General features: G+C 58.1%; 1 protein-coding gene across 1 annotated transcript; it reads right to left on the bottom strand.

Annotated features, from left to right (window-relative positions):
- Nucleotides 1-26,532: 26,532 nt before the first annotated feature.
- On the bottom strand, nucleotides 26,533-58,633 carry CYTH4 (cytohesin 4). Its single transcript, XM_008144661.3, has 13 exons — nucleotides 58,549-58,633; nucleotides 48,939-49,021; nucleotides 47,138-47,202; nucleotides 45,863-45,929; nucleotides 43,235-43,353; nucleotides 41,901-41,981; nucleotides 40,168-40,280; nucleotides 39,036-39,184; nucleotides 33,163-33,274; nucleotides 30,502-30,578; nucleotides 30,076-30,147; nucleotides 29,566-29,720; nucleotides 26,533-28,345 (listed from the first exon to the last, which is right to left on the bottom strand). The coding sequence occupies exons 1-13, from the start codon at nucleotides 58,565-58,567 to the stop codon at nucleotides 28,273-28,275; spliced, it is 1,185 nt and encodes a 394-aa protein (XP_008142883.1). The 5' UTR covers nucleotides 58,568-58,633; the 3' UTR covers nucleotides 26,533-28,272.
- Between the last annotated feature and the right edge of the window lie 10,872 nt (nucleotides 58,634-69,505).

The following is a 69,505-nucleotide window of genomic DNA, read 5'->3' as shown; positions in this document are numbered from 1 at the left end:
ACCTGTGCCTTCCTGTGCACACCTGCTTTCTGCTGTCACAGACAGAGATGCACGCAGGCCCCACGGCCTCTGGCCAAGGGCAGAGGGATTCTTCATTTCCATGGCCTTCCACAGTGATTAAGTCTCAAAACTTTTCCTTAACCATCATTTCTTCAAAATGAAAAACTAAATTGCATCTCCAAGCAGCTCAAAAATCGATTTCTTTCTAAATGAACTTTTGGAGAAGCGATTCCAAAGAGAAATGAGAGGAGAAAGGTGGGAGGGCATGGGGTGGGGGCAGAGCGGCAGCCAGGCCTCCAGGGGTGGAGGGAGGTGAGGAGGGCGGAGCAGGGTGAGGAGTGGGCTGGAGGCGCAGGGCCAGAGGGCACCGGGGCCCTGGCTGGGCTGGTTGCTGCTCCCCAACCTCAGTCAGGTCAACCTCACCCCCACACGGGCTCTCAGGCCCCTCCCCCAGGTACTTGGTGTGGGAGACTCCGGAAGTGCCCACCTGACAGACAGGCCGATCTCTTTGGGGCCAGAGGGGTCTCCATAATAAGCCTGAGAGTAATGGTGACCTCCAAGTTTTCATTTAATTTTCCTGTCAGTTCTGGGTCAGCATTATCACCCCATTTTAACCACAAAGAAACCCTGGCCCAGAGCGGTTCGTGGGTTTTCCTGAGGAAGCCATGGAGAGGATTCGGGGAGGACAGACGGAAATGCTAGCAGGTGCACCTGGGGGCAAGGAGGGGCTGACAGACAAGGCGGTCCTCTGTGCCACCGGAGAGTCACAGCCACGTCCAGGGAAAAAGAGAGGATGGATGGCCCTTCGTGGGGGAAGAGGTGTGTGCTTCAGGGTTTGTTGAGCACCTACTGTGTGCCAGGGACGTTGACACTAATAATCCATTTTCACACAGAACTAACACACCAGGCTCGGAGAAGTGGTGCGACTTGCCTGAGGTCACAAACAGGGAGAGAACCCAGGTCATCCCGGGTCCAAAGCCATCCGGGGTGCCCTGCAGAACACGTGGGGCGGGCTTCCTGGAGGAGGTGGCTTCTGATGATGGGGAAGGAGCACTGGACAGGGTGTTTCTGGCGGAGGCAGGAGGATGAATGAGGACCGGGAGAGGAAGGCAGCCTGCTGGGGGCAGCAGAGGAGGACTCTGAGGCAGAGTTTCCTAGGGTGTGCCAAGGGGCGCCCCAGACCAGGCCCTGTCTGTCTGTCCCCAGCGCTCTGTCCACCTGGCCCCTGAGAGCCAGCTGTGGTGTGCTTAGAGCTCCTGGCTCAGCGGTGCACGTGTGCACAGATTTGTGTGTGAGAGTTGTCTGCTGGGTTTGTGTGCGTGTGTGATGTGTCCACGGGATTGTGTGTGTGTGTGTGTGTGTGTGTGTGTGTGTGTGTGTGTGGTAGTGGTGATGGGTCTCCACAGGGTGCAGCCAGCCCGGTGCAGGAGGGTGCCTGTCACTCAGGGTAGGGAGAGGGTGGTGGCCTTTTGACTGGACAGCGGGAGGGGTGGTGCCACGGCTGCCCACTGCAGTGTGGCTCAGAGCCCCTGCTCCTGTCGGGTGGCAGGTGGGCGAATAGTGCCCAGCCCTCCCCCTTCCCCCCCCCCCCCCGCTCTGCCCCACCCCCTATTGGACCAGCCTCAGGGACCCAGAGGCAGGAAAGGGCCAGAGGAGATCGGGGTGGTAGGGGAGGAGGTTGGGGAGATCTGGAGGGGGCGAGGGGCTGGAGGGCTCTGGGGATGGAGGACTGGACAGGGGGCTCGGGAACCAGCGGGCCTGAGGGTGTGAAAGGGGGTTCTGGCTGGAGACTGGGGGCAGGAAGGAGTTGAGGTCCTGGAGGAGGTGGGGGGTGGAGCGGGAGAGGGTGGGTGGCTGGAGGCCAGTGGGGGCGGCTGGAAGCCTGGGGCCATGAGCTATGCAGCCGAGATGAAAAGCGTGCCAGCGGAGGCTGCTCTCTGTCGCCGCTCCTCCCTCGATGGCTGGCTGCTGGGTTTTGATCATCTTCTTAGCACTGAGCCGCGGGAACCCTGGGGGGTGGGGGTGCGCGGCAGTGCGGGAAGCCGGCCAAGGTGGAGGTGGAGGAGGCAGCAAACGCAGACAGTGAGCCGAGGGGGCTGAGAGACAGAATCCCCTACGGAGGCAGCCTTGGGGGGGAGGCGGGGCGGCAGGCACCTCCTCTAGGCCGGTCCGCCAGTCCTCACAGCGGACCAAGAGATGGGGACCCTGAGGCTCAGGGAGGGCTGGTGTCAGAGCTGGGATTGCCGTGCCCATGGTTCTGAGGGAGGAGGGGGGAGGGGGAGGGTTGGAGGGAGGAGAGGGATGTCGTCCAGACCTGAGTCCGGAGACTCCCCCCGGCCACCCGGTCAGAGGAGGGCCCTCCACCCGCGAGGCTGCACTGCGTGTCCTTGGCGAGTCGCTGCCCCTCCGCGGGCCCCTGTCTCTGTCTGAGAGATGGGGGGCCGTCTGCTACGTTTATTCCAGCTTCTGTGACCTGAACCCATGAAACCCAGGTTGCCAGCAGTAACGGGGTGCTGAGTGGGCACAGCTGAGCTCCCTGCCCAGGACTGCCCCTTGGCTGCTGTGAGACCTGGGACCATTTTCTCCAGCGGTCTGTGCCCCAGTTTCTCTGCTCCAAAGGGGCTCGAAATGGACCTGTCTGCCCAGGCCTGGCATAGAGTGGCCACAGGAATGTGGCTCCCCTCCCCTCCCCTGCCCCCCTCTCCCTCCCCTGCCCTTCCCCTCCCTTCCCCTGCCCACACCCAGCTCCCCAGCTCTTGAAGCCCCTGCAGGCCGGCTCTGATGAAAGGTTCATTTTCCTTTCATTGTGCAGGTGACAAATTCTGCCACCAATAATCACTTGTGAGAAATCAACAGTGAAGCCCAGAGGCTCCCAGGCCCCTGGAGAAATTTGAGTGGATTTCCGGAGGAGCAGGTGAAAAGACTGGGGGGAGCTGTGGGATCTGGGGGGAGGGGGTTGGGGAGGGGCAGCCACGCGCAGCAGTCTTCTCCTCACCCAGGCAGCCCTCCCACAGCCGGACCCGTCCTCCCATAAGGAGACAGGAGGGACCCTCGAGGCAGGGGAACGGCCTGTGGATTGGCATGTCAGATTGGCAGGCTCCGGGGAGGTTGGGAGACAGGCCTGGGGAGGCAAGGGAAGGGGAGGGAGCGGGATGGGAGGGGACAAAGGAGGGAGGGGCATCCTGGTCGAAGGTTCTGGCAGCTGGGAGAAGTGGGGCTCATGTGGAGGACAATAAGGAGGTTTTGGAGCAGAAGATGGGGGCGAGGAAAGCTCTGTGTCACCTGTCTTCTCTTCCCCCCTTCAGGCTGGGGGCCTTGAAGAAAGGTTTAGTCTCCAAGGGCCCAAGCCTGCGTCCTCTCCTGGGCAGGGTTGGGGGTGGCACGAAGCAGTGGGGAAGCGGGGGGGAGGCTGGGGCTGGCCCCCACCTAACACAGATGGAGCGCCACCCTCGTGCCAGACGATCTCAGGGTTCCCACAGGGTGATGCGAGCGGTAAGTGGCTGAGCCTGGCTTTGAGCCCAGGTCTGTCCGGCTGCAGAGTCCTGGCAGGAAGACATCCCGGCTGTGATCTGTCTCAGGGAGGAATCCCCTTAACCGGCCCCATCTGTGCCTCGCCCGCCCTCACCGGCCCGCTTTACAGACGAGGAAACCAAGACTCAGAATTGTCGAGGGCTAGCATTTCTGGCTTCTGGACCAGTGCGTGGCACACAGTAGGTGCTTCATAAATGGATGGGAGTCAGGATGTGAACCCCTCTATGGACTCCAGAATCAGTGCTCTCCAGACGGTACCACAGAGCTCGGCTGGGGTCAGATACCGTGAAAGCCCCAGACACAGAACCACCTGGGAAATAGTCAACCATCTTGGAAACAGCCCAGAGAGGGACAGTGACTTGCCCGAGGCCACACAGTGGCAGGGCAGGGACCGAGACCCAGGTGTCCAGACTTCCCTCCCAAGTCTGGGCCCAGCTGGGTCCCTGGGGACGCAGCCCTGAGCTGGGCGGGAGGGCGGCACCGGCTCTGAAGCTTGATGGGGAGGCCCAGGATGGGAGGGAGGAGGGGGGAGAGCAAGTGCCATGCAACCAGCCACAGTGATGAGAAGTGGGCAGCAATGGAGTGGGTACTGAGCCCTCTTCAGCCTTGGGGACCCCCCAGCCACAGCTAGAGCCCTCAGAGGCAAGCCTGGCGCCCTCAAAGCCCCCACCTCCGGGCTCTCCTTGCAGCCACATGGATCGACTTCAGCACCTAATTTCCATTTCTGTCGCTGCCCCATGGCTGCTGGTGGCCGCAGTGGATTGCCGTCCTTCTAAGCCTTTTCCTTTGCTCTTTCCCTCTTTCTCTCCATCTCTCTGTCCTTCCCTCTCTCCTTTCCTCTCTCCATCTCTCTCCATCAGTTCTCTCTCTTGGCCCCCCCCCACCCCCTCAGATTTTATTAGCTTAGAAGACAGATGTGCTTTCAAAGGCCCACTCCAGGCATTGCTCAGCTGTCTGACCTTTGTGGAGCCACGTCCACGTGTCCGTTGCCTTGCCCGGGCCTCATTTTCTCCCCTGGACAATAGGGTCCGTGCCCACGGCGCCGGCCTCGCAAGCTCTACCACGGACACCCTGAACATTCCGCAGGTGCTTACTCAGTGGCAGCTGCCAGACGGGGATGGGAGTTTGTGATAGAAATCATCAGACTCCAAGCGCCTCCCGCCCACCCGCCACCGACGCCACCTCCTCCTGGCGCTCCATCCCAGCGAGGGTGGCCCGGGCTCCCCACTCCTGAGCTCCCCACGCCTGAGCTCCCCACTCCTGCTACCCCCCCCCCCCCCCCCCCAGAGGCTAGCAGCAGCTTCTCACGGGGATATCTGCCTTTTTTCTTTCTTTTCTTTTCTTTCTTTTTTTTTTAGAGAGAGTGGAAGAGAGAGGGAAAGACAGAGAGAAATATTGATGTGAGAGAAACATGTTGATTGGTTGCCTCCTGCACACGCCCCGACCAGAGCCTTGGAAGAAGCCTGCGACCAAGGTACGTGCCCTTGACCGGAATCGAACCCAGGACCCTCTGGTCCATGGGCCCATACTCTATCCTCTGAGCCAAACAGGTTGGGCCAGTGGTCGGCAAACTGCGGCTCATTGGCCCCTTGAGTGTGGCTCTTCCACAAAATACTACGGTCTGGGCGAGTCTATTTTGAAGAAGTGGCGTTAGAAGAAGTTTAAGTTTAAAAAATTGGCTCTCCAAAGAAATTTCAATCGTTGTGCTGTTGATATTTGGCTCTGTGGACTAATGAGTTTGCCGACCCCTGGATTGGGCTATTTGGCTTTTTTCGGAGTCTCCTCTCCCCCTTTCTGCTCTGTGAGGATTTTCTCAGATGGCCTCCACGGAGAAGGGAAGGAGGGACTTGTCCACTAAGCAGAGGGGGGGGGGGGGCGGGCGGGGTGCTTAGAGAGGGGCGGAGGGCCCGTCTGGGCAGGACTTGGACCAGGGGGTGCCTGTTCACATCAGCTCCCAGGTGCTGGGCTGGGTTTCAAGGTAGCGGAGGAGGCTCGGGAGTGGCCGCAGGTTCCACCTGCCCTGGCCCAGGGCAGTTGACTGTGGCGGTTCCCGAGCCGCGGGGGCCTCAGTCTCCCCTCCTGGAAAGTGGGCCTGATGGTCCAGGCCCCAGGCTGCGGATGGGGATGATCTAACACAACACTTACCATCTTAACCGTTTCCGGGTGCACAGCTCCGTGGCAGTGAGCGCGCTCACAGGTGCACACCATCACCGGCATCCATGCCAGAGCCTTTCATCTTCCGTTACACACGGACTCCCCCCCCCTCCTCCTCCCTTCAGCCCCTGGACACCAGGGTTCTTCTCGCTGTCTTGGGAACTCACCTACTCCAGGTCCCTCGTGTGAATGGAATTAGACAGTATTTGTTCCTTTGTGCCTGGCTGAACGGGCCCGGCTTAATCAGGTGACCTTTTCACAGATGAGTAAACTGAGGCACAGAGAGACCACGGGGCTTGCCCAAGCTCGCCCTACGCCGCATCCTTCCTTCCCGCCTCCCTCTCCTGCCCCTCACAGCCTGTGCGTGTCGCAGTTCGCCTGTCACGCCTCCATGTCGCCGAGGAAGAGAAAGCTGTGAGCTCCGAGGCCCCATGGGGGTCAGAGTGCCTGGACTGATGGATGCCAAGTGCAGTGCTCACGCTTGCGGGGGACCCACCTCTGCCGGGGAGGGGCTGGGGGCTGGGCCAGTCCCAGAATTTGATGGGGAGCCTGCAGGGACTGCCCTGCCCTTCGGCAGGCCCCAGTGTCTCTTTCTCTTTTCCACGGCTGACTCAGGTGACCAGGCTTGTGGGTGCCTCGGGCTGTGCTGACATCACCTCTCCCTGGGGCTCCCTGGGTGTGGAGGGGCCAGGCTAGCCTAGCAACAGGGCCCGAGGGCCGCCCTGGGCAAAGGCAGAGCCTGACGGGCTGTGGCCTCCAGGTGGCCCACATCGCCCACACACACAGCCTCCAGGTGGCCCACACTGCCCACACACACAGCCTCCAGGTGGCCCACACTGCCCACACACACAGCCTCCAGGTGGCCCACACTGCCCACACACACAGCCTCCAGGTGGCCCACACTGCCCACACACACAGCCTCCAGGTGGCTCACACTGCCCACACACACAGCCTCCAGGTGGCCCACACTGCCCACACACACAGCCTCCAGGTGGCCCACACTGCCCACACACACAGCCTCCAGGTGGCCCACACTGCCCACACACACAGCCTCCAGGTGGCCCACACACACAGCCTCCAGGTGGCCCACACTGCCCACACACACAGCCTCCAGGTGGCCCACACACACAGCCTCCAGGTGGCCCACACTGCCCACACACACAGCCTCCAGGTGGCCCACACTGCCCACACACACAGCCTCCAGGTGACCCACACTGCCCACACACACAGCCTCCAGGTGGCCCACACTGCCCACACACACAGCCTCCAGGTGGCCCACACACACAGCCTCCAGGTGACCCACACACACAGCCTCCAGGTGGCCCACACACACAGCCTCCAGGTGACCCTCACACACAGCCTCCAGGTGGCCCACACACACAGCCTCCAGGTGGCCCACACTGCCCACACACACAGCCTCCAGGTGGCCCACACTGCCCCCACACACAGCCTCCAGGTGGCCCACACTGCCCACACACACAGCCTCCAGGTGACCCACACTGCCCACACACACAGCCTCCAGGTGGCCCACACTGCCCACACACACAGCCTCCAGGTGGCCCACACTGCCCACACACACAGCCTCCAGGTGACCCTCACACACAGCCTCCAGGTGGCTCACACTGCCCACACACACAGCCTCCAGGTGGCCCACACACACAGCCTCCAGGTGGCCCACACTGCCCACACACACAGCCTCCAGGTGGCCCACACACACAGCCTCCAGGTGGCCCACACTGCCCACACACACAGCCTCCAGGTGGCCTGCCCACAGGGAGCCTGCCCACACAGTGCCGTCCCCTGCCCCTCAGGCTTCCCAGGCTCAGTGTGTGTGTGCTGGGAGAGGGCCAGGGGGCAGGGAGGCACGGAGGCACGTAGGAACTGGGGATGCCCTTTAGTGTGCTCAGTGTGAGCTTGGGGACACAAGTCAGGCATCTGGTGAGCTCCCACTCACCTTCTTCATCTAACACAGGCCTTTTGCGATCTGGCCCATTTGTGTCCATCTGTGCGTCCTGCTACCCACAAACCTTTCCACAGATTCATTCATTCATTCATCATCCATCCATCCATCCATCCATCCATCCATCCATCCATCCATCCATCCGCAAGTACTGACTGAGGATGGCTGTGCCAGGCTGTGCCAGACACCGAGGCGGCCACGGCTACAGCTGCAGAGAAGACAAGCAGCCCTGCTCGCCTGGAATGCCAGAGCTTGTGCTCCAGCGGCAAGACCCAACAACAAGCACGGCCTCAGGCGATGTGCCCCCTCAGGTAGGCCCTGGGCTTCGAGGGGGCGTCGGGGCCTGTGAGGGACTAGGAAGTGAGCTGGATTAAGACGGAAGAGGCCTTCCCTAAGGGGCTGCTGAGCCGAGGGACGGATGGACCAGCCAGCAAAGAGCTTCAGGAAGTGTCCCTGGCAGAGGGAACAGCATGTGCCGTGACCCCGAGGTGCAAAGGAGCTGGAGAGATTGGGGAACCTAGGGGAGGGGAAGGAGCAGCAGACAGACAGACAGAGAGAGAGAGAGAGAGAGAGAGAGAGGAGAGTGGGGGGCCATGGAGCTGGGGTCTGGACACAGGGCTCACGGGGTGGGGGTGGGGGGCTGCACCTTAGAAAGGCCTCCTGGGGTAGGAGGCTGAGCCTCGAGGCCAGGGAGGACACTGCGAGTAGAGGAAGCCTACGGCACGTTCCAGGAACCAGGAATAAGCTGGTCTGTGTGGGGAGAGGCCCCTGTGGGCAGGACTGCAGACCATGCGAGGGAGCCCGGGGGGCCGGGGCAGATGGGCCTTGAATGCCAAGGGAGGGGAGGGGAGAGGAGGAGGAGCGGGAATGGCTGGGGGCTCTGAGGTGAGCAGTGTGACGGGTCCTGGTGATGCTGTCAGGCTGTGTGTGTACCCTGGGGCATATGTCTTGGAAGGGGGTATACTATACTTGGGGTGTATCAGTGCCCCCCCTGGGGCTGCACTGGTGATTTTACTCTCCCCTCTCACCCTTTTGTCACCCATCAAGGGTTAAATTAGGACCCTGGGAGTCCCCTGCCAAGGGGGGTCCTGGGGGCTGGTGGGATGTGAAGCTGCCCCTATTCCTTCTGCTGGCTCCAGAGCAGCCCTGCTCCACCGTCCCACGTCCTGGACACCCTCCCCGGCGGGGGGGGGGGGGGGGGGAATAGGCTGGGGTGAGCGGCAAGGTGCTTTAACCCAGGGAGGGGCTGCAGGGAGGGGGAGAGAAGAGGGAGCAGAGGAGCAGGGGGAAGGTGGAGAAGAAAAGGGGGAGAGACATTGAGAGCTCTCGAGAGCCAGCAGTGACAACCGAAATAGGGTGGTTTCCTGAAACTTCTGCGTTCTGTCTGCTTTGCACCCATTATTTGGCTTAATCTTCACAACACCTCGAGGCACTAATATTATTCCTAAAGTTTAGTTTGGTAAGTGTTTGCATTTTATTTCATCTATTGTATGGGATTGCTAATGCATTTATGTATTTCCATTTTAAAAAGGTAAGTGTGTGCAATACCCATGCTCCTCTCCTCGTCCCGATCCCCCAGGATCAGGCTCCCCTCCCTGGAGGCAGCCGGCCTGGCTGTGCCCGTGACTTCGCTTCCCTTGCAGGGTGTCTGCGCAGAGACAAACATATGCACAGGAAGCAAATATACACACACAGGCTCCTCCTTTTTAAGCCATTAAAGGTGGCATTCCATCACCGGGGTCTTCTGTGTCCCCCCCCCACTTAAATCTATGTTATACTGGAGACCACTGCTAAGGCTCAGAGAGGTTAAGACATTCGTCTAGGGTGGTACAGCAGGAATGGAGACCTGGGCGGCGGTTAACGGTTAACCCGTGGGGTGGGATGGGGGTTGCTGGGAGAGGGTCTGTTTGGGGAAAGAGAGGAGCTTTCCTGAGGGGGGCAAGCAGAGGCATGAGGCAGGGAGGAAGGACAGGCAGGCGGACAGGCAGGCGAGAGGGAAGCCGCAGAGGCGCTGGGGCAGGGGAAGCTCAGTCTCCTGCCGCCTCAGCTCTGGCAGGTGCGGGTGGTGCCGCTGGGGGCGTCCTGGCAGTCCTCCCATGTCCCCTTCCAAATTCCTCTCCTGGGGCTTGTCAGGTCTCGCACCCTCCCTTGCCCCCCAGTTCCCAGCCTCTTAATCAAGTCTGGAAACCCTGCGGAGAGCAGCTGCTCCTGCCCTCAGATCTTGGTCAAGCCACCTGCAAAATGGGTGTGTGGTGAGGAAGGTCCAGGTGACCAAGGCCTCTCCCCCCTGTGAGGCCACACACACACACACACACACACACACACACACACACACACACACCACTCGCATTTCTCCCCCTGCGGCCCCTTTCCCCTGGCTGGGAGGAGGGGTGGTCCCCATTGTAGGAGGCCCTATCACCCCAACCCCATGTCTCATTCCCAGCTATTCTTCTGCTGATGCTGCAGGTTGCTGTGGGGTCCGTATTGCTGAGCTTTAATGAGGCTCCTCCCTGCCCCTTTCCTCTGGAGCCAGGTAATGAGCGCTGAGCAGGGCTGCCACCCCAGCTTGGTCCCTAGGCCCCGCCCAGCCCTAAAGCCCTGCGCCAGTGACCCAGCCTGGGTTCGAATCCCGACAGAGCCTCTCCTCCCTGTGAGAGAGACCTCTCTGAGCCTCACTTTGCTCCTCTGTAAGGGCTGAGGGCGGGGGACAGGACCCCTCTTAGGATGGTTGAGAGAACAGAAAAGAGTAATCCGTGCCGACTGCTCTCTCAGTCATTTGGAGAGCTCAGTGCCTGAAATGAGTAAATGCTCAGCAAATGTCTGTTCTGATGGTGATGGAGATGGAGATGGTGATGGTGATGGTGATGGTGGTGATGGTGATGGTGATGGTGATGGTGATGGTGATGGTGATGATGATGGTGATGATGATGGTGATGATGATGGTGATAATGGTGATGGTGATGGTGATGATGGTGATGGTGATGATGGTGATAGTGATGGTGATGGTGATGGTGATGATGGTGATGATGGTGATGGGGATGGTGGTGGTGGTGAAGGTGATGGTGATGGTGATGGAGATGGTGATGGTGATGGTGATGATGATGATGGTGATGGTGATGATGATGATGGTGATGATGGTGATGATGATGGTGATGGTGATGGTGGTGATGGTGATGATGGTGATGGTGAAGGTGATGTGATGGTGATGGTGGTGATGGTGATGGTGATGGTGATGATGATGGTGATGGTGATGATGCCCACACACACAGCCGCAGTGGATTGCTGTCCTTCTAGGTGATGGTGATGGTGATGGTGATGGTGATGATGGTGAAGGTGATGGTGATGGTGATGGTGATGATGGTGATGGTGATGGTGATGGTGATGATGATGATGGTGATGATGATGGTGATGGTGATGATGGTGATGATAACCACCATTCCAGCTGGCCTGGATGGAGGTTCGGGAATCAGATAGAAGCCTGGAGAGGTTGCAACCCCCCAGGCCTTCTACATTCAGAGACAGAGGAATAATTTGCTCAAGGTCTACCACCTTGCTGGGGAGGGAGTGTGGCTCCCAGGTGGGAATTTGAGGGTTCTTCTCTTTGGAACACTCAGCAACCAGTTAACTTAAAAATAAAAGGCCCAAGTGAGAGGCAACGAACATTTATTTGAGATTAAAAGTGAATAGCTATTCAGGATGCACTGATGCAGGCAGAAGTTCCAATAGTGTTCTGGTTAGGAGACCAAGGCAACAGGTATTGATGAGAAAGAGGAACAATTACATCAATAGAAGGAAGGTGTTTCTATTGGCGCAAATGACATAGCATAGTGAAGCTAATTCTAAATAATGTTCTTGATTTTCAGTCCGGTAGTCATAATATCTGCTTTCTTGTTACCCTTGCAAATAGTTCTTTGGGACATATTGTTGCTTAGGCCCAGGCCAAATATTATTTTGCCCTGTTTTAACCTTCCAAAGGTTTGCAGCATTATACAGACAAGGCGGTTCCCTGGGGTAGCAGCTCTAGCTCCATTTTAAACTAACTCCATTTATATTATTTTTACCAACCCTTCCATTCCCACCAGGGCATGCCATACCTAAGTCTCCCCGCCTCCCTTTCACTCATTGTCTTTACCCCCTTCTTTGAAGTGTCTGAACCAGAAGGGCTGTTAAGTCATTTGGCCTAATCCTCTGATTCGCTGTGTGACCTTGAGCTAGACACTCACCCTCTCTGGGTCCACATTCACAGCTGTCAACGGAAGGGGCTAGACTAGCCTGGCAGCTCCCAAACCCCGGGTGCACTTAGTCATTTGGAGAGCTTCTAGAACATGTTAGTTCCTGGACCCCTTTTCCGGTCTGGGGAGCCAGAACCTCCAGCATCTGAGTGGGCGAATCTTGACTCTGAACTCCTCCCCAAACCCTCTCCCGAGACCCAGAGAGGGGAGGTCAGCTGTCCTCTCCCATTCTCTCCCTCACTGGGCCCCTGCCCGGCCTTCTGCTCATTCTCTTGGGGTGACCTGGGGGTGTCGGGGGGAGCAGGCAGCTGTGACCCTGCCCGTGGCTGACTGTCTTTGCCCCCTTCTCATCTGGTTCTGAGTCCAGGGCTGGAGGCCTTGTCTCACTTTTCTGAGCCCATAGGAGTCTCTCGGGTGCTGCCCACAGGGTCCCCCCCCCCCTAGGGGCACGTACCTGGGAAGGACAGAAGGGCCTGGTGGGGAAGGGAAAAGTAGGCACACCTGCCCGTGGCCCTGAGGAGGTGGTGTGCCAGTCCTGGCTCCTCTTAGGAGGGATGGTTTGGGAGAGGGACTCATTGACATGTGCTTTTCGTTTCGGGAAATTACAGCCCTCAATTTGAGAGCACGGAGGCAATTAGTATTTAATCATGGCGGGCAGAGCATAGGGAAGCATTCCCAGCACATGGGAAGGTGGGCTGATTACCCCTGCCCTTCCCCGGCAAAGAGGAGAGGTGTAATTTGATGAATCAGTTTGTTTTCTAGAGGAGGGACGAGGGGAGCAGAAATCGGATAATAGCTGGACTCAAGTTGTGCCACCCTGTCCTACAGGGGCCACTAGGAGAGGGGCAGGGAGAAGAGGCAGAGCCCAGAGAGGAGGCCCCAGTGTCTCCCTTCAGGTATTGCACCCATGTTCTGGCCTTTGAAGTCTCGCAGACCTGAGTTCAAATCCTGGTTCTGGCATTTATCCGCCGTGACCTTGAGAAATGCACTCAACTTCTCTGTGCCTCCACTTCCTTCTCTCTGAGAAGGGGACAGCCCGGTAGAGCGGCCGGGCTAACATTTGTAAATGTGCTTCATGCAGTGCCTGGCACACAGTAGGTGCTCAGTAAAGAACACTGGGTTTGGAGTCTGGTGTGCGGGGAGGAGAAGGAAGCTGGAGGCAGGTCGGTGGAGCTGATACAGTTGACCCGGCTGAGCTGACTGGGGTGCTGGGCCAGGTGGTTCTCTGTGCAGCATCCTTCGGGTCCCAGCAGACAGGGCACCATAACAGGGACTTTTAGGCGGGGAGGCGGGGTGGGCAAAATCGCTAAACAGTGGCCAACAGGGGCAGCTGCGTGGGGCCACGACCTCAGCTGAAAAGTAAAAATCACCTCTTCCTTCCTCCCAGAGGTCGCCGCATCACCTTCCACCACCGCTTGGAGCACCTGCGAGCACCGACGGGGGTATGTGGTAGTGGGTGCCTTCCGTGCCAGCAGGTGCTCAGTCAGCGTAGGGCTCTGTGCAGAGTGGACAGCTGTGGCTCAGGGAGACCGAGCGGCTCTGGCTGCAGCAGGGAGGGCGCGGGCCTCAGTCAGACAGACGGGGGTTGGATTCTTCCTCACTGTGTCTGGGGGCAAGTTGCTGCCCTTCTCTAAGCCTCAGCTGTAATTTACGTTTTCCTGGGCTGGTTATTAATAACTAGAGGCCCGGTGCACGAAATTCGTGCAAGAGTAGGCCTTCCTTCCCCCGGCTGCCAGCACCGGCTTCCCTCTGGCACCCGGGACCCAGGCTTCCCTCGCAGCCCTGGCTTCGTCAGGAAGGTTGTCAGGAAGGACGTCCAGTCTAATTAGCATGTTATGCTTTTATTATTATAGATTATTATAGGTAGCAGCATTGGCCTCCTGCCTCCTCCTAGCCAGGGTGCCCTACAGGGGACCTTAGCGCAGTTCCGGGGGATGGTTTTGGAAACTGAGAGGGGACAACGGGATGGAGAGAGGGGCCTCTCCGTTTACTGACTGTGAGCCACGCCCCAGGCCCAGTGCTAAAGTCTCTACACCCTTTGGTTGACTCTGCACTCCCCTATAAGACAGAGATAATGATTCCCATTTTCCAAACAGAGAAACTGAGGCTCAGAGAGGTTACCTGGCCTGCTCAGGCTCATCAGCGAGGAGTTGTCAAACTTGGAGCTCTCTGACTCAGAGTCTGGGTCTATCCAGTGTGCCTGGCGCTGCGGGAAAATGGGGGACCAGGGCTGGAGGCTGAAGCTGGGCATGGTGGGTGGGCAGGTGGGTGGGATCTTGACTAATGGTCCCTGGTGGGCCTGGCACTAATGGGCACTGGAAGCATCAGGAGTGGATTTAGTGGGAAAGCTGGTGCTGGCTGTAGTGGGGACAAGGGCACCTCTCCCAATCCTCTGGCGAGGAGGAGGGGGTGGGAGGCGGGCCTCAGGGGGTGGGTATAAGCCCAGATTTCACTGGCTCCCAGCTGGGTCTCAGCGTTCTCTTTTGTCCAATGGGCTAAGCCCCACCTCTCAGGTCTGTTCTGAGCACCAACGGCAGTGATGTATAGGGATGCACCTTGTAAAACGCAGGAGGCGAGCTGGAGTGGGTTGCTATCCACCCCGGAAAATGCTCTCTCTCTCTCTCTCTCTCTCTGGGGGTCCCAGAATCTTGAGGATGCAGGCAGGTACCCCCAGGTTATGCTAGGGTGCCTCTTGTCTCTCCCAGAGGGTCCCACACAGCCTGGCCTGAGTGGGTGAGTGGGTGGGTGGTGCTGGCTCAGTCAAGAAGCGCCTGCCTCTGACTGGAGGTCTGGTTTCCATGGTGACCGATTGATTGCTGGAGCTGCAGAGACTCAAGGGGAATGAGCAATGGGCCTTTCTCCCAAGCTGGACAGCTTGGGCTTGGGCTGGGAGGCCAAGGCAGGGGAGACACCTACGACTCTCTCCCCGCGAACAGAAGGGCGGCTCAGGCCAGCCCCGGAGCCACTGCTGGGCACCTGCCCTGTGTGTGTTCTCAGCTACCGATCGGATGGGAAGAGGGGGCAGCCTAGAAGTTATGAGGCTCTTACTACACGAAAATGAAGCTACCGGGACTTGAACCTGGCCCAGCAGAGTCCCAAGATCACGGGCTTACCCATTAGGCTATGAAGCTTCCTTGTGACGTTTGTGAGGACTAAGCACCTTTATGGGGGCCCAGCACATACCCTGACCACAGGAATGTAGCTCTGGTAGCATGGAGCCCTGGGGGACAAGGAGAGACTGTCCTTGCTGAGGGAGGTCAGGGCTGGAGTGTCTGAGGGCCAGAAGGGTCAGGACACACAGACTGGGGGGAGGTGAGGTGGGGGGATATGTATTTGGAGTGAGTGGGGAAGTAAAGGCATTGCTGGCCGGGCACTGGCGTGGGCAGAGGCAGGAAGGTGGGGTGAGCAGGGCATGGTGAGGTCTGACCCTCCGTCTGTGATAGGGGCTTCAATAAGCTGGGAGGGAGGGCAGCGGTCTCTCTGGTGTGTTAGCCCCAGAATTCTGTGCTGGCCACACCCAGCCCCCACCTCACCCCTCCCTCCTGCCTCCTCTCTGGGTCTGGTTTTGAATGTGCCGCCCCTTTGCTGAGGCCTGGTGAGTCCTTGGCCCTGTCCGGCCACACACCAGCCCACCTGCCAAAGGAGGGGATTGGCACAGGTGCGCTGCCCCCAGGTCTCAAGCACCAATGACTCCCTGAGCCTCCCCCTGCTCACACACCCTCTTGAATTCCTCTCTCTATCCCCTGCTCTTCAAACTGTTTTCTCTGCTCCCCTGACCTGGGCTGACCCTGACTCTCTCACTTTCCTGCCCCCCTGATCACTGCCCCAGCCCCAGCCCCAACTCAATCCTAAACCCAACCCCTGCTCCAGCTGTTACATGTGGTTCCTGCCCCAGCCCTGTCCCTCCCCTATCCCCCTTTTAGCCCCCAGCCCTGCCCCATCCCAGCCCCCATCCTGTGCTTTTGCCACCCTGGCCCTGCCCTGCTTTGCCCCTCTCCTATCCAGCCCCCGCCCGATCTTCATCCAGAACTACCCCAGCCACTGGCCCTCTCCTACCCCTGCCCCAGTCCTTCCAGCCCCTGTCCTTGTCCGGCGCTGCCTTCAATCTGAGTCCCTGTCCCAGCCTCAGCTTCCCAGATGGGCTGGCGTAGGTCCTGGCCTCATTGTCATTCTGTCCACGGCAGCATCAGTCACTGGCTGCAGGCCCAGTCGGGGGCGAGGGAGCGAGCGAGGAGAGGGGTAGGGCTGCCGGCTGGGAGCTCCGGGTCTGCTCCCAGGGTTGGAAATAGTGGCTGTTTATGAACACCTACTGTGTGCCAGCCACTTTAGACAACAGCATCTCTGACCTCCCAACAGCCCTCCGTGGCAGGTGTCAGTCTCCATTTTACTCCAAGAGGTGCAGCGGTGCCCCCCTCGGCAGGCTTCTCCCTCGCCGCAGGGCGTCCTCCTCAGAGCCCCTGTTCACTGCCTTCTGCCATGGGATTTGGGGGATGGGAGGGGAGTTGGCCCCTGGATCCCTGCAGGCCTGTGGGTCTCCAAGGATGGTCAGGGCTCCCATAGGCACAGATGCAGGTGAGTGAGGGGGGTACCCTGGGCAGGGGGGCCTCTGGAGCAAAGGCGTGGAGGCTGGGCCTGTTTAGGGACGACGCTTGGGGGATGCAGTTGGAGACAAGACTGGGAGGTGAGCCCTAGCGGGTTTGGCTCAGTGGATAGAGCGTAGGCCTGCGAACTGAAAGGTCCCAGGTTCGATTCCGGTTAAGGGCACATGCCCGGGTTGTGGGCTCGATCCCTTGTGGGGGACTTGCAGGAGGCAGCCAATCCATGATTCTCTTTCATCATGGATGTTTCTGTCTCTCTCTCCCTCTTCCTTCCTCTCTGAAATCAGTAATAATAATAATAAAAAAGACTGGGAGGTGGGACAGAGCCCCTTCAGATGGGGCCTGCAGATGAGGCTGGGTGGCTGGGGAGCGGAGAACTGGGGAGCCCCTGCAAGTTATTGAGCAAGGGAGGGACGAGATCCCATCTTTATTAATTCCTTCCTTCCTTCATTGATCCGTTTATTAAAAATTTACTAAGCGCCTTCCCTGGGCCATGCTTTTGCCGGGCCTGGCGATACAGAAATACCAACACACTCTTGGTCCTCAAGGGACTTGTAGGCTCACCCGGATAATCCTGCATTTATGTTCATGAATATTCATCGTGGCATTGACATCGCACTGGTGCCAGGATAGCTTTGTAGACTGGGGCGGGGGAGGTGGGGGAGAGATCTGGAAAGGTTCCCCAGAGTCAGGGCAACAGCATGAGCAACCACCGGGAGGCCTGATCCTGTTTCTTGGGTTTGGGGAGGTGCTAGCAGCTTGGGTGTGTGGTAAGACTGAAGAAGGGTGCTGGCTCAGCTCCGTATGTCAGCCTGGCCGGAACAGAGAGGGCAGGAGGGGGGGGTGGCGCGGGGAGGGGTAACATAGGCAGGCCACCCTCTCTGTCAGGTGGGAAATGAAGTGGAGAGAAATTGAGGGGGACAGGGAGACCTGGCAGGAGATGATGAAGGTCTGAGCCGAGGGAATGGGGAAGAGGGAGCGATGGCCGAGTAGCCACCCATTCATCCATCTGGAAAATGTTTGCTGAGCACCTACTGTGTGCCAGGGACTGTGCTGGGCTGGAGGTGGAACCAGCCAGGCCTGGTCAGTGGGCTGGGGGATCACGTGGTGAGCATGGAATGAGGACCCACAGGATTAGGGTGGGTGATGGACACTCTGAGTTCAAGGTGCTTTCATCCAGGTGGCCGCGGTTCAGGACTGGGGAGGCGGCAAGGGGCGGGGGCTGGGAGAGGGGTGGGGAGGCCGGAGGGAGCTACTGCCGGGTGCTGTGCTGTGTTCTTATTCAGCCCTCAGCTATGCTTGTTCACGTTTGTCCAGATGAGGAAACCGAGGCTCAGAGATGCCTTCGGGCGGGGGTGGACGAGCTTCCTGGAAGGGGCTGGGGAGTGAATGAATGAGAAGTGCTCCACTCCGCCACTGTATTAGAAAGGCAGCCGTATTCAGGACCGGCCGTTAACGGGCATAGTCGCATCCTAATAAAACTAATGTATGTGTATGGACATTGAAATTTGAATTGCACATAATTTTCACATGTCAGGAAATATTCTTCTTTTGATTTTTTTAAATATTAAAAAATGTAAAAACCATGCTTAATTCTGGTTGTTCCGAAACAGTTGGTGGGCTGCCGTCTGGCCGAGGGCTGCCGCCGGCCCAGCCCTGGCTGGGAGGTGGGAGAGCTGGGTTTGAAGTCGCTATGCAAGCCCCTGGACTTCCAGCCCAGCCCGGCTCCAAGAGCACCAGCTCGGCCTCCGGCAGGCTTGTCCCTCATCTGTTCCCTGCTGTCCGGTCACCTCCAGACGGACACGCGCATCCGGCTCCGGGGCGGCCTGAGGTTGTGCAGGAGGCCTTAGGCTCTGGACCCCCCAACCTGGAAGGGGTGCTGCCCAGCCACTCACCATCTGGGAACACACGAAATGCCCCCAGGCCTCAGCCTCCCACCTGTAAAGTGAGGCTTAGCAGAGAGCCTGCCCCCAGGGTCGCTGTGGGGCCACCGTGAGAGAGAATGTGCCTGGGGACTGCATATTGGGAACGTCCCTCAGCTGCCTCCGTTTCCTTCCTCTGCTCCTCGCCTCTGAGCTTGTGAGGCTCGCAGGGGCCTCTCACCACCGGCTCCCCCATCCCCACCCCCCCAACTCCCCCGCCCTCCAAAGCCAAGAACGTCCTGGGCGTCTCCCAGCTGCCTCCTGCGAGGAACGGCTTCTAAAAAGCTTTTAAAAATGAGGCTCCCTCCGGGGTGGCGGGAGTGGTGGGGCTGGGCGGGTGCCTGCAGCCCCTGCGGGAGCCCTGGCTGACTCTGATGGAGATGAGGCCCAGCAGGCGCCTGGAGCGGGAGGTGGCGCGCCGCTCTCAGCGGGGGCCCTGGGACTGGGGGAGGCAGGGGTGGGTGTCGCAGCCCGCAGCCCCCTGCACGCTCCGGGCTCTAGCGTGGCCCATCGGAGCCGGTGTGTGTGTGTGTGTGTGTGTGTGTGTGTGTGTGTGTGTGTGTGTGTCTGTGTGTGTGTGACTGAGACGCTGTTCCTGCCCCGCCTAATGGGCTGAGCTGCTTGGGGAGGCTCTGGGTCGCTCTCCCAAGCCCGGGTCCGGGAGGGCTTTGAGGCGCTGAGGTTCACTTCCTGAAACTTAGGGACTGAGGGTCTTGCTGCATGTTCAGTCCAAACAGAGGAAAAGGCTGAGGGGCTCACGCTCCGCCCTGGGAATAGAATTGGGCATAAAGACAAGTCCCATGTATCGAGCGTGCACTTTGCTAAGCGCACGTGGCTGTGGATCTATTCCTAGTAAACCCTTCCGCTGATGTGGGCATTATCATTCCCATTCTAGAGATGGGAAAATAGAGGCCCAGTGAGGCAAAGCTCCAGGGGCAAAGCACCAGAGGAGAGATGCACCCCAGGCTGTCGGCCCCCTGCGGACAGTTCTCACACCCCGGGGCACCCTGTCTCCCACGGGAGGAGGGGCCCCTGGAACGTCCAATGACCCCATCCAACTCTGAACCGCCAGCGCTCTGCGGGGCCCCTGCGGCCGGGGAGACAGACCTCCGGCTGTGTCTGGGGCTCGGTGATGGTAGCGCTGGGAGTCCCACCGTTCTGACTGTGCCTTGTAAGGTGAACAGAGGGTTTGAGGTGAACCAGGGGGGCACTCCCCCCACACCAACTGTCAAGGTGCACGCAATCCCATCGTTCAAAAATCCACGTCCTTTATGTTTTCCACATTCTGGAGAAAGGAGACAATACGCTTAAAAGTGATAGCAGAAATAAAAGTGGGAAAGTCAGATGAAGCTGGCCATCCCGTAAGCCAGGAAAATGACCTCGGCAACCTTGGGAAATTTTGTAGCAAATGGGGTTTGTCATCTTTGCTCTATAATGAGCCAGACAGACCAGGAGGAAAGACAGAAACCCGCAGGTACCGGGCAAAGAGCAGGAGCAGACAATTCACACTAAAAAGGGAAATCAAATCTTCACCACCACCTGGAAAAAAAATTCATTCCCACTCAGGGACATAAAAGGCACGGAACTTGAATAAATGCAATTCCATTGAAATGAACAAATATTATAAAACGTGGAGTTATTTAATCCACTGCTGAATAACTAGAGCTTTCTTGAACTGAATTCTATGACACACCTTCAGAGCGGTGCCAACGTTCCTTTTGCTGATCCTCACAGTGGCTCCATTTCACAGATGAGGAAACTGAGGCTGAGAGATTATGGAATTTGCTCAAGGCCACACAGCTGAGCAGAATGACCCGTCGGATTACAAAGCAGGGGTGCTTCACCATCAGGCCAGTGCTGCTCACTGTGTGGCCCCAGACCAGGACCACTCACATTGCTGGGAACTTGTTAGAAATGCAAATATTAGGCCTCACCTCAGACCTACTGAGTCGGAAACTCTGGGGTGGGACCCACAGTCTGTGCTGCCCAAGCCATCCTGGTGATTCTTTTTTAAAATATATTTTATTGATTTTTTTTTACAGAGAGGAAGGGAGAGGGATAGAGAGAAACATCGATGAGAGAGAAACATTGATCAGCTGCCTCCTGCACACCGCCTACTGGGAATGTGCCTGCAACCAAGGTACATGCCCTTGACCGGAATTGAACCCGGGACCCTTCAGTCCACAGGCTGACGCTCTATCCACTGAGCCACACCGGTTAGGGCCCCTCCTGGTGGTTCTGATGCCACGGTCTGAGAAGGACTGCTCTGGGCTCCAGTGAGTGCTCAGAAGTGGGCACCTGCGTATGCTGTGGAAGGCCACGTGTGTTGGTCCAACCCTTTGGAATATGAATGGCAGCAGGTATTCTGAGCCTGAAGAGTGGCCAGTAATTGCACTTCTGAGAGGACAGGTGGACGAGGTTTTAGTCATGAAGCTATGTAAGACAAGGCATTTATAAACAGGTAAAACTGGAAGCAATCTAAGTGTCCAACAGTTGGGGATTTGGGAGAAAAAAACACAACTCATCTGCAGCTAGACAGACTGTTGTGCCGTCACCGGGAAGCGAGTTTGTGAAGAATGGATGGCCTGATACAGTGCAGGTCAGCGACGTGTCCCTGTTTGCCCAGACCGGCTCCGTTTCAGCGCTGACAGTCCTGCGTTCCAGGAAACCTCTCGGTCGTGACAAATGAGTCGCCCTACATATAATCGGCCTCAGAGCTGCTGACCACATATTTCTGTTCTCCCTTATCTGTGGGCAGGGGGTAGGAGGGTACTTCTCTGCCCCCTTGAAGTTAGGTGGCCATGTGACTTGCTTTAGCCAATGAAATGTGAGCGGAAGCAATCTGTCAAGTCGAGACAGTGCTGGTGGCCTGCCTCAGTCTGGTCCCTGACCTGAGTGACTGTGATAAGCAGAGACCCCTTCACAACCCCTCCCTGAGTAGACACTGTGAGCAAGACCTAAGTCTCGTGTGTGAAGCCACTGAGATTTGGGGCTTATTTGTTACCGCAGCATAACCTAGCCTGTCCTGACTGGTACGCAGGGGGAAATAGGAATTCCATGGTGTTCAGGGCACGTTACAAAATTGCCTGGGTGGTTGCAGGGCAATGTAACACAGAGAGCAGATAGATGTGCTGGAAATAACCTGGAATGTTTATAATAGCAGGCCGAAGAATTCTTGATCTAAGTTTTTTCTTCCTGATCATTGCATTTTCCAATTTCCTCCAAGGAGCATGTTCCATTATTTTTTTAAACAGGGGACATTTTCTTTTCTTTTTTTTTTTTTTTTCAGGGGACATTTTCTTAAAAAAAAAAAAAAAGTCTTTGCATCAAAGCTGGTTCCTCCCTGGGCGGCTCTTTATGAAGTGCAAATCCCCTGGAGGAGGGAGGAAGAGAAGAGAGTTAAGCTTTAGCTTCAAAGGATCACAGGGACTGCAAAGGTCAGGAGTTAATCCTCCCCCTCTGCTGAGAGCTGCCTGTGGTCCCCGGGTCCTCCTGGCCTCAACAGCTCAACGGAAACAAGTTGATTAGCTGCCACGTCCGGGCCCATGTGGCTCTGGGCCTCCACCTTCTCCTCTGTTAAATGGGAACAATCCTGTCTGCCTTGCGGGCTATGGGGAGGGTCAGAGAGGTGAAGTATGCTCGATACATGTCTTCTACTTCTGTCGTCCTCCACGTTGGGTGACCTAGAACGTGTCCCATCACCTTTGTGAGCCTCGGGTTCCTCACGAAGAAGGGGCAGGATGGTTTCACAGGTGGAGGCTTTCCTGGACAGGTGGTGAGGGAGGACTTCCTATAGGAGGAGGGCTTCGGCTGCTCCTGGGAGGCTGGGAGGGGCAGCCCCTGGTACCCATGGTGCTTCTGACTAGAGCCCTTGCTCTCAGCCCTGCAAGGGAGGCCCCATCAAATGTCTGCAGAGGGCGGTGGTGGGCCAGCTCCCTGCACTCAGGACCAGCTGTCCACCCCTTGGGGCAGGACTTGGGTAGACTAGGAAGGGGGAGTGCTCATTCGAATTGGATGGCGGGAGGGTCCGCTCTGGACGAAATAGCTGCCCTGTGCTTCCCCAGGATGGAACAGCCATGGGTCACATCCCTGCCAGCCCACAGGGCCCCCTAGGATGCCCCAACTGCCTTGCAGGCTCTGGTAGAAATGTCCATTCCCTAGAGTGGCCACACGTCTTGGGGTGCCCGTGGCTGTCCTGGTCACCCCTGTTGTCCCAGCATCCCCTCTAATCCAGCACTCTCAGAGGGGCCCCACTCTGGAAGATGATCGTGCGGCCACCCGAATCCATCCAGGTCTCAAGTCTGATGGCCGTGGTTCCCTGCTGGCTCAGGCCCTAGCCCAGCTGGGCCCGTGCCCCCGCGAGCTCAGGGCCTTATCTGAGCGGGGATAGCAGTGCCTCCTGCGGAGAGTGGTGGCAGGTCGGGAGGCAGCATGTTGGCAGAGGCCCTGGTCCTAGTTAGTGCCTCATGAATGATGGCCTTGGCCGTGACATATTGCTGCTGGGCATGCTGGGTAGTGGGGGGGCAGGGGTGTCCGGGTGAAATGTGGGGCACTGGGTCTTTGTGGGCTTGTTTTGAGGATCATTTGCCGCTAAGCACTCACAGGAGACTACAAGGGAAACCTCCATCAATACCGCCTGTGGGCAAAGGTGGCAGGGCCCTCAGCCCCCTGCACTGTGGGTCCAGGAGAGCCAAGTGGGTTTGGGAGGGGCAGGCACAGCTGTGACCCAGAGAAGTGGCCCCTTCTCCGGGTTAGGCCTGAGGTTTGAGTAGCTCCCTGGGCTTGGGGGTGGGGGGAGGGTGCACCTCCCAGCCTGTGCCATCAGAGGGGCCTGGGTCTCCGCAGGTCACCCTATGGACCCTCTCCTCTGCTCCTCCCAGCCCCCCTCCCTGCAGGTCCCTTCCCACACCCCCACAGCAGCCCCAGCTCCTTGCTCCCTCCTCTGTCTGCCCTGCCTCGGGCCTCAGACTCTGAGTCATCCCTGTTTCTCCCGCAGCCCAGCACCGCAGCCCAGCAGCGGCCTGGAACCCTGCACCGGAAGGCAGCGTCTCCCCCGCCAGGCCCCGAGGAGCTGGCTTTTCTCCTGGAGGGAGGCTGGCGCTTTTAGGCCTCGGAGGCCGTGCTGGGCTGTCTGGAAGAAGCGAACGGATGGGAATGACACTGCCAGGCAGGGAGGGGAGCAGAGCCCCGGCTCCGCGGGGATCCATCCTCTCTGGCGAATGTGGCTCCAAAGCGGGCCAGCCACTTGTCCAAGATCACACAGCAGCTGGGGCAGGGCCAGGACTTCAACCCAGATGTGTCTCCCCAGGAGACTTCGCTCCTCAGCCGTTCTGGGGAGGCCTGGGAGGGTGGGAGGGGGAGGGGCACCGGGCAGGGTGGGGCGGCCGATCTCTGCTGCCTCTCGGAGGCCAGGCCCTCCGGACACTCCACGGGAGGTCCTTCCGTCCCTGGTCCCTGGTCCCTGGGCAGGACGGGTTCCAGGCTGGCAGAACCTGGTGGGAGGAGGCCTCTTTGCTGCTTTGATGCTCACGCTTTGTGGACCCCTGGGGGAGCGTCTGAGTCATCACTGAGCCGGCAAACATATTTAGCTCCTTTCATTGTCCCTAATAAATCAATTTCTCCAGGTCTCTCACACCTGCCGCGTGGCTGCTGGCTGCCTGTCCCCCATCCCCGTCTCCTGCCAGCTCTGGGTTACCCAGGTGCTCCCCCTCCTCAGGCACTGGGCAGGGGTCCGCTTGCCTTCTCAGAGCCCCCTCGCCCTCTCCTCCATCCCAGGGCATCCTCTGCCAAGCTTGCCCTCCCCCGCCCCCCATTCTACGATGGCCTCTGTTCAGCAGCCCTGCCACTGGATCCCCGCCCCAGTCAGAGCTTCGTGACAAGGGACATGGTGGCCTTGGAGATGCAAGGGATTACAGCACCGTGCACACAGCCCAGCTCTTGCCAGGATCCAGCCCTCCTCAAACTTGTATCCTCTTGCCTGCCCCCCCCCCCCCCCGCCGATGCTTGTTTTGGGGTCCAAATGAATCCTGGTCTCGGTTCCTCCTGGTCCCACCGGCTGGAAGAGCTAGGCTTCCACTTTGCTTATCGTTAATGGGCATCTCTTCCAAGAAGCCTTCCCAGATCTTCACTCCCCCCATCCCCACGGATCTTTCCTCCCCCAATGGCCTCAGCCTGTTTTGTATCTCCAGGAAGGCATGTACACATTCTGCCTCGTAATAACAACAACAGTAATGAATAATGGCGTTTATCATAACCTTGAGTAGGCGCTCAACACTGTTCTAAGTACTTTATCATATATTTAATTGTTCCCATTTTATAGATGGGAAATCTGAGGCTCACAGAGCTTAGGAAGTTTGCTTCAGACACAGGGTAGAGTTGGGCCTTGAACCCAGGCCCTCTGGGTGGCTCTCAGGACTGCCCCTGTGGCCTTTCGCACTTCTGTGACACCCCCTCATCTACCACCCCCTCTCCCACACCTGCATCAGTCCATCAGGGCAGGGGCTGTGTTGCACCCATGGCGGAGACACCCTTGCACATGGAAGTCCCGTTAAAGGTTTGTATGATGGGGGTCAGCTGGCTCAACCCTCAGGGAGGAAGATGGCGCCTCAGGAGGGTGAGCCACACGCTCAGGGGCCACAGCCAGGAAGTGGGAGCTGGGCGCCCTGACTCCCAGGCTGAGTCCAGCTTGAAGGAGGGGGATGGGGCTGTGCCGTGACTGCCTGTTGGGCTGCTTGAGCCTGAGCCTGCTGGCTCAACTGGACAAGATCCCCCCTCCGCTACCCCCCCTCCTCCAAGGTCTGCCCAGGCCAAGGCTCTGTTCTGGCGAGGTTCATGCCTGCAGGGGAGGCGGTCTGGGCTTTGGGGCTGCGTCCTGGGAACCTCTCATCCATGTGTGGGGGGAGCCCCCTGCTGTCCGGAGCGAGGAGTGGCGGAATGGTGGGAAGGTGGGCAGAAGCTGCCCAGGGGAGGAGCGAGGGGGCTTGCGCCAGGGAGTCGAGCCCCCCTCCCGCTCCTGGATTGTGATGTGGCCCTGCCCCCTTTCCCGTCATCCCCCAATCCCTGGCAGCACAGCCCTTCCCCAGTTCCCTATGCTTCCAGACATTTGCACCTGCTGATGCTGACTTCTCAGTTGATTTCAGTCTAACCAACAATTATTTTGCACCTACTGTGTCCTAGGCACTGAGCAGGGACAGCCTGGCCTGTGAGGGATTCACAGTGTGTGTGTGTGTGTGTGTGTGTGGTTTGGGAAACAGGCATGAGGTGCGCTCACTGCATTCTCAGGTACGTGTCCTTTCCCCCACCTGGCTGCCAACACTCAAGCACAGCTCCTCGGAGGTGCCTCCCCCGATGGCCCCTCAGCCCAGCCCAGCCTCCCCTGGCCCCTGTGCTCCCCCATCACAGCACAGGCCGGCCTAGGCGGTCCCTGCTCCCTTGCACCTGTCTCCCCGACCTGAGCTGAGCTCCTTTGAGGACAGGGCTCTGTCTTGGTCATCTCTGCATCCCTGGCTCTGCGCGTGGGGCCTGGTACACAGCAGCTACTCGATAAGCAGGGGCCAAATGAATGAACATGTGGGTAAGTTGATCAGGGCAGAGACTCACTGGTGGCATTTCAGAGAGGGGGCTGGGTTAGGGTGTGGGAGCCACCTGGGTGCCCCACACATCTGGAGGGCGCTGCCTAGGGTGTTGGAATCCAGAACCACTAGAATGTAAGCCCCGGTGGGCAGGGGCTCACCAGCGCCTGGAACAGCGCCTGGGACCCTGGAGGAACTGAATCAATATTGTGAGAAGTACAAGCAGAGGAAGGTTACCACAGTCAAGCTCTTCTCTAACACCCCACAGGGTCATTAGAGCCAGCTGTGCTCGCATCCCTCCATAGACAGGGAGCTCACCACCTCTGCCCCAGGCAGCAGCTCTTTCTCTTTAGACAGCACTGCCTGCTGGGAAGTTCTTTGGCCTTTTCCCAGCCTTGGCAGAACCAGCTCGCCCCTCCCTGCTCTGAGAGAGCCCTGTGGCACACCCAACCCTCGGGGATGTCTGTCCAGTGTGGCAACCTCAAGTGTCCTGAGGCTGAGGGTCCAGGCGCCCCCCCCCCCCCGAGTGCCCACTGTTCCCTGTCTGGCCCTCCTGCCCTCAGCTGGGAAGGTGATGAAGGTGAAGGGCCAGGATTGGGTCAAAGATGGCAGAAGTGGTCACAGAGCGAGGACAGGGCCCCACCCATGAGGTGGATCACGACTTTTATTCTCTCATCGGCGTGATTCATGCTCCCGCGCCCCGACAACCACTGGCTCCCCTCAGTGAGGGAGGCGCCGAGGACAGAGAGGGCGGGAGTGGACTAAGGTCACACAGTCAGCGGTGGCAGTGGCAGGAGAGGACCTCAGGCCCCATGACCCCCAGACCAGTGCTCCTCCCATGACCCCTGGCTGCCCCTTCCTGGGCCCGTGAGGTGGCAGAGGTGGAGGTCAGCTCCCAGGCTGACCCGGGGCTGGGACGTCCTGACATTCCCGCAAGGCCGCCTCCACAGCTGCCCAGCCAGCGCCTCCTCTGTGCGGTCTCACACCGGGCCCTGGCGCACGCCCAGAGGCGGGCTCTCCCTTCCCCAGGCGGCCGCTCCGTCCTGACGCCAGGAAGGTGTGCACACTGCGGCGGTGGGGGGAGGAGAGGTTGCCTCCCCTCCCCTGGGGAACCCCGGGAGCTCCTGCTCGCCCACTCAGGCTGGCAGCGGGGCAGAAGCAACCCCATATGCTGCTTCCTTCAGGAACTTCCCTCCAGGGGCTCCCCCAGGACCCGATGAGGGGGTGAGAAGTGCCTCTGAGGAGAAGCCTGCTCGAGGGCGGAATCCTCCCCCAGGCGGGGGCCTCCCGGGAGACAGAGCCGCCTGTCAGTTGCTGGGAAGTCAGCTCAGCTCTCACGGTGCTGCTGTAGAGAGAGGGTCTCAGGGTGCGGGGCCCCGCTGGGCTGCCCCTCGGCCCCCTGGGAACCCCGCTCAGGGTCTTGCAGGGAAGCCTTGGCTGAGACTCTGCCATGAGCTTCTGTGTCACTCATCGCCGTGGCCGCTGCCTCCAGGCAGCCTTCCTGGTAACCACACCCACACGCTCTCCCTTCTGGGCCTCTTGGTTACACCACCGGTCCTGCCTGAGTGCGGCTGCCGGGGATGCTCTGCGCCATTTCCTTGAGGATTCCAGCCTGCGCCTCCCCTGAAGTGGACACCCCGAGGGTGGAGCCCACTCTGCTCTCGGCTCCCCCGCAGCCTTCAGTCCAGAGTCCCCTCCAGCTCAGTGAACACGTGCAGACATCTCCAGCTGGAAGCTCGGTAGGGAGACCTGGTGCAATCCCGTCCGCCTGCCTGGAGGAAGCAGTTCGAGAGGAGGGAGGCAGCCAGGGGCTGAGGCTCCCCTCACTGGCTGGAATGGTGGGGAGCACAGAGCCAGAGGGGCCAAGACATTCCTTAGTTTTCCCAGAACCAGAGGAGGAGTGAGGCCCGGGCAGAAGCCACCCAGTGCCTTGCAGATGGAGCTCAGGAACCCCACGGCCCTCCTGCCGTGAGGCCTGATGGCTTTTCAGAGTGCGAGGAGACATTCACAGGAGAGGAAACTGAGGCCCAGAGAGGACGGGGGGGCTGGTTTCTCTTCGCCCGCTTCCTCAGGCCTCTCCTGGCAGCAGCTGGGTGCCCGAGGGACTTCATTGCCATTCGGGGGCCCTCAGCTGTTCCCACCCACCTTCTTGAGCTCCGCCTCCCCATCCTGTCAGCTCCAAGTAATGGGGGAGGGGAGGATGTCTGCAGGCCAGGAAAGGGTGCCCTGGACTGGGAGGTGGGTCTCCAGGTTCCATAGTCATGGGGTTCCGGGGTGCCTGGCCCAGCACCCCCACCCAGGAGCTCAGTGCTTGCTGGCAATCTTCTTCTTCCGAGCAGAGACCAGGTCGTAGAAGGGGACACGGGTGATGCTGGCCCTGGAAGGGGAGCAGGGGAAAAAGTTGGGGGCTGAGCTAGCATCAAGGGGTCCTATCTCCCAGGGCTTGTTATAGGGGCATAGGTTTCGCAGGGAAAGGCCAGATGACCCCAACCAGGACCCAGGACCAGGCGGGTGTGTCTGGCCTCGCTGGCCTAACCCAGAGGCCCATGATCAGGGCTGGAAAGAGGAGACTGAGAACTGAAAGCCTGGGGAAATCTGCCCCCCAAATGTCCCTGCGCTCCTCTTCTGGCTCCATCCGACTCTCGGAAGGAGGTGGAGAGATCCTGGATGGAGTGAGACCTGCTTGCTGGCCTGGCTCTGTCCCTCACTGGCAGTGTGGCCCTGGGCAAGTCCCTCCCCTCTCTGGGCCTCAGTTTCCTCATCTGTAAAACGGAGGTGAGAATGGATTTGAACTGGCAGCCTAACAGAGCTGCTGCAACGCTTGAGGGAAAAGACGCTTCAAGCTCCTGGGACACGGCCCCGGTCCGGAGATGGCCCTATGTCTTCTTCCTCTGGCCCTTGCCCGCACCTCTCCATGGCTCAGAGTCAAGGTTGTTATCCTGCCCCTCACCTGCCCCTGCCTCTCCATGGCCTCCCTCCATTGCCCCTGCACTGTAGCCTTTCTCACCTGGCCGCACCCCTTCTCTATTTACCAGCCTGTGGCTCCCCAGGGCCCCCGAGAAATCCAAGCTCGTTGCCATGGCAGCCAAGGCCCTGCCATCCTCTGCAGCCTCATCTCTCACTGCTCAGCATCCACAGTGCCCTGTCCCCGCACAGTCAGGCCCCACGCTGCCCAGTACCAGCCACCAGGACTGTGCCACACACTGCCTGCTCTCTCATCTTTGCCCACACGGGTCCTCTCACCTGGAACACCTGTCCCTCCCTCTCTACCAGGTGGACCCTGACACTAACTACAGCGCCATCCCGAGCACTGACCCATGTCAGGTGCTGGGCAAAGAGCTTTACATGCGACCCCTCCTCGGCCCCTCCCACCAGCCCCAGGGAATTGGTGCCGCACTCCCCCTGTGTCCTGGCGCCTGGCACTGAGCTGGCACAGAGAGGTGATCACAGAATACGGGTGGGAGGGAGTTGCACGCCAGAAGCAGGAGGGAGATTCTGGAATTGCCCTCCTTTGCAGACAGGAAAGCAGGCCCGAAAGAAGCAGGGGCTTCTGGGAAGTGACAGGAAGCCCATCCCTAGCAGCTGGGCATCCCTTACCGTATGGCCTCGATCCATTGGTCCCGCTCCTCGGCACTGGAGGCCGAGATCCGGTAAGACTGATGCTTGCCCTCCACCACCTTGCCGTCACCATCTGTCTTGCAGGCTTTTATCTTCTGGCCCCGGCAACTGGGGTTGTAGAGCTCCAGGCAGAACTGTGGGGAGGTAGCCAGGTGAGGGCAGGGCAGGGCAGGGCTGGGAGGAGACGGGGGCTGGCTGGACTCTCCAGGAGGTCAGAGAGGACTAGACTCTTGGGTAGGACGCGCTTGGACAAGCAGCAGCACACACCCTGCCCCAGGCCTGCTTCCTGAGAGGCGGAGGGGCAGGCGGAAGGGTCCACGGCCTCAGGAGGGAGAAGCAGGCAGCCCTGAGCCCCTCCCCGGCCCCCGAAGGTGGGCGGGGTCTGGCCTAGCCTGCTGGAGAACCCAGCCCAACCGCCCTCTCCTCCCCCCGGGTTTCAGAAAGTCCCCCAGCTGTTCCAGCCCCCCAGGTGCCCACTCCGACACCTACCGGCTTCTTGGGGTCATCCACCTTCTGCACTGACAGGTTCTCAAGGGGTATGATTCCTCGAGGCTCCTTGTCCTGCAGGGGAACCAGAGGGGGGGTCATGATCAGCAACTGGAGCCTTGAGGTGTGGACAGGGGAGTGAGTTTGTGGGGCTCCCTAAAACCAAGAGGAGTACCCCTATCTTCCCAGACTCCGTCCAGCCCTGGAGGGGGAGCAGCACAGAGAGGGAGCCCTGGCTGGGAGTTCGGAGACCCAACTTTAATCCCTTGGCCCTTGGCCCAGCCCCTCCGCCTCTTCGTAGCTCAGTTTTCCTCATCCGTAAAATGGGTGCAGAGGTGGATTGTGTGATCTCAAAGGGCCCCAGCTCTGTGAGGCGACTGCTTAGTGGAGGTGCAGAGGGGGTGCGGGGCCGGGGCAGGGCAGGCTCACAGTGGTGAACTCGAAGTAGTAGAGGCAGCTGTCGGTCAGGATGAACCAGCGCCGCTTCCACGTCTTCACGCGGCCTCCTGCAAGAGGCCAAAGCGGAGTCAGTCCTCCTCCTCCTCCTCCTCCTCCTCCTCCTCTTCCTCCTCCTCCTCCTCCTCCTCTTCCTCCTCCCCCTCCTCCTCCTCCTCCTCCTCCTCCTCCTCTTCCTCCTCCTCCTCCTCCTTCTCCTCCTCCTCCTCCTCCTCCTCCTCCCCCTCCTCCTCCTCCTCCTCCTCCTCCTCCTCCTCCTTCTCCTCCTCCTCCTCCTTCTCCTCCGGGCTGCCAGGGCCTTGGATGCTCTCCCCCACCTGAGCCCCGAGCTCCCAGCCGGCCGCACTTCCCCCAGATCCATTCCTTCCTTTCTTGGAAATCTTGGCGGCTCTGTCACCCCCAGCTTTCCCCTGAGCTGCCGGGCCCAGCATGCGAGGCTCCTCCATGGTGAGACTCCGGACAGTGGCTGGCCACTCCCTGGGCTGTCCTGCCGCCCTCCCCGCTCGGTCCATCCTTGGCCTGCTTCCTGCCTGGCACCGGGCTAAGCCTTTCATCTTTCATTTGCCAGGCACCATTCTAGAGGGTTTTAAATAATATTCACTTATTGGTTCCACCTGTGAGGGGGAGAGCGTCATTAACCCCATTTACAGATGAGGAGACCAAGTCGTCTGCTCAAGATCCGGCTGCAGAGCTGAGATTCGAACCCCCCAGTGGCGGAGCTTCGAAGGCAAGCGCTTGGCCATTTTGCTACACAGTCAAGCCTCCCAGTGAGTATTCTCCCCATTTCACAGCTGCGGAAGCTGAGGCTGAGCAACCAGACCATCAGCACCCGGGGGAGGAGCGGGGATCTGAGGCTTAGAGCCTCCCTGAGGCCTAAAACAGTCAGTTGGCCATGAAAGGAAGCCTCATGGGCTGTGGAAGGGTAGGTGGGACGTGGGTGTGGACAGGACCCCAGGCCCTGGTCCCTGCGCCAGCACGAGGTGCTGTCCTCGCCTGCCTCAGAAGGCCACTGTGCCTGGCCAAGCGGTCCCTGCTGGAGGCGTGTGGGAATGGGGGCCGGGGCTGGGCCCTGCGGCTCCCCTACCCGACTCTGCAGCTGCCGCCCACACCACCGCAGCACCCACCAGGGCTCCTCTCTGCCGGTCTAGGCCCTCATGTTGGGGGAGGCTCCCTGAGCCACTTCCTGTCACCCTCAGGGACACCCAGCCCTCTGCCCACCAAGATCTGCCATTTGCTGCTTGTGGCCTCCGGGAGGAGCCCTCACTTCCTGGAGCCGTAGCTTCCTCAGTGGCCCTCGGGAAGGGAGACGGGACTGCAGTTGAAGAGTTTGTGGATCTGCCAGCATTTGCTCCCCTTCCTGCTTGTCCTTCCCCTCCCCCACCATCCCCTTCACTCCCAGGACAGACAGGTGGAGAGATGGGGCAGGCAGACGGCTGCACCGGGGTCAGGAGGTCTGGGACCGGCTCGACTCCACCCTGAGGTTGCATGTCAACTGTGTGTGTCAGCATGTGCCCCAGTGTGCCTGTGTGTGTGCGTGTGTGTGTGTGTGTGTCAGCATGTGCCCCAGTGTGCCTCTGTGTGAGCCTGTGTGTGTCAGCATGTGCCCCAGTGTGCATGAGTGTGTGCCTGTGTGTATCAGCATGTGCCCCAGTGTGCCTCTGTGTGTGCGTGTGTCAGCATGTGCCCCAGTGTGCCTGTGTGTGTGTGTCAGTCATGTGCCCCAGTGTGCCTGTGTGTGTCAGCATGTGCCCCAGTGTGCCTCTGTGTGAGCCTGTGTGTGTCAGTCATGTGCCCCAGTGTGCCTCTGTGTGAGCCTGTGTGTGTCAGCATGTGCCCCAGTGTGCCTCTGTGTGAGCCTGTGTGTGTCAGCATGTGCCCCAGTGTGCCTGAGTGTGTGCCTGTGTGTGTCAGCATGTGCCCCAGTGTGCCTCTGTGTGAGCCTGTGTGTGTCAGCATGTGCCCCAGTGTGCCTCTGTGTGAGCCTGTGTGTGTCAGCATGTGCCCCAGTGTGCCTCTGTGTGAGCCTGTGTGTGTCAGCATGTGCCCCAGTGTGCATGAGTGTGTGCTTGTGTGTGTCAGCATGTGCCCCAGTGTGCCTGAGTGTGTGCCTGTGTGTGTCAGCATGTGCCCCAGTGTGCATGAGTGTGTGCCTGTGTGTGTCAGCATGTGCCCCAGTGTGCCTGTGTGTGTGCGTGTGTCAGCATGTGCCCCAGTGTGCCTCTGTGTGTGCCTGTGTGTGTCAGCATGTGCCCCAGTGTGCCTGAGTGTGTGCGTGTGTCAGCATGTGCCCCAGTGTGCCTGAGTGTGTGCCTGTGTGTGTCAGCATGTGCCCCAGTGTGCCTGTGTGTGTGCGTGTGTCAGCATGTGCCCCAGTGTGCCTGAGTGTGTGCCTGTGTGTGTCAGCATGTGCCCCAGTGTGCCTGTGTGTGTGTGTGTCAGCATGTGCCCCAGTGTGCCTGAGTGTGTGCCTGCGTGTGTCAGTCATGTGCCCCAGTGTGCCTCTGTGTGTGCCTGTGTGTGTCAGCATGTACCCCAGTGTGCCTGAGTGTGTGCCTATCTGTGTCAGCCATGTGCCCAGTGTGCCTGAGTGTGTGCCTGCGTGTGCCAGTGTGCCTGAGTGCGCGTGCGCCTCACCCAGCTTGAGCAGCCAGCCCTCGCGGTCAGGGTTGAAGAAGGTGTGAGTGAGGTCATTGCCGTCGTCCTCAGGGATGGAGAAGGGCTCACTCTTGATGCTGTCGAAGAGGTTCTGGCCCGAGAGAAGGGAGGGAAAGGCCTGGCTGTAACGTCCATCCCAGGCTGGGCCTGGCCTGGCCTGTGAGGCCTCGGGCAGCTCACTGGACCTTGAGGCAAACTCTCCTTTCCTATTAGCTCATCGTGGGTCCCTGGCCTCCTTGGGGAAACTCTCCCGGGTTCCCCCAGACCCCTGGTGCTCCCCACCCCACCCCCATGTCACGCCTCCCCCTGCGCAGAGCGAGAGGAGGTCAGCGCCTCAGATACTGGGCGGACGGCTGCAGGCGTGGCCGCCACGCTATCAGTATTCCAGCTTCAGCTTGCTGGCTGGCCTTGACCTTCCCAAATAGGGGAGCTCCTCCAGGGCAGGCCTGGGTGTCACACCCCAGCTTCCCCAGGGCCTGGCCTAAAGCAGGTTGGCAACTGTTTGCTGACTGAATGGATGCTGCTCCCCACCCCCACCCCCCGCCCGGAATTCCAGCCAGTGGCATGAGGGCATGGTGGGACAAGAGCACTGGGCCAGCTGGGTTAAAATCCCAGCCCAGGCACTCAATGGCTGTGTGACCCTGGGCATGTCCCTCAACCTCTCTGAGCTGCTGTGTCCTTATCCAATAAGTGGAGAGAACAAGGCTGACTGGCAAGGGCTCTGGGGGAAGTACATGGACTACACAGGGTCAGAGCCGCCTCTCCAGTCACGGACGGTGACGAGGAGGGAGGACAGCCCCTGCCTGCACGCCCTCCGCCAAGTGCTTACAGGTCAGATGAGCAAGACAGACTGTCACCCTGTGGTGTGGTGGAGACAAGGACACCCAGTGGCTGGGATTGTACACCCACCCACACGTTCACCTGTGCACGCATGTTTTTCATACACACACACACACAAACACACACAGAAACAGACACATAAACACATGCACACATAGAAACACAGACACACAAAAACACACACATAGAAACACACACATACAGAAACAAACACATAGAAACAGACACATAAAAACACACACAGAGAAACACACACACAAAGAAACATACATAGAAAGACAAACAAATAGAAACAGAAACACACATAGATACACACACACACACACACACACACACACAGACATGCAGACAGATACAGACACACACCACATAGATGCACCCTCTGGGGCATAGCAGCCAAGGGCAGGGCCTCCTTGGGCAATACCCCCTGCTTAGGCGCAGCAGCAGGGACTTCCCTGGATGGGGGGACACAGAGGAGCCCCGGGGAAGGGGAATAGGGCTGGTCCGGCTAAAGGAGACACTCAGGTGAGATGCTGACCTTGGCTCCCAAAGGCAAAGGCCCTGTTCTGGGTGGGCTCTGATTGTTGGGGGGGGGCGGGGGGGTCCCAGAAAGCAGATTTCAGTTCTCTGTGGAGGACTCTCTAGCCGTCAGAGCTGCTGAAACATGGAAGGAGCAGCCTGGGAGGGGACGAGCGCCGGTCACTGGAGGTGCAGGCAGGGCTCAGACCGCCCTCCGGCGCGTGTGGGTGTTGGTGATGGGTCATCCTTGTGTTTTGGACCCTCTGGGCCCTTCATCTGGTAACAGCCTGCCCAGACTCCCAAGTGTTTGGGAAAACATCCCAAGCTGTTTGTTTTCTTATGAAAACCAGACGCAGTGCTGGCTCTCCATCTCCAAGATAATTAAATCTTTCCCTTCTGCCGCGTTGGTGCGCGCTGCTGCTCAGATGGCTGCCTCAACGTTTTAAATGAAAAATCTAACAAGTGCTGCTTGGTTCCCCCAAAGTTTTAGAAACGGTGTTTGCTTAGGAAAGGTCTTTCTGGCCTGAGCGCTGGGGGAGGGGCAGGCCGGAAGCAGGTTTTCCTGGGCTCGCAGTCCCTGGGCGCAGCCTGGCTGGGGCGGGGGGGGGGGGGAGCGTGGGGAAGGCAGGGGCCCTTGCTCGGTTTGGAGCCCCTGCAGCCCCCAGAGCAGCCGCGAAGGCCCGCTGCTTCGCCCAGCCTGGCCCCGCCTGGCCCTGGGAACTCCCGGGTGGCTCCGGCTGGTTCAACAAGGGCTGCGGCGGGAAGGCCTTGTCAGCGAGCTGTCCGCACAGACACATATTTGGAAGCCGGAGGAGGCAGGCAGGGGAGCGTCCCCGACACCCCGTGGGGGCCCTGGCAGCTCCTGCGGGCAGCATATCTGCCTGCACATTCTGCCCCCACGAGGAAAACCACTCAGCTCCCCCCCATTTCCTGTGCCTTCTAAACACCAGCCTCCCACCCCCCCACCAAACACCCCTGCTCCTGCCACCACCAAACCGCTGGCCAGGCTGACTTCGGCTGCGTGGGCACATCAGACACTGGCATCTGTCCCTTTCCACGCCCCGTGCCCCTCTGGGGACCCACCCCACCCCAAACACACTTTCTGTCTAGATTGCCCAGGGGTATTGACACCCACTGCCCCACCCCAGGCTCCAGGGCAGGGTGTGAACGGGTCCCTTCTGGCTCATCAGAGCGGCTCATCCTGCTGGTCTCAGTGACCGGTTCAGGGAGGGACAGGTGACTTAAGCCAGCCAATCAGCCTGAATTCTGGGACTTGAGTTTAAACTGTTAGGCAAAATGGGAGCCTGGAGCTGCCCAGCCATCCCGGCCACAGCCTGGGGAGGGCCCATTTGAGAGGAAAGCTGGCATGGAGGAGGGTGATTGACAGCACGAGAGGCGGGACCGAGTCCTGACCTCTCTGAGCACCTGGATCTAGCCAAGCCTGAAGCCGTTGATCTGAAGACAAACTGATGCCTGATCTTTTCTGTTACAGGAGATGAGGTTCCTCTAGCCAGGAAGCGACTGTCAGCAGGGACACAGCCAAGTCCTCTGTCCCTATGTGCCCCTGGTCTCTGCAGAGGGAAGGGCTCCGGGATCACACAGACATGGGTTCGAATCTGAACTGCTCACAAACTATGAAACCCCTCCCTGACCAGCTACCCCTCCTGGACTCAGTTTCCTCCACTGTAAACTGGGGATGGTTTCCGCCGGCTGGGACAGCGGGTCAGAGTCCTAAGGTGGCCGGAGACTTAATGAGAACATGGAGTCCCTGGAACCGGGCTCAGACACGTCAGTTCTGATGGGGTCACTTGGACTCCACAGTAGAGATGCCCTGAGCTGGGAGGCTGTTCCCCTGCCCGGCCTCAGTTTCTCCACCTGTAACCCTCCTCCTCCTCCTCTTCCACCCTCGCTCCCCCTCTGGGCAGCGCTCTCAAGGTAAGTGATTCCTCTCTCATCTCTCCAGCGCCTGCCAAGTGCCAGGGTCTCGAAGTGCATTATCTCTGCTTCTAGGAGAAGGACGTGAGATCAGTGCCATCAGCCCACTTTGTAGATGAGGAAACTGAGGCCCAGACTCAAGGTCATACAGCCATAAAGGCAGCGCTGGGATTTGATCTTCCACCCCGAGTCCACACCCTGTACCTTTGCCCCGAGTCTCTTAGGTACTGTGCCCTGTCCCATCACGAGGGCCGGGGAAGGCCTGTCAACCCACCCGTCCCTCAACACCCCCCCCCGTACCCCCTCTGAAGCCTTTCCCAGCTGCGCACCCTCACGGTCTGCAAGCCCTCGGGTTGGCCTCTCTTTAGGGGATGCACCTGCAGCAGTTTAATTCCCGCATCAGGCTCCTCAAAGCACTACGGGTCCTCGGCAGGGCCGGGCTGGAGTAGCTTCGTGAGGAATCCTTCCGAAAGGGGCAACTTGGAATATCCGAAGGTACTTAAAGCTGAGTCCTGGCTTTACATACGAGGAAGTGGAGGCCCGGAGAGAAGGTGAGGAGACACCCCTCTCCGCCCTCTACCCCCCGGCCATCCCTAGCAGCCACCTGTGGAAGTCTCGGAGAGCAAGGACCAGGCCTGTGTGGGCCTCTGTGTGCCCTGGGACGCGTCTGGATTCATTAGCGCCTCCAACTGTACCAGGTGCTTTGCTAAATGCCTGACCTTCCTACATGAGTCCTGTGAGCTGGGAGCTCAGGGAGGTCAAGCCACTTAGCTAATGTCGCGGACCAGGACACGGGGGTGGGGGGGACCAGGACTTGGGTGTGGCTTGACCTCTCTGACTCTGCTCCGTCCCTGCCTCTCTCAGCGGCCAAGGGGAAGGTGAACCCTTCCCAGACCTCCCAGGCAGAGTTTGAGGCGAAACTGAGATAACAGACCAGCAAGCCCTGCCAGGAGGAAGTTACAAGCTCAAAACTGAGAACAGATCCCGGAGGGAGGTGCTGGGAAAGGCTCCCTGGGGGCTGAGGCTACCATGTGGCTCCGGGGAGATGGGCAGGAGGGGCTTGTCATTAACTCATTCACTGCCAGCCGCCGTGCCCAGCTTCCTGCCGGGAGTGCCATGATGGGCTGGGTCAACAGTTCTCAAGTGCCTTTTATGTTTGAGGCATTTTACTAAGTGCCGGGTGTTAACATTATTATCCATTCTTCTTACGAGTGGCATAAGCCACCATTTAGAGCCTGCGCTCGGTCCCTGCACGGCTATGCCCTTCGCATTTAAAACACTGGCTCTCAGAGCAGCTCTGTGACACAGCGCCATTATCCCTGCTGTTTGAGGGCCTGGTGGCTGGGAGAGGCTGAGTCATTCCCAAGGTCACGCGGCAGGCAGGCGGGGGAGGTGAGGTTTGACCAGAGCTCCCACCACGATCAGTTTTCTCTTCTGGGACAAAGAAGCGTGGGGGGCTCAGTAAGGGCCCTTCTCAGACAAGGAGGGGCACCAGCAGCACTCCGGACCCAGGCCCCCCAGGCTTCCGCAGGAGGTACCTGGTGCTAAGCTGGGAGCGTGGGCTTCACACTGTCTCTCCTCCTCCCCCTCCCTCCGCTGCTGGGCTCCGGCCTGGAGGGGACTGGAGCTCATGGAGCTCTGGGCATGTCCAGTCCTAGAAATGAGCCGTCCATTCATCTGTGCTGAGTCAGGCTCTGAACCTCACGCCAGTGTTTGCAGAACTGCTCCGACTCCCCGTTGCCCATAGAAAACAGGCCAACTCCCGAGGCGGCCACTCAAAGCCCTGGACACTCTGGCCCCCCCTTGCCACCCATCACTGTCCATAGGCACCCACACCCAGCCTGCCAATCTGGACTCCCCTCCCTGCCCCAACCAGGCCAGGCCGGGGGTCTGGCCACTTCCTCTTTCGGAAGTGACCTTTCTCGGCTTCTCCTCCGGGGAAACTCCTGTTCAATCTGCAAGGCCCAGTTCAAAAGTCACCTCCTCTGTGGAGCCTTCTAGGATGACACCCTGCCCCTGCCCCCAGGAGAGGGCGGTAGTGTCCTCTGTGTCTCCATGGCCGTGTTCCCATGGTGAGCCAGCAGGAGTCACCCAGGCTGTACCTCACCGGGCCGGGTGCAGGGTGGCAGGGTGGGTGCTGTGTGACGAGGAGACGGGAGCCCTGGGTTCTGCTCAGCTCTTGAGCTGACGGGCAGCCTGCGGGAGACCTCAGTTTCCTCCCTTCTGAAGCGGGGAGAGCGTGAGGGTTTTCAGCTCTGACGCACTAAGAACCTAAGAATCTGGGATTCCAAGAAATAGACGGGCCGCGGGAGGCACCCTTTCTGGAAGGTGTGAATGATGGATGCCAGAGGCCCTCAAAGCTTGAGGCCTAGCAGGACCTCCTGAGGGGTCTATCTCTGACCATCCTTCTTAAGCGAGGGGCCACGTGGGAGGGGCACCTCGGACCAGCCTCCTGGGGGGGTCCATCTCCAGACAGTCGCCCACCTGATGGTTCATCTCAGAGGAGCCCCCTCGGGCCGTCCATCAGGGCCTGGGCAGGTGAGGCCACGCCCCCTTACCCGCAGCTGCTCCTCGGGCAGGTCGCTGCCGTCATTGATGCCGCGGTTCATGGACACGAAGCGCTCAAAGGGCGGCTTGTCCCGGACGTTGGGGTTGTGGAGGCTGGTGTTGAGCATGATGATGGAGAAGGACAGGACGTAGCAGGTGTCTGCGGGCCGGACGGCGGGTCAGAGTCCTGGCCCTGGCCGCTCGCCCCTCCTCTGCCCCGACTCCTCCTAGGGGTCAAGGTCAGCCTCTCCAGGGCCCAAGGCCCCCCCATCCTCCTGGCTTGGCATTCGAGGCCCGGGCTCACCTTCCACTCCTGCTGGACTCCCTGCTCCAAAGCGACTCCCGCAGTCACGGCCAGGCGCCCGCGGTGCCTTCCCACCCTGCACTTTTGCTCTTGTGGGGCCCCTGCCAGGCGTACCCTCCCCTCCCCGTTTCTACCCAGGCAAGTCCTCCTCTCAGCTCCAGCGCTCCGCCCCACCGAGCCCGCCAGCCCCTCTGCCCACTCTGTTCTCTGCCGCCCTGGGTCTCGGAGAGCACTTATTGTTGGCACCGCTGTTCAGGGCTTAGTCAGCGCTGCTTGGTAATCTGGCTGCATCGGGGGCTCCTGCTCTCAGATCCAGATGTTCACGTGCGAGGCAGCGAGGCTGCGCGCTGGGCGGAGCATTTGGGAGGGAGGTGACTGCTGCTCTGTGGTGTGTGTCCAGAGCCAGGGAAGTCCAGCTGGGTCCTGCCCAGGGCCTTTGCTCGAACTAGAACTCCTGCTCAAAACGCCCTTTATCCCCTGGACCTTCTGGGGAACTCTTATTCATCCTTCAAAACCCCATTCAGACCCCACTGCCTCTGGGAAGCCATCCTGGACATGCGGACTCCCCAGCCCCCGCCCTCGGACAGGTGTGCTGCTGCCTAGCACCCTGTGCCCCCGTTTCCTGCCTCCTCCCCAAGGAGCATGCCCAGAGGCAGCTCTGCCCAACAAGCGCCCAACAGAGAGGCTGGCGCAGAGTTGATGCTCAGTGAGGGCTTGGAATGATCTGGGCCCCCAGGGTCTGGGTACTTGGGAGAAACCAGCGGGGCTGGGGCAAGCATGGTGCTTTGGGAGGAAGGTCTGTGCCTGGCGATGCCCCAGGTCCCGCCCCACACCGGCACCTGTGGACTGGAAGACGCCTGGGTTGCAGAGGCAGTAGCGAGTGGCGAACGTCTCCATCATCCGGTCAATCTTCTGGGCCTCGCCCGGCAGCCGGAAGCTCCAGAGGAACTGCCTGGGGGAGGAACAGGGCCGTGGGCAGCAGGGTGGGTGGGGGCTCTCGGGGGACCCTGGACAAGCCACTCTGCCTCTCCCAGGCTTAGTCTCTTTATCCTGTAAATGTCAGCTAAGCTCTGCAAGCACCAGCACGCAGGAGGTTTCCAAGAAATGCCTTTGTTTTCCCTCCCAGAATACAGAGCTGAGTTTGTGCTGCCCTCTGCCCGTCTGAGTCTTCGCACCTTTTCTGGCCCAGGACACCTCAGCCAGCGCGGGACTCTCTGCCTGTCCGGGTTCTGCAGCTCTGCCTGCCTGGCCATCAGGTGCTACGATCTGACTGTGGGCCCTGGGCCAGCCCCGGGCACCCAGCACCTGCTCCATCAGGCTTGTTGAATGAGTGAACATTGGAAACTAGCCCTCTCTCTCAAAGAGCATGGCAGGCCACATTGCCTGGATAGTGGTGGCTCCTTTCTTCTCTGCCTTGAAGACTCCTATTCATCCCTTAAAGCCCAGCTCAAATGCCCCCTTTGGGGAGGTAATTTTCTAAGATTTCCTCAACACTCACTGTGGGTCCAATTCTAAGCACTTTCTCATTTAGTTCTCACAACTGTATGAGGTTGGTACTATTCTTATCCCCATTTTACAGATGAAGAAACAGGCACAGCGAGGTTTTTGGTGACTTGCCCAAAGCCACACAGGGCGTGAGCGGCAGAATGGAGATATGAACTGGGCAGTCTGGCTCCAGAGTTTGTGCTCCTAACAGATATACTATAATGCAGGCGTCCTCAAACTACGGCCCGCGGGCCACATGCGGGTGTTTTTGCCATTTTGTTTTTTTACTTCAAAATAAGATATGTACAGTGTGCATAGGAATTTGTTCATAGTTCTTTTTAAACTATAGTCCGGCCCTCCAACAGTCTGAGGGACAGTGAACTGGCCCCCTGTTTAAAAAGTTTAAGAACCCCTGCTATAATGCCTCTGTAATTGTAAAAATAAAAGTAGGCACAATAATATTCTATTAGAAAACTAGAGGCCTGGTGCACAAATTTGTGCACAGGTGGGGTCTGCTGGCCTGCCCAGATTGGGCTGATCAAGCCGGATGGCTGGAGGGAGGGGCTGCAGGCGTTTGGTCAGCTGGCCCTGTCCCCAATCAGGGTGTGTGTAGGCAATCGGGGTGGGGCCGGCCAGGGGAAGGGGCCTCTAGCGGTTGGCCAGCCCCACCTGCTGGTCGAACTCCCGGTTGAGGGGACAATTTGCATATTAGTCTTTCATTATATAGGATAATAAATAATAATGCAATACATGCTAAGCTGTATTAATAAAATAAATAAAACAAGCACTATTCTGAAAACTAGTGGGAATGGCAGTAATAACCGCAATAACGATCACAATGATTAAATGTTATTATTGTAATGCTGTAACATAATAATACCAGCAGTAGCAGCAGAAATGAGCCAGGTGCTATTCCAGGTGGTCCACGCCAATTGTCTCACCAACCTCAGCTGCATGAGGCGGGCACTGACTGCCATTCATTTTGGCTCCTGACACTTTGTGTGCCATTAGCCGTGTGGCTCGTGATGCCCCCAGCAGCCCCCACCCTGGCTGTGCCACCATCCAGGGCAGGCCCCGGACCACTCACCTGAGGGCCTGGACGAGGTTGAGGTTGGCGAACTCGTGGCAGTCCACAAAGGCCTGGAGGACCTGCAGGTTGATGGGGTCCCTGGGGAGGGGGCGGGAGGGAGAGTGGGATGCACTGGGGAACTTTCCGGCACGTACCGCCTGGAGGGGATTGAGGTGGGGGAGGGACAAGAGGGCAGATGTCCTCCTTCTGGGTCCAGCCTCTATCTGGCCTGCTCACATCTGACCCCACATCACCCCCTCCCACGGGCACACCGTGCCCTCCCACACTGAACAGACCCCCACCACGCCCACAGCTCACCAGCGCTGCTCTCACACAGGATGTGAGTCTGGCTTTGGAGGGGCTTTCCCTGAGTCAGACCTTCCTCTGTCACTGCCTGCCTGGCGACACCACTCAAGCCACGTGACCTCCCCCAGCCCCAGTGTCCTATCTGTACAGCGGAGACGACTATGCCGACCCATGTGCCTCTCTCCTCCCGGCTCTTAGACCAGGGGGTGCTGCCCTTCTTGCCACCTGCGTTCCCTGCTCGCTCAGGAGAAATGGGTCCTCAGGGGAGCCTGCGGGGAGGGTGGCCGGCTTGCTGGCCCAGCTCCACCCGGGTCCCTTGCAGTCCCAGCCCCCCAACCCAGCAGCCAGAGGGGTCCTCTCAGACACTCCTCTGCCCAGACCCTCCCGTGGACCCCCACCTTGTCACCTGCTACTTCCTCCCTCCTTCCTTTGCTCTCTTCCAGTCTCACCAGCCTGCTGTTCCTTGTGCATGCTTCTGCCCCAGGGCCTTTGCACATGCTGTTCCCTCTGCCTGGAATGCTCTTCCCCTAGATGTCTACCCTGCTCTCCCTCTTTAAGTTTCAGTCGAACTTCACCTCTCCACGAGACATTCCTGTCTGCGCCCTGTGGTCCCTAGCGCCCTCTCACCTCCCGTCCCTGCTTTATTTGGATTCCAAAGAATTTATAATTGTCTAACAGGTTTTACATATTTGGGAATCTGTCTTCCTCACTGGAATCTGTCCTTCCCGAGGGCAGGAGTTTTGTCTGTCTTGATCACTGGTGTAAATCGGGGCTTAGAACAGTGCCTGGCATAGGATAGATACTAACAAATGTCTACTTATTGGATGCATGAAGGGAGGGAGGAAGGAAGGAAGGAAGGAAGGAAAGAAGGAAGGAATGAAGGAAGGAAGGAAGGAAGGAAGGAATCTGGAGGGAAGGGACAGCCTCCTCGAGCTGCAGGCGTTATCACTTTCCTGACATAATTCACACCCTCACTCACCTGCACATACACATCTACACACTTGTACACCCCCGTTCCCTGCCTCCCTAAGGCCCCGCCCCCTTACCTCTCCCCCAAGTAGGTACCGATGGCCGTCTTGTTGAGACCCTCGCCCTTGTACAGGAAGCGGGCAATGTCCTGGGCGCTGGCGGTCAGCAGCTTGTGCTCGATGAGATACTGGATGCCCTGGAAGCGGCAGACAGGCCATGAGCAGCCGGCCTGGGAGGAGGGAGGGAGGGAGCCCCGCGGCCCATGCCCGTGGCCTGGCAGTCTGGCATCGGCACAGCCTGTCCTGGGACGCTGTGCCCCTCCTTAACAGAAGCTGCCTTTGTAAGGTGGTGAGCTCCCCATCACTGGAGGCATGCAAAGAGAGAGGGGGTGTCTGCCACGCACCAGGTTCAGGCCAGGTGCTCCCCAGGTTCCCCTCAGTCTGACACTCTGTGACGGTAAGCTTCAATGATGTTGATTTAAAATGTTAAGATTCAATGATTCCGCCATTCCTTTTGTCCCCCAAAAGTTCCCATTATTTAACAAGAGGGTTTCATTGGTTTTCTTGCAAGTAATCGACGTCCATTGTATAAGAATCAGGAAAGCACAACATCAGAGAAGAAGTTGCCCAAGTCCTGCCCTCGAGGCAGCCGTTACCATGGCGGTGGCGTTCTCTCCCTTCTATGGAGTGGGAGCGGGTCACGCCTTCCGCACCAAAACCTGCGTTTCCTATTTGCCAACATCACTAACGTCTCTCCCCACGACGCAGGCTCTTGGAGTCTATCATTCTCGTTTTAGGAATTTGAGAGTTTGCCCCCTGGTTTTCTGTGGTTCCTTCATGTTCCTTTTGGTGAAAGAGGCTTCTGGAAGATGGGGGGGCAGCTTGTGGGGGGCTCTGAATGCCAGGCAGAGGGTCCTGGGGACCCCTGAGTGGCCCTTCCCAGGTGCTCGGGCGGGAAGTGTGAGTGTGTGTGTGTGTGTGTGTGTGTGTGTGGTCCCTGGTATGGGGCAGAGGGGTCCGAATTCTGGGGCTGTGGGAGGGGAATGGATGTGTGGGGCTGAGGGAGGGGGATGGGTGTGTGGGGCTGAGGGAGGGGGATGGGGAGATGGGTGTGTGGGGCTGAGGGAGGGGGATTGGGGGATGGGTGTGTGGGGCTGAGGGAGGGGGGTGGGTGTGTGGTGCTGTGGGAGGGGGATGGGGGGATGGGTGTGTGGTGCTGTGGGAGGGGGATGGGTGTGTGGGGCTGTGGGAGGGGGATGGGTGTGTGGGGCTGAGGGAGGGGGATGGGTGTGTGGGGCTGAGGGAGGGGGATGGGGGGATGGGTGTGTGGGGCTGTGGGAGGGGGATGGGTGTGTGGGGCTGTGGGAGGGGGATTGGGGGATGGGTGTGTGGGGCTGAGGGAGGGGGATGGGGGGATGGGTGTGTGGGGCTGAGGGAGGGGGATGGGGGGATGGGTGTGTGGGGCTGTGGGAGGGGGATGGGTGTGTGGGGCTGAGGGAGGGGGATGGGGGGATGGGTGTGTAGGGCTGAGGGAGGGGGATGAGGGATGGGTGTGTAGGGCTGAGGGAGGGGGATGGGGAGATGGGTGTGTGGGGCTGAGGGAGGGGGATGGGGGGATGGGTGTGTGGGGCTGTGGGAGGGGGATGGGTGTGTGGGGCTGAGGGAGGGGGATGGGTGTGTGGGGCTGAGGGAGGGGGATGGGGGGATGGGTGTGTGGGGCTGTGGGAGGGGGATGGGTGTGTGGGGCTGTGGGAGGGGGATGGGGGGATGGGTGTGTGGGGCTGAGGGAGGGGGATGGGTGTGTGGGGCTGTGGGAGGGGGATGGGTGTGTGGGGCTGAGGGAGGGGGATGGGTGTGTGGGGCTGAGGGAGGGGGATGGGTGTGTGGGGCTGTGGGAGGGGGATGGGTGTGTGGGGCTGAGGGAGGGGGATGGGTGTGTGGGGCTGAGGGAGGGGGATGGGTGTGTGGGGCTGAGGGAGGGGGATGGGGGATGGGTGTGTGGGGCTGAGGGAGGGGGATGGGGGATGGGTGTGTGGGGCTGTGGGAGGGGGATGGGTGTGTGGGGCTGAGGGAGGGGGATGGGGGATGGGCGTGTGGGGCTGAGGGAGGGGGATGGGGGATGGGTGTGTGGGGCTGTGGGCCTGTGAGGGGGAGGGGAGGCAGCCTTTGCAGCCAGAGCTGTAAGTTTCCAGGCCCCTGGGCGGCCCTGCCCCACCTCCGTCCCTGTCAGCTGGCTTCCTCCTGTCTGTGCTCCCACAGGAAAGGAGCCCTCAGCCTTGTAGCAGGGCAGGGGCGGGGCTGGGGGAGGGGAGAGGGTAGCTGGGCCCTCAGTGCTCTGTGCCTGCACCCAGATCTGGCTCCCCCGGGACCCCTGTCTGGAAGGCACTTCTGGAGACTGAACCCCAGAATCTAAGGGTCACCCTGTCTGATGCCCTCCCCACAGAGGAGGAAACAGGCCTAGTGCCCAGGGACCCCAGGTCCATGGCCATCATAGACCCCCCACCTCCTGGCTCCCACCTCACGCCTGGGCTGCTGTGCCCGGGTGACAGAGCCCCCAGCTGTGCCTGGGCAGGAGGCCGAGCCCTGCTGGCCTCAGTTTCCTTCTCTGTAGGATGGGTTACTGTGTCCGCGGAGGGAAACAGCATTATGAAGGTGGCCAGCATGCAGCAAGCCGGCCCCGTGAGTCGAGCCCCTCGTGCTGCCTACCTTCACGGGGTCCATGTTGAACTTCTTGCGCCCAATGCATAGCTCCTTCTCCTTTTGGGCCATCCGGCTGTGGACACAAAGGGGTCAGCGTGGGCTGCCCCAGGGCCCCAGGGCACCCCCTTCCAGTCTCTAAGGACCCTCAGACACCTTGAGGACTCCCGTCCCCTCAGCTACAGCCAATACTCCCTACGGGCCTCCAGGTGGGGGGAGGGGCAGGCCTTGTGAGCATGAGAAAGGCAGGGTCTGGCCCTCCCCGAGCCACCACAGCAGCCTCTTCCACTGGGCCCAGCGCCGTGGCCTTGAGAACCCTGTTCTCGGGAGGAGCGGGAGGAGCGCTGAGGGGGCCGGGGCTGGAGACGGGCAGGATGACGGGGAGGCTGGGGGTGAGAGCGCAGGTGGAGCCAGCCTCTTGGTGCAAATCGGCCCCACCCCTGGCTGGCCAGCCCCTTAGGGAGAGGCACTCATCTCTCTGGAACTCAGTTTCCTCATCTGTAAAATGGGGCAACACCACACCTGCTCCCGGCACTGTTGGGAGGTTAAAGCGCTGGAACAGCTGGTGGTCGGTGCTCTGGAAATGGCCTGTGTTATTGTTGGGGCCTGAGCCCTGAGCAGGGAATCTAGAGACAGCGTGGCGTGGGCGTGCATGGGAGTGTCTGTTTGCATGCGTGTGGGGGCTAGACGGGTGCAGATGGAGGCGGCAGAGAGCTGAGGGGTGGCAGGGGCAGGGTGGGGATTTCCTGGGACACTGGGGCCCTATGGGATTATGGCAGGATCAACCTCCTCATCTCACAAGTGGGAAAACTGAGGCCCAGAGAGGGGAGGGGACCAGCCCTAGGTGACAGCCAGTGGGAGTCTTCCCATAGCAGGGGGGTGGGGGTGGGGGGACAGGTGACCCACACCCTGAGGGTGGAGTGGAGTGGACCAACCCCTGTCCTGCCACAGGCCAGGCTCCTCCCCCTGAGGCCCTGGCTTCCCACCCATCCCAGGATGCTCCTGGGCGGTGACTGGTCAAGGGGTAGGTCAGGGCGGGTCGGAAGAGACTTTGGGTGGAGAGGGTGGGAGGATGGGGTTGTCTCTCAAGAGAGGGAGGTGCTTGGAAGCAGGGACCAGCCAGCCCTGCTCCTGTCTCACTATCCTGCCGCCTCCTCCTCCTCCGGGGCCTCCTCCCTCACTTCCCCAGGGCCCAGACCAGGCATGGCCCTGCTCATTCATGGTGTGTGACATCCTTAGGACGACACCATGGCAACTTCCGGGGTCCCCTGGCCGACACCTCACCTCTCCTCTGTCATCTCGAAGCAGTCGATTTGGGCAAACACATCTTCGATCTCATCCTTCAGCTTCTGTGGGTGGCGGTGGGGGAGTGGGGGCAGGACAGGGAGGGAGAGTCAGGGGGTGAAGCTGGGATAGAGGGGTTTCACAACTCTCCCCCACCCACTCCCACCCAGCGTGACCCCCACATTGCTCCCTCCTGACAGATCCCCTCCCCGGATGTCTCCTATCCTCAAAGTCCCCAACCAAATTGCTTCCGTCTACTCTTTCTCCCACCATCTCCTGACTTGGGGGTGAGGTCCCCTAGTCCCCATCCTACTTCTGGCCTTCCCATCTCTCTCCTCTGCAGCTGTAGAGTCTCCTGCCGTCTAGCCACGCCCACCCGACCAGCCCTCCTTCACCCAGCTGCCATCCTTCTGAAGCAGATGGGTGCCTGCCCTGCCCCCGCTCAAACTCCTTCCATGGCTCCCCTGCCCCCGTCCCCAGTCAGAAGGCACAGATTCCGGCCTGGGCGGGGCCCAGCTCCTCTCCAGCTTTCCTCCACCTGTTTCCTCTGTCACTTGTCCCTGACTTGGTGCCCGCTGTGTGCCAGGAACTGTGAGTGCACCAGGCACTAGACAGCGCTGGCCCTCTTCTCAGGGGCTTTGCCATCCCCATGGGGCTTGCAGAAGAGGACATTATGTAGAGAGGTGGGGTGACATGTCAACTAATGACTCAGCCTCCGCTTTCCCAGATCCTCCCCAGCCTGTTCTGTCTTGACCCTGCAGGGGGCGACAGTGGCAACAGAGAACCCCTGTCTCTGCCAACTGCCACCACTGGGCAGACAGGGAGAGGTGGCAGCTTTCCAGCATTCCCCTGCAGGGCAGCAGCATGAGCCCCTAAAAGGCACCCAGCCCCCCTTCCTTCCCTGAGATCTGTGGGATGGGGTGGCCCCAGGGGCTTGCTCTGGGTCCCAAAGACAGCATGGGGCCTGGAGCCCATATCTGTGCCCAGTCAGCTCCTGTCCATGTGATCTCGGTTGAGTCACTGAGTGGCTTCCCCACAAATAAAGGGGGCGGTGGGGGGGGGGGGCTCACTCACAAGTATTAATTGAGCACCTACTATGCTCTGGCTATTGGGCTGCAAACACAGTGGTGGGCAAGACGGACCCAGGCTCCACTTACACAGAGCTCGGTTAGTGAGGCTGGGATCATGATGGTCAAGGGGAATGACATGACTGTGCAGATAATGATCACAGTAATGACACAGGAAATGCCTGGCACATGGTAGGTGCTCAGTAAAATACCTGCTGAGTGCACCTTCCTTCTGTACCTCCTGTACCTTCATTCTGCCCTGCAGTATTAGGTGGACATGTGACAGGGTGGGGTGAGGTCCCAGCAACTGTAACCGCTAAGAGGAGACAGCACATGAGCTGAGAGTGAAGTCATGAGGAGGAGCCACGATGAGAGCTCGGGAGAGTCCTAGGCAGAGGGGACTATGTGTGCAAAGGCCCCGGGGCAGCACGGGGCTCAGCATATTCCAGGAACAGAACCAGAGTCTGCCTCAGAGGCTGCTGAGAATCAGGTGTGCTAACGTTTGGAAAACTGGGGACTTGGCAAGTGCTGTGCACGTATTGGTATTATGTTGACCTAAGATCCCTGTTTTAGGAGGGGATGAAGCGGAGGCTGAGGATGGGGACCCGCGCTGGTTGAACCCACCATGCGATGAGGCGATAGGGCCGCCGGCGGGCTCCGCGCACAGCAGGGCCTGAGGGTGTGTCAGTGTGAATGTGTGTGACTCACGTGTACATTTGTGAGCGTGCACTCACCTGGATGTCGTCCAGAAGCTGCTTCCGGTGCCATTTGATCCGCTGCAGCTCCTCGGCCTCCCCACTGCTCAGCTCCGCTGGGTCTGGAGAGAGAAGGCCCTGTGGTCACTGGCTCACTCACTGCCCTCCCCTCATCACTCAGCTCCAGCCACACCAGCTAGCTCTCAGGGCCCTGTTCCCTCTGGAAACCCATGACTTGCTAGCCCTTTTCACTCAAGCCTGGGCTCTGATGTCATCACCTCCAGGAGGCCTTCCCTGACCACTCTGTCCAAGTCAGCCCCTCCCCTGCCTTCCCCTCCGACCCAGCTTTCTGTTCCTTCTACCCCCTGGTACAGGTGCCCTGAAGTTATCTCGTGTACTCGCATCATTTCTATTGCATTCATCACACTCATTATTTTGTTCACTGAGCATCCTCAGCAGCTAGAGAGAGCCTGATACGCGGGTACTCAACAAAATACCTGCGGAAGGCATTCATTCTTCCCTGGAACTTCAGTTTACTCTTTTAGTAAATCACATGTCTCTCATTTATTCACTTATTTATTTGCACAACCAGGAAGTGGTGTATCCTTTTGCTTCACACTCTATTGGCCAGATGTAGTCACATGGCCACACATAGCTGCAAGGGAGGCTGGGAAATGAGCCTGTAATAGGGTGGTCCTTACTATGTGAGGTGGGGAGACTGGATTTTGGGGGACATCTGAAGCTCAGAGCAGTGAGTTGACCTGGCTAAGGGCCTACAGGGATGAATTGCTGAACCAGGGCTGACCTTGGATTGGGATGACTACAAAGCTTTTCCCACTTCACCTGGAAATGAATTAAAGGAGATGAGTGTGTGTTGGTCAGAATTCTGTGCAAGGTGCTAGGATGATTCCCACACCAGGGTCAGCTGGCTTGCTTCTACTCCCCAGTGGTGCTTCCTGTTCCATCCACAACACTCTCCTGGTCAAAATTTCCATACACTGAGTGGCCAGATTATTATGATCTCTGAATGCATAATAATCTGGCCACTTAGAATATATATATTAGAGGCCCAGTGCATGAATTCATGCATGGGTGGGGTCTGGCCAGCCTGGCCAGGGGGAGGGGACATGGGCGGTTGGCCGGCCTGCCTGCTGGTCGAACTCCTCTTCTGGTCGAGGGGACAATTTGCATATTAGCCTTTTATTATATAGGATATACACTGAGTGGCCAGATTATTATGCATTCAGAGATCACAATAATCTGGCCACTCAGTGTAGACTCCCCATTACTTGAAGGAAAAGCCCTCATCCTGGTCCTCCAGTCTCCCTGGCCTCTCCAGCCAGCCTTCTCCCCACCATTCTCAACCACAGCCTGCCAGTCCGGCCTGCCAGCTCCTCACTGCCCTGTGCTGTCTAACTCTCCGTCTTACTCCCCCGCCTTTGCCGATGCAGTTCCTTCACCGCACGCCTCGTCCTGTCTGCCTCTCCAAACCCTTCCTGACTGTCAGGTCCTAGCTTTGGGAAGTGCCTGCTCACATTTCTTAAATGTTTTACAAGGACAGATACTACTTCTCCTGAATGAATGCAGAGAATATCAAGTCCTCCATTTCTCTACCCCTCCCTCCTGTTGACAGAGTAGCCGTCTTGGACTTTGAGATGGAAGCTGGGTATTGAGATGGCAGGACAGCAAGCTAGAAGGAGATTGGACCCTGGGGCAACCGTGTGGAGAAAAGTCATCATATTCACCTCACCAGCAGCTACCCACGTGGACTTTTCAATGAGAGAGAAATCAGTTCTGGGAATGTCTGTCACTGTTATTCTGAGTCTCTTTGTTAGCTGCAGTCAAACCTGAAACTTAACCAATGCAGTGTTCTGATCTGGGAATCACGAACCATAACCCTCACCTAGAGTGTGGTTGTCAGGATTAAAAGAACTGAATTTTGTTCAACACCCAGCAAGTATCTGGCATATGGTAAGGGTCCAACACATGTATAATGGATGCTCTGTTGTGCTATGCAGCTCTCTTCTTCAGGACCAAAATGCCCATTCTCTCAGCTGCTGAGGGTGGGTGTGGGGGGGTTTACCCTGCTGATCACTCAATGCTGAGTCCCTCCCCAGGAAACTACCTCAGCCAAATGCAGCTGCTTCGCCTAAGGATATGTCCCTCCAATAGGGCAGCCACAGGACAAAAAGTCAAGACCTCTTGCCTCATTTCTGGACCCGAGCCAGTTATCAGACCCAAAATCTATTGACTGAAGAAGAGGCTGTGTCCCCAGAGGGAAGGGTCTTACAACACTGTGGCAAGTGTAGTATATGGTCAGGATTCCCTTGGCCAAGTACCCAAGATGGGTCGGTCTGACCCTTCAAGTCATAAAGTCAAGAGAGCCCAATAGCCATTCATTGGACGTGGTTCACCTAGCAGCAAGCATGAGCAGAACCAGGAGACTCCAACCAGCTCCATGGACGGGTGGCCCAGACTCCCATGTCACCCTCTGCTGTGGCACCAAGGCTTGTCCCTCAGCTCACACCATGGCTGCATGGGCGGGTCCCTTGTGATCTTCTGACAAGGGAGGAAGATGCCTGAGCTAGGTTCCAGGACGCGTGGCTCGGTGTTTGGGTACAAGTCAAAACTGGACAGCTATTGAACTAGAGCCCTGCTCCAAGGGGTTGTGGAGACAGTGGTGAGAAGTCCCCCCAATGGGCAGGACTTTGGGCAGGGCACCTGGTCAACCTCCTCATGCGGAAAGAGAAGTGTCAGGAGGTAAGCATATGCATGCAGTCATGGGCAGTAGAGAGTAGCTTGACTGCTTGGTCAGAGGCTAAAAAGAAGAAGGATTAGAAGGCTGGGGACAGAGAGATCTGGGGAAGAGGCAAGTCGATGGCCTACGGGAGTGGGCACAGAGTGGGAAGACATAAGGCACACTTACGTTTCCCAGCATGCACCCATCACAGGAGAGGCACTAAACCACCAAGACTCGGCCAGTTGACATCAGCCAGTCCCTGATTGGCCAGCCCAGTGCTGGTACAATGGCACATGCATGAATTAGCCATGTGGCCTGGGCAGGGCCTGTGGGTAGACCCACTCGCCCAGGCTTCCCGAGCTACTGCCCTGCTGACGTGCCTGCTTGCCAGCAACAGCGACCTGTTGTTTCCTGAGAAACCCAACCAGCAACTTGACAGCTAGTGGATCATGCGAAGTCCCTTCTCTTCCGCAGACACCAGCAATCTATCTTGACCAGTATTCACACATGTTCCGGATGTGTGTGGCCATTCCTGCCCACAGAGCCCCGGCCAGCATTGGCACCCAAGGGCTCTCAGAGGGTTTGATCCTCTGACACAGAACACTGCATGACATCACATTAGACGGAGGGACCCTCTTTACAGGAAAGGAAGTGTGAGCGGAGCATGTGGCCACGGGTCCCGCGGGTCCTCTCAACATCTCCCCACCAGATGCTGGGGGTATGCTGGCCTGGCAGATGCTTGAGCAATGAGCCTCTTGAAGGTGCAGCAGAGGTGTCGGCCTGGAGGCCAAATCCTGCTTGGATGGGCACCCTCCTCTGCACCCCAAATCAGTGGCCGTTAAGTGGTGCTTTGTCCCCACAGATCCAGGAACGAGGAGGAGGAGGGGCTCCACTACCGCCCCCTAGTGACTCACTCGAGAGTTTTCCTTTCTGTGCCTGCAACTCTGAGCTCTGCAGGCCTGGAGTTCCTGGTTTCCAGGAGGTGGGGGAGGTGGCCCTCACACCAGGGCACAAAGCAAGAGTTGTATGACACTTGAAGCTCGAAAACACCCACTCCATGCTGGTAGCTTCATATAACTTGTCACTTAATCCTGACGACTCTGTGAAGTGGGTCTTTTTTAGTTTAAGACACTGAGGCTCAGAGAGGCCAAGTGACTTGCCCTCAGTCACACAGCCAAGAAGTGGCAGTGCTGGGATCAGAACCCTGGTTTGCAGATACCCAAGACTGTGTCCCAGGATTCTGCAGCCGTGGGGACACGTGGGGATGGAAGGCGTGAGGGGCCATCCGTGTGGAGTCAGGAGCAAGGGCATGGCAGGGAGGCGGCACTGCATGGGGGAGCTCCTGTCAGGAGCGGGAGGGGGCTGAGTGCTGTCGTGGAAAGCCCCAGTCACCTCTAGCTGACCGTGGTGAAAGGTCAGACTCTTTGTTTTGCTTGTTTACTTCCTGTTGCTTTCCTGTTGGCTGGGGCTTGTGTTTTGAGGTGGGCTCTGGCCAGGGTACCTGCTGGGGGAGGCCACGTGGACGCCAAAGGGGTTGGAGAGAGGCCAGGCTGGGTTTTAGTGTTTCTATGCACAATCCCCACCGTGGATGGCCAAGGGGTGGGCCATGGGCTCCCTTCTCCTCTCCCACGGTCTCTCTTTACTCCCCTCCTCTCTCTTGGGTAAGGTGACCAGATTTTAACATTGGTAAAGCGGGACACCATTGACCGGGGGGGGGGAGGGAGGGAGGTTTTTGATTAAAAATTTGGTCTATATGTCTATATGGAGCAACAAAAATTTTCATAGAACGCAAAAATAGTATTGTAATATATTTTTTAAAATTTCAACATAAGTACAATTTACAAATATAATAAATAAAAAATTATGGATACTATTATTTTATTCTTTGGCATATTTCTCATTTGAGTGAATTTTTTTTAGTGGATTGCTGTCGTTGTTTAAAAGGTCATGAATTTGCTGTAACGTAAGTCGTAAGTGTCACTTTCAAGGCCGGCGCTAGACTTTTTGCCACCACTATAAAATATAAATAATACGAGTACTGTCTGCTAAATTCAAGAAAATTTATGTAATTATGAAATAAATAAATAAGTTACTTACCTAAATTATCTGAATAGCTGATCTGTAATGACATCACTTGTTTAACTAGCTTACTAGCACGCAGTACGATGTGTATCGTCTGAGAGACAGTCACAAAATGTTTTCGTCGTTGCCAATCCCAAAAAATGCCATTGTTCATTAAGTCCAAACCATGGTGGTCGAATTCTAACAACTGATCAACAGTGCGAACTTTGATAAGCAGTTCTCAACAATTATTTGTTATTATTAAAGTTTAACATTATAAAATTAACAAAAATAACATAAAACTCATATCCTGGCTAAATAGCCACATGGCCGCCGAAAACCATATATTCCCTTCCCGTTCTCCCGCCGTTCCCTAGCTTGTCGTGCATTCTTTCCAAAAATCGGGACTTTTTTAAAACGCCGCGGGACGCGGGACAAATTGTTAAAAATCGGGACTGTCCCGCCAAAAGCGGGACGTCTGGTCACCTTACTCTTGGGTCAAAGAGCCACACACAGCCCCTCAGCTCCAACTGATCCCTGAGTTTCAGACCCTGCTACCCCTCTGGGCACTGGCCGTCATCTTGTTTGCCATTTGGACCAAAATGGAAGTCCTGGAATTTCCCCTCAATTCTTCCTGAGTCCCCTGGGCTCTAGGATGGTCCCTGAGATACCCCGGCCACAGCCCCAGGAGGCACCTGGACCCTCACCTCTCCCTCACCCTCCTGTCTCCTCTCTCACCAAGCCCCATCCATCTTTTCTGTTTGCATAGCCCCCTCACCCCGCCCCCCTCCTCGCCACCGGCTCCTGTCTGGCTGATGCAGGGCCTCCCCTTGGCCCCCTGTCTCCACTCTGCCCTTCCAACCCAGCCTCCCATGGCACCCCTTGTCCTGGGGATAAAGACTCCACATTTGACTGGGTCCAGCCGTCCTGCTGGTGCAGCCCCAACCTCACCACACTCCGTGCCCCGCCTCCTGCCCTGGACGTGAGGCCTCCCTGGCCGCCCTTCACTTGCTCTCATGTGCTCTTTCCCATAGGCCTTTGCATATGCTGTTCCCCGTGCCTGGAATAACCTTCCTTCTCCTCTCTGCACCTCCTCTTCCTCTCCAGGTCCTCGGTGCCTCCCGTGCTCCTCTGGGCATCCTCCTCTCCCTCCTCCTTCCCACTCACTGCAGCAGGCCTGGGATCGTGTGGCTCCATAAACTAGCCAAGCCGCTGGTGAAGGAAAGGGGTGCTAGCTGCACACCTACTATGTGCCAGGCCCTGTGTGCTCTAGGCTCTTCCCATCCGCTACCTCATTTGATCCACAGGACAGCTCTAGAAGAAGAAAGGTATTTCTAATCTCACTGGGTAGACAGACACCTGAGGCTCAGAGGGGTTAAGTGACCTGCCCCAGGTGACACAGCTGGCAGGTGGTGGAGCCGCGATTCACACCCGGGTCCCTCTGGCGCGCTGAGGCCTGAACGCTGATGTTAATCATTCGAAGCCAGATATCGGCACTCAAACCATCGGAACCCCCTCGGATGCTAGCACTGGGTCCTCTGACTCGGGGATGCCGGCCCTGGCTACGTGATTGAGAACGAAGACAGATGCGGGATGTCGCCTGCAGTCCGAGCCCCCTTCCCTTTTGGGGAAGAGAGAAAGCAAAGCCAACAGCGTGCAGCTGGGGACACTGAGGCACGGGCGTGGAGGGAAGCAGTTCTCCCAGGAGAGTGGGCGGCGCGGGGGGCCGGGGGCTGCTTGCCTCTCTCTTCCTTCGGCTCCTTTGAGGTTTGACGGGTAGATTCATGGGTCCTCTCGGTCCTCATGGGTCCTCGCAACCGGCCACGCGCATTGGACCCCGCGGGACAGCCTGACAGCCCCAAACAGCTGCCCCCACCACGTGGCACGTAGGCGCCTCTGACCCTTCACCTACTGGTTAAAAGTGGGGTTTCTCCCCCTTTCAGAGCTGAGGACACTGAGCTCAGGGCGTGTGAGAAGGACATGGGCTGAGAGGGTCCGCTTCTGATGCCAAGCCTGTTTCAGGCACTGGTGTGGCTCACAGGGGGAGGTTTTTAATAATAATAATAATAATAATAATAATAATAATAAAACAGTAGTAACACACAAAAAACCCAACCTGGTGATAACAACCGTCACCCCCAAGAGCTCTGTTTACTCCCCACTGGGCTCTGCCTTTCACACCTCCCAGAGGCACCTTTACCCTCTGCCCGGCCGGCAGCCGCCTGTGGCCTGGTGCCGCCCGGCCATCTGCCCCACTCCTCTCCACTTCCCCTTTGTCCTTCCTCTTTCCCATCGTAATTTTAGAACCCATTCTGCTTGCACCCTGCTTCCAGGGCAGCTGGCCCGGTTCCTCTTTTCCAGGGCACAGGGAGGTGCTCTCCTGCGCCCCAAGGGCAGCGGCTCCTCCATAGACGCGGGGCGGGAGGGCCACTGGGGCCGAGGGGCTGTCTGGGGGAGCTGCTCCCGCCCCAGCCTGCCCTGCGGGTGTGAGCATCGAGCAGCCTGTGGCTTCCTACCCACAGCTGAGCTGCCTCTACTCTATTTTTAACGGCACCTGGCCTCCCTGCACCCACCCGGGACGGCCATGGGTCATGTTGGGGTTTGTTGCCTGGGCCCCTCGCCTTCCTGGCAGGCCCTAGGGAAGAGGGCCTGGCCTGCTTCTGACGTCACACACCCAGGGCTAGAGGAGGAAAGGCAGGGGGACCTATACCACTGTCCTGCCCATTGTACAGGTGGGAAAACTGAGGCCCATCATAGCCCCTGGCAGGTTGGTACAGAGCTGGGAACTGAGCCAGGTCTGGCTGACTCCAAATCCTCATGTAGTTTAGGTCAGGCAAGGATGATGGTGCCCACATTAGGTGACAAATCTGAGCTCAGAGGGGTAGTCACCTAGCCGTGGGGTGATTAAGACCCCGTCTGGACCTAACCGGTTTGGCTCAGTGGATAGAGCGTCAGCCTGCGGACTGAAAGGTCCCAGGTTTGATTCCGGTCAAGGGCATGTACCTTGGTTGCGGGCACATCCCCAGTAGAGGGTGTGCAGGAGGCAGCTGATCGATGTTTCTCTCTCATCGATGTTTCTAACTCTCTATCCCTCTCCCTTCCTCTCTGTAAAAAAATCAATAAACTATATATAAAAAAAAAAAAAGACCCAGTCTGGGCAACAGAGGAATGATCGTCCCTTTCTCCTTCTGCTTCCTCCAGGAAGTCTTCCCAGATCTCCCCTGCTCATATGGGAAGAGTGGCTTCTTTCCATGCGCCAGGTCTGAGCCCATTTGCACATCTGTCCTGGGTCATTGCCCTGCAGATATGCTCCCTTCTCCCCCATATTCCAGACCAGCAGCTCCCCTGGGCTGGACCCATGGCAGGGTTTCTGCTGTCCCAGCATTGCACAGCGCAGGGCGGACCATTTATGGAATGAATGACTGAATAGAAGAAGCAATCAACGAAGACCTCAAATCTTCCAACGGACTGCTCCTGTTGGCCCCATTGAATCGATTTCTTTCCTGGGCCGGCCTAAAGCAAAGCGGAGACCCCCCTTCTGGCCTCCCTGCCCCACCCCCACATCAGCCCCAGGTAACCTGGGCGCTCTCTCCTCTCCGAGGCTGGGCCCTATTCTGCCCCTTGCTGGCCGCCCGTTTCTTCTGGTGAGCCCGTTTCCTCCCTGGCATCCTGGGAAGGTGAAGACCCCAAAGAACAAAGTGATGATGACGGAAAGACAGGCCTGGGGGGGGGACTAATGTCTCCTCCGCCCCTCGCATCCGCCGGGTGACCCTGAGCGAGGCTCCGCTCCACGCTGGTCTCCTCTTGCCCAAGATGTGTTCCCTGAGCCCGGACTGCCCGTGAGCCGCTGCCCCGCAGCCCCCGGGAGAAGCCAGGGTCGGGAGAGCCCACCGGGCAGGGAGTCAGGCGGCGGGGAGTGACCCGCAGGGCTGTGCCCCGCTCAGGCCTCCTCTGCTCCATCTGCCATTGGGGGTGTTGAAATGGACCTGTGGTTCCCTATCTGTGGGGCGAGGGGCCCAGGGGCGGGCTCAGGCTGCCCCGTGTTAGGACTTCTTTGCAGAAAGGGTGCTGCTGCTACCAGCTTGGCGCCGCTGGGCCCGGGGACCCGGGGAGCTGCTGCAGCCCTGGCCTTCGGGACGCCCGGGCAGCGCCGGCCACTCCGGACGCAGGGCGCAGGGACTCGGCCCCTCTCCTCTGTCCACCAAAACGCAGCGCCGTTTCTCTCCCATTCCGAGTGCGCTTCCTCCCTTCCGCTTTCCCTCGGACACAAGGTCCTGCTTTCTTGGGATGGTCTCAGCCACGGTCCAGATGCCTGGTCCTGGCCCCCCCCACGGGCTCCAGGCGGTGCCCTGCTCCCCAAAGGCCACCCTCACCCCCCAAAGGCCAAACTGGGGCCTCAGGGCCTTTGTACCACGCAGACAGGCTCCTGGTGACCAACGCGTCACCTTTCTCAGTCCCACCTCCGGGCCTTTGCACGGTCTGTTCCGTCCTCCCTCAGGTCTGCCCGTGGGCCTCTCCACTACCTGACCCATCCTCCTTCTCCTGCCTGCCTGTTCTTCGTTCTGCCTGTTGCTGCCTGACGTGAGTGCACTTCCTGTCTGTCTCTCCTCTGGAATGTAAGTTCCTGGGGGCAGGGACACGCCTGCTCTGTTCCCTGCCTTCCCCGCGCCTGGGGCCCGGCTTGGCAGCTGGCCTGAGCCCATAGCACCGGCTGCGCGCTTCTGCATTCCCACCTGTGTTACCTCTGTTTACACATCCATTCCTGCCAGGACCCTGAGACAGGCGCGCTTGTCCCCATTCTACAGAAGAGGACACCGAGGCCCAGAGAGCTTGTCCCCAGGTGCTTACCTGGGTGGCACAAGTCCATTCCGAAGCCTCCGGGGGACGGTGGCCAGTGCTCCCGCGAACGGCTGGCCCAGCTGCTGCTGGCCTGGCAGGCAGAGATGTGTCACCTCGGGCGCAGCAGGCCCCTTCCCGCTCGCCCCGCCCCGCCCGTGTGGGGAGGAAGTCCTGTCCTAGCCGGGTCTGTGCTGCGTGGGCCCCTGACGTAGCACTTCCTAAAAAAAACGGAGTTTCAAGCAGCAGGCTCTCTCTACGTTTCGGGTGTGAGCAAGGGAGGGATAGAGGCCAAAGAGACGAAGGGAGGAGTAGGGATGAAAAGTGAGACACAGACACAGACACACACACACACACACACACACACACACACACACACACACACGAAGATGGTCACGGGAAGGCAGAGCCTTCTCCGGGGACAGTGAGCATGTCCTCAGTAACCCCCTCACATCTAAAATGCAGGGTCACTCCTCTTGGAGTCTAAGCCGAGCCCCAGACCCCACCCCACCAGCTCTTTCATCGATTCTCTCTGGAGAAAATAAAAATTAATTCCGTGCTAGGAAGGGCTTTGCTTCCCCGCAATGAAATGTCTGGCTTTTTTCCTGTCTCGTGACCAGTTGGGCAATATGTTCAATTTCCCTTTTCCCTTAGGGTGCTAGGAAACTCACCGTCAAATCTGAAGCTCTTTGCAGCTGTTCTAATGTAGCCTGCAGACCTGGGGGCCAAACTCAGGGTGTGACTTTCAGCTCTGCCGCTCAGCCTGGTGTGAACTCGGGCAAGTCACTCATCTGCAATGAGCATCCGTTTGCTTACCTGTGACAGGGTCGTGGAAAAGATGGAGGGAGATAATGTGCATAAGAAGCTGGAACACAGTGGGCGCTCAGTAAACAAACACGATCTTCTTTCCTCTTTTAGTTTTGGTTTCCTTCTGTGGTTAAAATTCACAATTTTACTGCTTGTACCTTCTCTGTTGATTCAAATCATTTGTGGCGGGGGGGGGGGGAGGGAAGTATGGTGTAAAGAAATAACTATAAAATAAATGCTCTTTCCTTATAACTTTATAACATATATTGGTTTATTCATCTGTTTCCCCACCAGTCTGTGTCTGGCAAATGTTGGGGACATCGAGAGTAAGTGAAGAAAAAGAAGAAGAAGAAGAAGAAGAAGAAGAAGAAGGAGAAGGAGGAGGAGGAGGAGGAGGAGGAGGAGGAGGAGGAGGAGGAGGAGGAGGAGGAAGAGGAGGAGGAGGAGGAGGAGGAGGAGGAGGAGAAGGAGAAGGAGAAGGAGAAGGAAAAGGAGAAGGAGAAGGAGAAGGAGAAGAAGAAACGAATGAAAGGAGCATAGGGGAAATGGAATGCTTAATGCAGAATTTAGCTGTAATTTCCACCCCTCCATGTAGCCAGCCACACCCCTTTGCACTGACATTGCTCCCATCAAGATGTGGGGGCTAGCTCTCCCCCGCTTGAATCTGGTCTGGGCCGTGTCTTTCTTGGACCACGAGAATGTGACGTTACATGACTTTTGAGACCGGGCCATAAGAAGTTTTGTAGCTCCCACCTTTGTCCTTGGACCCCTGCCCAGCTGCCATGGGACCCGGCCTGGGCTAGCCAGGTGGGGGATGGGAGGCCATCTGGAGGAAGGTCCAGCTGTTCTCAGTGCCACCTGGTGGCAGCCTCATGCGTGAGCTCAGGCAATACGAGAAGAAGAGCCGCTAAGCTGAGCCCAGCCCAGATCGCGATCCCATAGAACCGTGAGAAATACGAAATGCTTGTTTCAAGCCACCAACTTTTGTTACGCAGCAAAAGCTCACTGATACAGAGGAAGTCGGTGCCTTCATTTCACTGAAGAGAAAACCGAGGCTCATTTCTGGCACAGGCTGGGCCGAGTTGGAACTTGAGTTCGTGGGCAGCTCAGGACTAACCGTCAGCCGGGTGCTCGCGGGACTCCTCAAACCAGCCTGCTCCTCGGCTCTTGCATAACTCAAGGTTATTTTCTAGGAAACGTGTTGAAATGATCTCCATGGCAAACTAAATTTTTCTCAACAAATCTGGGTGAGAGGCACAAAAAGACATTTCCCAAGTCACTTCCAAAAGAGAAAGCGGGGGAGAGGTGTAACTCCCTGTGCAGAGAGGCGATAGGACAGCAGGTCTGACCTGGGCCTGCTGGCGAGTCCAGCCCTCGCTGGCCTCTGGGAACGTGGACCTCGGGAGGGTTCCTGCCCCCCCCTGGTAAGGGGCTCACTGTGGCCACGCTGTTGGTGCAAACAGAGTGCTCTGTGCTGGACGCCTGCTTTCCTTCCGGGAGCCTGGGGATTTGGGGACCAGCGCGGCCTACGTGGCTGACCCCCAGTAAAAGCCGGGGACACTGGGTCTCTGCTGACATCCCTGGCTGACAACACCTCACATGTGTTTTCACAGTTTGTTGCTGGAGGAACGAAGAGCTTTCTGTGTGACTCCACGGGAGAGGATCACGCTCACGTCGGGCTCCCTCTGGCCTTCACCCAGGCTTTTTATTTTATTTTATTATTTTTTTTACTGATTTTGCTTTGCATCCTTTCGCTGTGATGGATAAGACTATGTGCTGGTTGTGTGAATCCTCCTGGTGACTCGCTGAACCTGGTCTTGGGGACCTTTCAACACATGCCCTAGTGCTGTCCCCAGGGCCACAGTTTGGCATCTGGGATGCCCCTTTGTGTCCGAAGGGCTGGTTGGATGGTTCAGTTAGTATGAGTAACGCATTCTCGAAGAGTCTACTCAAATGCCACCTCCTCTGTGAAGCCTTCCGTGATTATACCTCCCTTCCCCCCGGCCCCATAAGCCCTGGTCCTCTCTAGCAGCTCGTGTGCAGGTAGCCTGGGAGGGAGGGACACTCCCATTGTGGGTGGCAAAGGGTTTGGTAGAATCAGTGGTAGGGGAGCCAGAGAGACCCAGATGCAAATCCTGGCTTAGCTAGTTGTATGAACTTCTCCCCTCTGAGCCTTGTTTTTTGTCACCTGCAAAATGGGAACAGAAGAGATTAGGCTTGCTGACGTGAAACATAAAATCCAAGTAACAATGGGTTTAAGAAAATCAGAGGCATATTTATCTCTTATGATAAAGAAGCCTGAGGTGGGTAATAGAAGCCTGGTGATCAGGGATCAAAGCTCCTTCTAACTCCCTGCTTGTATCCTCAAGGTCTCCTCATGGGCCAAAGTGGCTGCCTGTCTCCAGCCATTGTGCCTGAATTCCAGGCAGGAAGAAGGATGAAGATGTGAGGGGCTCCCTCTAACGGGACCTTCCTGAGGCTCTTTCTGGCCTGCAGTCATCCCTTCTTCCCCAAACAGGGCCCCGCTTTACCCGTGTGCACTGCATGGAGGTTCGTAGTTGGTTATGGGGCAGCACACAGCGTTCCCCAAATATGGGGTCTGGGAGGTCCCCAAACCACCACTGCCATTTATGGAGTGCTCGCTACACACCAGGCATTGTGCTAAGTGATTGTACAACATCTCACTTAATCCTTTTCACAACCCGACAAAGTGCACTATGCCCCGTTTTATAGATGTGGAAACTAAGTTCAGAGAGGGTAAGTCACACGGCCAGGAAGGAGCAAAGCTCAGGCCCGAGCCCTGTGCTGTCTGCCTTCATGTCCACGCGGAGCTTGTGCCGGTCTCACTTGAAATGTGGAGAAAGAAGTCCAGTGGCCTGCCCACCCCCAGGGGAGATAGGGAAGGTCCAGCACTTGAATCCTCTTGTAGCAACACTGTATGAGTGATGCTTCCTGTTTGCCCGAAGCTCAGAGTTCCTCACCGGACACAGCTGGCTCCAGGGTGAGAGAGCGGGAAGGAGCTGAGAGGTGGTCAAATTTAGTGACCTCCTTTTACCTGGGACAGAGGGGACTTAGAGTGAGTAATGGGCAGAACCTGCCCTTGAGCCCGTTTGGGCCGAACTGTTAGAGTACTCCATCCATCCATCCATCCATCCATCCATCCATCCATCCATCCACCCATCCATCCATCCACCCATCCATCCATCCATCCATCCATCCATCCATCCATCCATCCATCCATCCATCCATCCATCCATCCATCCATCCATCCATCCATCCATCCATCCATCCGTCCACCCATCCATCCATCCACTCACCCATCCATCCATCCACCCACCCACCCATCCGTCCATCCATCCATCCATCCATCCATCCATCCATCCATCCATCCATCCGTTCAGTCGATGGTTATTGAAGCCCTGTTATGTGCTGTGTGCCCTTCTTGGCATTGGCACAAGACAGACAAAAATCTTGACCCTCATGGGGCACATGGTTGTGTAGGCTGAGCTGGGTAGGACCTAGCAGTGGTGGGCAGGGTGTGTGTCTGGGATGAATAATCTGAGTCCCTCCCCTTCATCCTTCTCTCTGATTTCTCATTTTTCCTAATGACTCAGAACTGGAGACAGCCTCCGTCTGGCAGATGGAGCCTCTCTGTGTCTTGGAACTGCCGAGCTTTCCTGCATCGGCCCCGGGGCCCCGAGCAGCAAACGGGGCTTCAGGAGCCAGGGGCTCTCCAAATGTGCCCACTCCCCCCACACCCCCAGACCTGCCTCCTTGTCTAGGTTTGGCCACAAGACTTACCAGGAGCCTACAGCACAGAGGGACAGAGGAGGCTAGACCCAGGAGGCTCCATACTTCAGGAAGTCAAAGGCAGGGGTGGGGGTCAAGGGCAGTGGTGCACACTTTGATGTTCAAGTTCACCTTTAGAACATGCTCCTAATGAGATACTGCTCCTCCCAGTATCATTGATAACCAGGGAATTGGGGAAGAATCAAATGCTCACCAGGGGCTGAAGGTTAATAAATTATGCAGCATTCAGACTCTGGGCCCCTGTGAGCCATTAAAAAGAATAATGATGATGTAGAATTCAAGCATCTTTTGGTGTTAAGTAAACATAGCTCAGTCTAGCTTAAACTGGAGTTTACTGGCTCAATTCCTGGAGAGTCATGGATGGGGTTAACCTTGGGGATATGAATACCAGAGGCTGAAATGTACCTCTTCTCTTCTCTTCTCTTCTCTTCTCTTCTCTTCTCTTCTCTTCTCTTCTCTTCTCTTCTCTTCTCTTCTCTCCTCTCCTCTCCTCTCCTCTCCTCTCCTCTCCTCTCCTCTCCTCTCCTCTCCCCTCCCCTCCCCTCCCCTTCTCTCTCTCCTCTCTCTCTCTCTCTCTCTCTCTCTCTCTCTCTCTCTCTCCCCGTCAATTCCTCCCTCCCTTCCTCCCTCCATCCCTCCCTCTCCCTTTCTTTTTTTCTCTTCTCTCAATCAGTCTTAGTTGTTTCTATTTTTGGCTTTAGATGGCCTTTCTCCATAGGGCAGTCAGGCTGGCCAAGACAGCTCCAGGCTCACATCGAATCACCTTTGACTTCAGAAAGAGGGCTATCAAAAAAATCCTCAGGGCAAGACTTTGATTGGCTGGGCCTGGGACATGTGCCCATCTCTGGACCAATCACTGCACCAGCATGGGAGGAATACCTTGGTTGGTCGGGCCGGGTCACATGCTTAGTCAGAAGGGAGGTGAGGGAATGGACAGCCCCACCAGATCCACCAGGAGATGGGCAGCTCCTTAAAGGAAGGAACGCTGGGCAGACAAAAACAGCAGGTCTCTACTCTTGCTATTTTGGGGTAAGTTTTTGTCTTTTCTCTTGTTTTTATTGTACGGGTAACCCTAGACTATGTTTATTGATATGGAAAATTATTTTCACCATATAGCGGAGTGTATGTGTCTACAGCATGGGAGTCAGAGGCAGGCTCTGGAGCCAGAGTGTCTGGGTCCAAACACCAACATTGCCTCTTTCTTACCATGGTCTTGGGCAGTTGACATCACCTCCCTGAGCCTCAGTTTTCTCATCTGTAAGATGGACATAATATTAGTGCCTACCTCATATTACTCCTGTGAGAGGTAGGCAAGTTAACCCATATCAAGCATGTTTGGTGTTGGCATGGAGTAGGTTTTTGATAAATGTTAGCTATTGAAGATGACTACGTAGAGCATGGTTGTCAACCTGAATTCTTCTTGGGTGCGGGGGAGTTGTGGGGGGCAGTAAATGAGGGAAGTGGACCTACTTGGGGATACATCAGGGAATGGTGGGGACTGTGGCAAAATGAAGTGACTTGTCCCATATAAAGTGGACAGCTGGTCCTCAGCGTTGGCTGACTATTGCCATGAAGACATGGGAGCTCTGTTGCCCAAGGATAGGTATCTTTATAAATTTTTGTGTGATATTAGTCATCAATTAGTTTTGTTGTTTGTTTTTTAATTGCAACATGCTGAACTGGAGAACAAGGTGAAAGCCCACAAAATGTGTGGATCTGGCTCCGGGCTCACGCATTCGGTGCCTCGGATGTAAACACAGGATGGAAGGATGGCCACCAAACTGCGGACAGACGTGGTCATGGAATTTAAGGTGACTTGAACTTTTATGCGTCTTTTCTGTGTATTTGAATGTTTCAGCCAACAACATCGACATCAGAAGAGACAGCAAGAGTTGCAAGAACCCGGGCATAGGGCACAGGGGTGAGACCACAGAGAGGATAGCAGCCAGAAGGGTGTGCTTGGGGAATGGGGGGACCACCCTTGACCCTGAGCAGGTGCAGCCAGAGCTGCCTTCCCAAGCTCGGGGGCCCATGCAGGCTCTCTTGCCCCAGGAGCCTGACTTGGGCTCAGCTCCCAGCTCGTCCTGTACGGCTGGGGCACACGGCTCTGCCCTGTGAGTCGGCTCCTTCCCTGCAAAGGGAAGGTGAGGCTGCCTCCTGCTTTCCTCCGTGGAGGAGGAGTTTGCAAACACAAACACGTGGATGGCGGGCACACGGTGCTGTATACAGATCATGTGACATAGAAACCCACCCTGACACCTATTCGATCACGTTGACCGATGCCACCCCAATAAATGGAATAAGAATAAAAAAGCGAACATGTGACTACCTGTAGCCCAGGGCACAGGATCACAGTGTGCTGCCCAGCGCGGCATCTGAGAGCCCGGCCCCTCTGCCGTCCGTCCATCCATCCACCCATCCTTCCACCCATCCACCCATCCATCCACCCATCCTGTGCCCTCCAGATGCCCCTGTGCTTCCACCCAGGCGCGCGTCTTGCCTGGTGGCATTTCCAGGGGAGGGGGGCTTTTAGGTGAGAGCCACCATTTCATGCTGAGTGGGTGGCAGGAGTTCCTGAGTGCAAACTTTGTCCCAAGCAGCAGAGTGCTGGGGACAAAACACTGAACAGCCACCACCAACACTCCGTGCTAAGCCTCGGGGAGGGGGAGGGTGGAGGGCTCTTCACCCGTTCAGCGAGGGCTTCCCGGGGTGGGACGCCCCTCTGAGTCTTGGGTATTTGAACAGGTGATGCCATTGCAGTAACCTGGCTGTTATTTAACTGGGAAGGAGGACGGGAAGACTCGCTATAGGCATGCCATGTATACCGCTTTGCCCAAAAGCTGCATTTAACATCTCCACGTCTGGTCTCCGCTGACTGATGGGGGAATGGACTGGACAAAGGCAGTTTAGACACGAGCCCGGTCGGTCTCAGTGACGTGGACAGGTGCCTCGCTGTCTGCCCGTCACACCTGGGGACAATCAGTGGCCAGGACGGGCATGGCCACGGGCAGCGCGTGAGACCCGAATATGCAAACTTCTAAGCGAAGACGCCGCTCTCCTGTGGCGGGACGCGCTCCCCTGGGCCACGGCGCACAGCCATGCTGGACGCCACACGCGGGCGGGTGGACGGTGGCCAGCCTGGGCGCTGCGCACGCCCCGCAGGTGGGCCGGGCGTGCGGGCCGTGGGCCTGGTGTCCGGCTCTGCGGGGAGCCCGGCTGACCCTTCCAGGGCTGCCTTAGGGGCAGGACTTTGGAACCAGAGAAACATCACCTCATGCAGATGCAATTCCATGTCGCTCCTTCCATAGCCCAGCCCGTGTGCATCCCAGGAAGTTCATTGCCTGAAGAGAACGCACGAAGCTTGATTCTCCGGCCACACAAGGAAGGAAAGCATCCTTGGAAGGGCCGGCCGGGTTTGGCTTTGGAGCAGGGGAGGGCAGGGCGTTCCGGCTGAGGATGCGCCATGAGCAAGGGCTCTGAGGCTGCGATGGAATGAGGGTGGGGCTGGGCGAATCCAGGCCTGGATCTAGTTCTGTCTGGGGTCTCTGCCTCCCCCCCCCCCCGCCCCTCTCTCCTTTCTGAGCCTCCACACTCACTCAGCTGTTCCCTGACTCCCACTTCCCCTTTCCACCGGGCGGCAGCAGTTTTGGGGCCGCAGTTTCTGCGGGGACAGAAATACACTCTTGCCCATCGAGTGCCCCTGTGTGCATCACGTGCAGGAAGGAGGTGGCCCCGGGCTCTGCCCTCTTCCCGGCTCACTGGGGAGGGGCCTGGAGGAAGCAGCGTCTTTAGCGGGTCCAGGTGGCGGGGCCGTGGCGTGGGCCGGGGCTGAGGCCGAGAAGCCAGAGGCAATGTCTCCCGTGGTCACACCTCCCTCGTGGCCGCCAGATGTCTGTGCGGTTCCAGGCATCTCATAATTATCTGATGACACACATGAGCGGAGCTCACCTCATTTGTCCAAGGTCCATGCTCACACCTGGATGCAAAGGATCCTGGGAAACGGTGTACCTGGCCTTTGCACTGTCTTGGTGGGCGGCGGGCTCCCCCAGGCAGGGAGCTGGGATGGAGGGGCTGCTGGTAGGAACCAAGGCACAGCGTGTGGGGCCCTGAAGGGAGATGGCACCCCAGGGACCGACAGAGCAGCCAGAGATACAGGAGGAAGCCCAGGTGTGGTCAGAGACCCCGAGACGAGGGCCCTTCAAGAAGTGGTCGGAGGTGCCCCCTTGTGGGGGAGGTGAAGGTCTCTGAGCATCCAGTGTGTGAGCAAATGGGCCGCTGGGGGTGGGAGGTGGTGAGGTGGGGGCATCAACAAGGAGGTGCTGAGAAGAAACCAGAGGTGGGGTCCGCTGGAGTCAGGCGGGTGGGGCAGGCTGAGGAGGGTGTTTTAAAGACAGAGTGACTTCCCTAGCCAGTTTGGCTCAGTGGATAGAGTGTCTACCTGTGGACTGAAGGGTCCTGGGTTCGATTCCAGTCAAGGGCACATGCCCAGGTTGTGGGCCCAATCTCCAGTAGGGGACGTGCAGGAGGCAGCCAATCAATGATACCCTCTCATCATTGATGTTTCTCTCTCTCCCTCTCCCTTCCTCCCTGAAATCAATAAAAATACATTTTTTAAAAAGGTGTAAAAAAATAAAAATCAATGGAAAATATCCTCAAAAATCCTATATAATAAAAGGCTAATATGCAAATAGACCAAACAGCAGAACAACCAAACAACCAAACAACCGGTCGCTATGACATGCACTGACCACCAGGGGGCATGTGCGGAACATGATGGGCATTGGCCTCAGCAGGATGGTGGAGCAGGTGAGCAGGGGCACCAGACCAAAGTGGGGCGCCGGCCGCTGTCATTGAGGTGAGCCTCTGGTGGTTACTGAAAATTCTTTGCTCCTGTGTGCCACGGTCCCGCCCGGCACTCGCACCTGCTGCCAGCGCTGGAGCTGCTGCTCACACCCACTGCCAGCGACGGCTCCGCTTGCACCCACAGCCAGTGCCCAGCACCAGTCCTGATCACTCAGTTCCATCAGTGGGTGCACATGGCAGCTGCCGGCCCCAATTGCCCCCGAGGGCTTCTCCACCTCCCCCTGCTCCTGAGGGGCGATCAGGGCAGCAGCTGCCGCTTGCACCCGCTGCTGGTGCCAGCCTCAATCGCTCCGTGCCATCAGTTGCTAGGGAAGAAATAGGTGAGGCAGACAGGGGACCAGGAGTGGGCCGCAGCGGGAGGGGCCAGGCGGGAGCATGGAGGATGGGCCGAGACCTGCCCCTGTGCCTACTGCAGCCTTGCAGCCCACAGTTCCTTTCAAGGTGCACGAATTTGTGCACTGGGCCCCTAGTAAATAAATAAATAAAATAAACAGAGGTAACAATAGAAGAAGAAGAAGAAGAGGAGGAGGAGGAGGAGGAGGAGGACACGACTTGACTTGAGTTACAGCATCAGAGACTGAGAGGGTCCCTGCAGGAGAGGAGGCCCAGGGCGGGGTCGCCGGGGAAAGGCCAGAGGGCATCCCGCTTCCCACTTCACAGAGCAGGAAACTGAGGCCTGGCAGGCTGCAGGCTGCTCACGGCTCTGCTGCAGGGATTCCGGCCTGACTCCTACGTGGCTGTGGTTACGCTGAGTCACCTTTCTGGGACGGGGGGCTAGCTAGTTTGCGGCCACCCCGCTAGGGTTCACAGTCCTCCCCAGGATTGCAGTTGGATACCTCAGCATCTAGACTGGTGTGAGGCTGGGGCTCCTGGGGAGTCTCATTTATTTGCTCAAAAGTGTGACTACAGAGCTTGACCAAAATGACCTTTCCCCACGTGTCTCTTGGATCCCAGGCCACTTCTCTGTCATGTTGGTCTCATCTCTTCAGCCTCCATGTCCATGTTCATGCCCTGTGACATGTGGGAAGAGGAGGGCCCCAGCTGGCGTGCTCGGGTCGCCACCCCATCTAGGATCACTGCGTCCCCCCCCCCCCCCCCCCCCGCCCCCCCCCCCCCGCCCCCCGGTGCTGTGGTCCGCTGGGACCACCTGTTTTGAAAATCAACTGGTCAGAACCATGTCAGTGAGTGAAGAGGGCAGGGCGGGTGTTTTAAAATGTTCCCTGGGATTTTGATTTTCTTCAGGCCTCCTGGGACCAGCAGAACAGGTGACTGCCACCGGGAATATAGGTCGTTACTCCCAGGTCCCAGAGTACCAGGCACGGCAGGCTGCGCAGGGCCACAGGGGGACGCAGCAGGGCCGGCCCCGAGGGAGGAGAGCGAGGGGGAAGCGTGGACAAGAGTCTTTACTCTGGCCCAGCGTGTGGCTCAGGGGTTGAGCTATGACCTATGAACCAGGAGGTCACGGTTCAGTTCCTGGTCTGGGCACATG

The sequence above is a fragment of the Eptesicus fuscus genome, chromosome 7, assembly GCF_027574615.1.
Source record: "Eptesicus fuscus isolate TK198812 chromosome 7, DD_ASM_mEF_20220401, whole genome shotgun sequence".
Taxonomy (NCBI): Eukaryota; Metazoa; Chordata; class Mammalia; order Chiroptera; family Vespertilionidae; genus Eptesicus; species Eptesicus fuscus.
Note: the sequence above shows the minus strand (reverse complement) of the source record. Positions and strands in the feature narration are given on the sequence as shown.

Coding starts and splice junctions, on each gene's coding strand:
- CYTH4 (XM_008144661.3), bottom strand. Junction 39,185..40,167: donor AGGCGTCTTCCAGTCCACAG/GTGCCGGTGTGG, acceptor TCCGGCCCGCAG/ACACCTGCTACGTCCTGTCC. Junction 28,346..29,565: donor CAATGGATCGAGGCCATACG/GTAAGGGATGCC, acceptor CTCCCCTTCCAG/GGCCAGCATCACCCGTGTCC.